Below are 72089 nucleotides of genomic sequence, written 5' to 3'. Positions count from 1 at the left end.
AGTGCATGCATGGATGCACATGACATGGAAATAAAATTTTCCAAATTAACAAAGGACACGTGAAAAGAATCTCTTTTGGCTTTCTCTCGAAAATGTAGCAGCCCATGTGACTGGTATCCACGAACGCCTACAAATATACTACTACTACCGTCTACAATACTATCAAGCTATAGGCCACAGCTGTCGTTTTGGATAAGCATCACCGCAAACTTTAAAACCTTGTTTATTAATATATATTTTTCAGATTGGACATAAAAGAACACACATTTGTAGTTAATTACATAAAAGAGTTTTTCTTTTTTCTTGTAAATAACTTTTTTATTATATAAAATTATTCTGTTGGCCAAATGTCTTGTAGTTTTCCCTCAAAGGAAATATTTTAATGCGTCTTAAAAATACTTAACAATACTTCATTTGCACTTGTTAAATTTCCTCTCCATGTGTTGTATATTATCCGTGCGTTGCAATGGGATTTTAATTAAAGGAAATTATTTTTAATCAGTTATTACTATCGTTTTATGTATATATCATCTTTAATTTTATTTTCACAAAGTACGGAATGCTTGACAAGTAGGCCCCGTAGCCTTACCCCATCCTTTTTACTTTTTTCTTTAAAGAAAGAAGTTGGTGGTTGAGACGATGGCTGATTCACCACTCAGGCACTCACTAACCCACACCCGGTTAGGCTTCATTCGACTAGGTTGTTTTGCCAAAAAAAAATTGGCAATATGTAAAACAAGGAAACCTGTTAGCGCATGATTATTCAAGTACTAATTATTACAATCTTCAAAAATATATTCATTTGATTTTCTTAAAAGACTAGCAAAATACCATGCTTCGCTACGGGTCAAAAAAAATATATTATAATCGAGAAAAATTTTTATATACCACTCAAAGTTTACGAGTTTTCTTATATGCTAGTGGAAGTTACTAATTCCTTATATGCCATCCAACGAAAATTTTCATTCTTTATATACCGCTATTGAGGTCAAACTGCTTTGACCTTGTCATTTTTTTCAACATACACACTTGAGGATAATGGTTCCACCTTACAGTTGATCTGTCATTTTTGCTAATCCATCCAGGGTGATGCAGACATAAATAGTTCGGATATAACCATACTTATGTTATACATCAACAAGCTAAAGGTGCATATGTTTTATATTGTGCGTGAATGGCCGCAGAGTCAAATTTAGAGAGGTCTAAGTTTAAAAAGATTGGAATTTAAATATCTAAATAGATAAGTTGGATACTTGTACAGTGGGTTTTCCAAGGGATTAGGATTACTTATCCTTGTTGGATTCGTGGCTTTGTGCAACCTCATTAGGGTATAAATAGATAAGAGGCTTATGCTCTCGGTACCAATTTGAGATAATAGATTTTGGAGAGAAATTAGGGTTTTAACCTAATTTTTGGATTTGAGTTCTAAATTTAATAGAGGAGTGTTCTAAGTGCACTTTGTAAACACATCTTAATGCAATAAAGTCGATCTAATTTGAAGAGCGTTTGTCGAGTTGCATTTTCTATTTCCCAGAAGTCAGACCGATGGCACACAGGCGGTCACACCGACGTCCTTAAGGTGGTCGAACCTGCAGCATACAGAAGGTTAGATTGGAGTATTATAGAGGTTAGGTTGCACCTTCATCAGGTTAGAGGGTTTCTTTTATTTCATAAAAGACTTTGGTTTTTGATGTTCTTGTGTCCTTGTAGGCTTGATTCTTAATGTTCAATCCTACAAAATGGACTTTGATGTATCATTTATGAATAGGGGACAGAAGTTGGAAAAGAAGGCAAATGGAGGGAGATGTATTTTTGTAAGGGTATATACAAGATATGACCAACTAACAAGAGGTCAAATGATTTTTTTAAGAAGATATTAGTCCCTCCATTCTTGTTTAAGTTATCATTTAGCATAGGACACTTCGACTTTATGGTTTTAGCCATGGGACACCGTCCGAACTCACTTTTGGGGGAAAACACTGCATAAATGTGGTAATTTGCCAATGGACACCGTGCCGATTAGAATAATAATTTCCGGTTGAAGAGGAGAGAGAAATAGCATGAAATGTCAAAAATGCCCTTGGACCCACATGTCAGCTCTATCTCTTTTCTCTCTCTCTCATCTCTCTCAGAGGGGTAAGGGGCGGCGTCGGACGCCGGTGTGGAGGAAGGCGAGTTCGGCGGGAGCGGCCGCCGCGGGACTGGCGGCATGAGCAACAGAGGACGGTGAGGCCGCGGCGAAGCGGCACGGGGCGGCGCCGGGCAGGAGGAACGCGAGCCAGAGCCAGTCGGTGCGCGGGACGAAGATGATGGGTGCGTCGACGAGACTGAGCTTGGCGGGGGTGCGCTCCTCGCCGCCGAAGAATGGCTGGATGGTGATGAGGCCGGTGAGGTGGAGGTTGGCGAAGGTAGTGGAGGCGAGGGCATAGCACTGGTCGATGTGGTGGGCGATGTTGGCGCCCGCGCTGTCCCCGGTGACAAAGCAGCGTGTGACATCGAGCGGCAAGGTCAGTCCCCTCCTCGAGGGGGATGCGGCCCCGAACCGTGCCGCTTCACCACGTCCTCGCCGTCCTCCGCCGCTCTCACCGCGAGCGCCGCGGCGGCCGCTCCCGCCGTCCTCCACCGTGGTAGTGGCCGCTGTTGGCGACGACGACGCGGCTCTCCTCCTCGCCGTCCTCCACCGCTCCAGCCGTCCTCGCCGTCCTCCGCTGCAGGAGTGGCGTCCTCCGCCGCGGGAGCGGCCGCAGTTGGCGACGACGACGCAGTTGTCCTCCTCACATCCTCCGCCGCTCCCGCCGTCCTCGCCATCTCCTCCGCTGCGACGAGCTTGAGCCCCGGCGACTGACGCCGCCCCGTGCCCCTCTGAGAGAGAACATAGATAGATAGATAGATAGATAGATAGATAGATAGATAAAGAGAGAGGAGAAGAGAGATAGGAGATAGAGCTGACATGTGGGCCCAAGGGCATTTTTGACATTTCACACGATTTCTCTCTCCTCTTCAACCGGAAATTATTATTCTAATCGGCGCGGTGTCTATTGGCATATTACCACATTTTTGGAGTGTTTTCCCCCAAAAGTGAGTTCGGGCGGTGTCCCATGGCTAAAACCACGAAATCGAAGTGTCATGTAGCAAAATTTGCCTTCTTTATCGACATAGTCTTCTATGCTATTTTAGGATTGTGCTTTATACTCATATATTTGTGAAAGATATTAAAAACTACTATAATTACAAGAAAGCGTTTTCTTGCGAGGAATCTACTAATTGTAAGATCGTAAAGGGCATTTCCCACCCTAAAAGCTAGTCAATGAAGCGATGGACTCCTACACTTATATATTAGATCCATTGCCCTTCCACAACCAATGTGGGACTATCCAACAATCTCCCCACATTGATGTCCCTCAGTCATTCACTGTCTCTTCACCGTACATCGATGGTCCCTAAAGTATAGAGGCCGGCCCCACAACACCCACAGTCCATCAGGCCTTCACACAATTTGTCCCTCGGCAGGAGATATTGAACTAGCCAGGCTCTGATACCAATTGTATATGATCGTAAAGGGCATTTCCCACCCAAAAGCTAGCCATGAGAGACTCCTCCACTTATATATTAGGATATTTGCCCTTACATAATCAATATGGGACTATCAACACTAAAATGTTCTTTTACAGATAAAATCTCAACATGAAACAAAAGGATCGTAATTGGTTGTCGAATTTGAAGAGTGTTTGAGAGATCAAGTTGATATAGATAATGACGAGTTCTCACTGGTGGAGAAACCATCTTTGGTCGGTCGGCCGAAATCCACAATAGTCCCGGATCCATTTAAAACCTGGACTAAAGATGATCTTTAGTCCCGGTTGGTGGCTACAACGGGCATATGTGATCTTTAGTCCCGGTTCTAAAGATGTCAGACGTTGTCAGGCCCCCCGGGATCTTTAGTCCCGGTTGGTTACTAAAGATCCTAACTTTAGTCCCGGTTGGTGTGATCCCCGGGATCTTTAGTCCCGGTTGGTAACATCTTTAGTCCCGGTTGGTAATACCAACTGGGACTAAAAATCCCCCTTTATATATGTCTTCTTCCTTCTCCAGCCCGAGCAAGCTTTAAAATTTCTCAAAGAAAGAGGGGAGGTCATGCCAAAATTTCTTGTGAAATTTTTTTAGTGATTATATACAAATCGGAGGTGTCTAAAAGGTTAGTAACTTCATCCTCCAATATTTTTTGTTGTTATATTACTTTTGGAGCTATGTTTCAGACATTTTTTTTGTCTCCAAAACTTTGGTGTAAGTTGATGAGAGAGAAAATTTGTGTGGGGAAGAAGAATATATAGAAATTTTGTTTACTTAAAAGAATTTTATTCTCATAGTTTAAAATATGATGAAAATTAATCTTAAAAAATAGAAAACAAACTAAATTGAGAATTAAGAGAAGTACAACATTAATATTAGTTTAGAACTTCAAAATTGTTAATAAGAATTGTTTGTTGGATTATTTTATAATTATTAATTGTATGAGTAATTATATGTCATTATTGTATGCTTGTCGAAAGAGTTTTTAATTATTTTATCATTATTGTTTGACCGTCATTATTGTACAAAAATTTATTTATGTACGAATTTTTTTCATTTCATGTAGATGGATCGGCAATGGATGTACGCTAACCGGCGGTCCAAAGAGTTTATCGAGGGCGTGCATTATTTTTTGAGAGTGGCCGAAGCTAACAAGCGTAACGGTTTTATTTGTTGTCCATTGAATAAGTGTAAGAACCAGAAGGAGTATTCTACTTCCAGGACTACTCATTTCCACTTGTTTAAGTAGGGGTTCATGCCAAGCTATAATTGTTGGACATCCCACGGTGAGCAAGGGGTTGAAATGGAAGAAGATGAAGCGGAGGACGAGAACATTCCCGACTGGGCTCAGTACGCTGGATTTGAAGGAAATCAAACGGGCGAGGTGGACAGGGATGCTGGCGATAACGACGCTGCGGATGATCTTGGTTAGATGTTGCAGGACGCAAAGGAGGACTGTAAAAGTGAAAAGGAGGCCCATAAATAAATTGGAGCGGATGTTAGAGGACCACAGAACGTCATTGTACCCAGGTTGCGACCAGGGGCACAAAAAGTTGGATACCACTCTGGAGTTCTTGCAATGGAAGGCAAAAAATGGTGTTAGTGACAAGGCATTTGGCGATTTATTGAAACTCGTCAAGAACATTCTTCCGGAGGGAAACAAATTGCCCGAGACAACGTACAAGGCTAAGAAGATAGTCTGCCCTCTAGGACTGGAAGTTCAGAAGATTCATGCATGTCCGAATGATTGTATCCTATATCGCAGTGAGGAGTACGAGAACCTAGAAGCATGCCCTGTTTGTAAAGCACTATGATACAAGATTAGACGAGAGGATCCAGGTGAAGTCGACGGGCAACCAACAAAGAAGAGAATTCCTGCTAAGGTGATGTGGTATTTCCCTATAATACCACGGCTAAGGCGTTTGTTCAGGAACAAGGGGAATGCTAGAATGATGCGTTGGCACGCTGAAGAACGTCAACAGGACGGGATGCTGAGACACCCCGCCAATGGTTCGCAGTGGCGAAACATCGACAGAAAATTTAAAGACTTTGGAAAGGACGCATGAAACATATGGTTTGGTTTAAGTACGGATGGCATGAATCCTTTTGGAGAGATGAGCAGCGGCCATAGCACTTGGCCCATTATGATGTGTATCTACAACCTCCCTCCTTGGCTATGCATGAAGAGGAAGTACATAATGATGCCGATTATTATTGAAGGCCCCAAGCAACCTGGTAATGACATCGATGTGTACCTAAGACCACTGGTCGAAGATCTTAAACTGTTGTGGAAGAAGGAAGTGTCCCCATGTGGGACGAGGACAAACAGGAGGAGTTTAACCTACGAGCGCTGTTGTTCGTAACCATCAACGATTGGCCTGCACTTAGCAACCTATCCGAGCAATTCAACAAGGGGTACAAGGCTTGCACTCACTGTATGGATGAAACAGGAAGTACGTATCTTAAGCACTGTAGGAAGGTTGTGTACATGGGTCATCGTCGATTCCTTGCTGCAGACCACCTAGTACGGAAGAAAGACAAGCACTTTGAACATAAGGCGGACCACCGTACGAAGCCTAAACATCGCAGCGGGAAAACAGTGTTTGCTATGGTGAAAGATCTTAAAGTAGTGTTTGGAAATGGGCCTGGCAGCCAGCCTATAGAGAGCGAAGATGGTCACGCGGCGATGTGGAAAAAGAACTTTATATTTTGGGAGTTACCCTATTGGGAATTCTTGGACGTCCGCCACGCAATCGACGTGATGCACCTCATTAAGAACCTTTGCGTAAACCTTCTTGGCTTCCTAGGTGTATATGGAAAGTCGAAAGATACACTGGAAGCACGTACTGATCTGAAGCATATGAAACAACGCGGCGACCTTCACCCGGAACCAAAGGAGAAAGGAAGCCATTACTTGAGTCCAACCAGCTACACTCTTGTCACGACCGGAATTAACCCAGCGGGCGTTCCTTATGTGCGTGTATTATTCCTTATCCCAGGAGGCAAGGTACACCAAAAGTTGATACAATACAGAGTTTAATAAGCGGAAGCGTAAATAGTTACTTTATTACATGGGCGGCGAAGGCCCAGCACACACAAAGACAAACGAGAAACAGCGGAAGACTAGGGCGACGACCACAGGCGCTTGACTGCAGGCACGAGCTAGACACCAAAGCCTTCATCATCCAGGGGCTCCTCTTCTGGGTTTGGGAAAAATTGAGTAAGACTGAGTACAACCACCGTACTCAACAAGACACACCCATAAGTGCAGAATAAATGCAAGGGAGTACAAGGGGGTTATAATATAAGGGGTTAGGGTTTGCAGTAAACAGCATTAAAAGACACTTAGTTGCTCAAAGCTATTTTGTAAATACGATCCTAGAGCTATCCAAAATTATTAATCAAGGCCGTGAACCCACACGAACCTGCCTTAACCCAAGACATACGATGATTTAGACCGAACTGGCAACCCGACCCTGGGTCCCAGCTCGTCCCAAGCCAACCCAGGCCAACCATTCCACATTTTAGTTGTTAAGCAGGTTTTAAGAACCAAAACACTAACTTGGGTACATTGCTCGGCATGCCCATAACCGAGGACGCGGCTATTCGAATAGGTTATACTCTGATCAGAGGTGTACATCTTTACCTACAAGACACATCTTCCTCACGTGTAACCACGTGCCACATACCACCACGGTATACGGACGGAAGACGTGACATAGTTTCCAACCCATCCTAGCCATAGACAAGAGTACCGACCCAACCCCACCTACGGCCGGGACCTCCGGGACAGGTAGGCAGGACTGAGCCCCTAGCAGCAGGACACCGGCCCTGTGCCATGACATCTCGACTACCGGGCCGCAGCTCGTGTAGCCTTCCTTTGCCCTAGAGATGTCCATCGACCCCCGACTTCGTCCATCTCCATCCGTGTACTTTTGTTTATAACCAGACTGAGCCACAAACTAAGCCTTACCCACTAGACATGTGGAAGTACGGTAGTGCTTTGCAACAGAGGCCCGAAGACTGGTCCTTATATGGCCGAGGTGCTACTATCAAAACCATGCACCCCGAGCCCAGCCTAAAACCATTTTGAGGGTTTTGAATAGAGGGGGAGGTGTGAATCCAATTCCACAATAATCCAACCATTCCATAGTGTACAGGTGATATGAATATTCCCAAAGTCTAAAGTTGTAAAACCACCTAATGTTGCCTAATTAAGCAGCGAAGCATCTACCTAAATTCATACTAGGGGAACCTTGAGTAGAGTGCCCACTAGTTGGGGTTTTGTTTATTCTAGGGTGAACAAGGTAAAAATATCAATAACAATAATAAAGTCATAACAAAGGTAAATAGGCATGGCTAAATAAAACAGTGATAACGCGGGAATTTAAATAAAGCGATATGCAATAATTTAAATCAAAATAATTTTATAAACTGGGATTCAATATGTTCAAGGATGATGTGACTTGCCTTGCTCACTTTCCCAAACGTCGGCTTCAACCTCCACGAAGAGCGGATCTTCCGAAGCTGCAGCGTCTACACGACCAACGGAAAAGAAATGGGCTTTTACTCTTATAAACTCCACATAACAAGCAGGAACAAAGCACAAAAATGGGTTCTTGACTTCTTAAGGAAAAATTAGAGACTTGAACGGTCCAATTCCGAGTTCAAATGGCCAAGTTATGGCCATTTGAAGTTTATATGCTCTTTAAATGAATATTTATGAATTTCTTCATTTAAATTTTAATTTAAAAGGGATTTATTGCGTCAGCCGAGGGGGAGGGGCGCGCGGACTGGGTCCACGGGAGTGGGGCCCACGCGGCAGCCTCACGGTCCACGGTGCACCGGGTGCACCCGGGCTCGCACCGGCCGGCGCCGTGGGCCCCACACGTCAGCCGCACCCGAGGGCACGGGCGGCTGACGGCCGGGCCCCACGCGGCAGCCACTCGGCGCGCCCGACGGCGGCCATGCCGGCACGGTCGGCGGGAGGCGGTGCCCCCGCGCCCCGATGGTTGCCGCCGGCGACCACCGGCGCGGCGGAGCGGCGGCCGAGAGAGGGGAGGGAAGGGGGAAAGGAGGCGGCGGTCCACGGCTCACCCCGGGGCGACGGCGGCGACAGAGGAGGCAGCCGGAGCGGAGGGAGGCGGCGGCGCGACTCGGGTCGACGGGGACGGCGGCGCTCCGGCGGTCGGCGACCGAAACGGAGGGGTGGACGAGGTCGGCGAGGATGCGGCGAAGCTGAAGGAGGCGGCGCCGAGGTGGGAGGCGGTTCGGGGAGACGACGGCGGCAGACCGGAGCTCGACGGTGACGGCGGAGAGAGAGAGCGATGTCGCGAGCTCGAATCCGGCGAGGAGGAAGGGCGGCGAGAGGCAGAAACGGACGGAGGAAGTGCGGGGAGGGTTTAAATAGGGTTGGAAGGGGGAGAGGGCGGCCGGGGAGGAAGTAAACTGGTGCGGGAGGTCCGGCCGCCATCAATGGCGCCGGCGAGATTTGCAGGGGCAAATCCGCCCGTTTGAACGCGAGAGAGAGAGGGAAAAATGGGGGGAAAGGGAGAGGGGATCACGGGGAGTATTTCCCCCCACTTTATTGCATGCGGGGACGACGGGAGGCGGCGGGATTCGCGGCGGCGGCGGCTCTAGGCGTGGGCGAGGCGGCAGGAGCGGCGGGAGGTCGGGGATGACGGGTGGGCCTCACCCGTCAGCGAGGGTGGCGGGCGGGCCCATCCGTCAGCGGCGCGCACGCAGGGAGTGGCCGAGTGGGCCGCGGGGAGAGGAGAGAGAGGGGGAAGGAGATGGGCCGAGCCGGCCCAAGAGGGGGAGGGGAGGATTTTAAGGTTTTTCTTTTTATAAAATCATTTTAACTTTGTTTATTGCTTAACAATTATTATTTGTGCTCTGAAAATTCCACTAAAATTTATTTACACATTTTAGGCTTTTAGGAAATATACAAAAATCCTCTAAGCCTTGTTTGACTTTTACTTTGCACATTTTAATTTTTGGAGGCTTTCACACGGATTTTAATTATTCTAGGCATAATTTTAAAGGATATATTTTAGGGTCGTTTTGGGACATGACAACTCTTAGCAAGGCAGAGAAGGAAAGTATGTTTGAATGCTTGGAGAGCATCAAGGTTTCGTCTGGATACTCCACGAATATAAAGCGAATAATAAGCATGAAGGAGAAGAAGTTCACAAACCTAAAGTCTCATGACTGTCACGTGTTGATGACACAACTGCTACCAGTTATAATAAGGGGTATCCTTCCAGACAATGTCCGAGCAACAATAACAAAGCTATGTGCTTTCATGAACGCAATTTCACAGAAGGTCATCGATCCGGATAGATTAGAAGCCGTTCAGAATGATGTGGTCGATGTCTTGTGAGCTTTGAGTTGATATTTCCACCTTCATTTTTCAATATAATGACGCATCTGCTTTGTCACCTTGCCAAAGAGATCGGTATTCTCGGGCCTGTGTACCTACACAACATGTTTCCTTTCGAGAGGTACATGGGCGTTCTGAAGAAGTATGTTCGTAACCGTGCTCGTCCAGAGGCAAGCATAGCCAAGGGGTATGAAACAGAGGAGGTCATTGAATTCTGCGTACAATTTATTGAAGGCCTTCGCCCAATCGGGGGTACCTGAATCACGCCATGAAGAGAGACTACGGGGAAAGGGGATTCTCGGAAGGAAAGCAATAATGATGGTAGATAACAATTTATTCCGTAAAGCCCATTTCACGGTTCTGCAACAATCTTCATTGGTGGCTCCTTACATCGAGGAGCACTTGGCTCTAGTTCGCGCCAGAAACATCGGTAAGTCCGATGCATGGATTACACGGCATCACATTGATACTTGGCAAAATTTGCTACAGGACACCCAAAAAATGTGTAATTAGCTGTGGGACACCGTAAAGACATGAATTTGCTCAAGGACACTCTAAAAATATGGTAATTTGCTGCAGGACACTGGACACATTAAAATATAATATCTAGTCAATTGATGAGAGAGAAACTACGTAAAATGACAATTTTGCCCGTATCTTCTTCTCCCTTCTCACGTTCTTCTTCTGACTATCCTCTCGCGTGCTGTGAGTGCGGTCGCAGGCCACGCCCGCCGCCACGGACTCCTCACCGTTATGGTGGTCACGACCGCCGCGCCGGACATCTTTTTCTTCCACTTCTTTTTATCGGCCACTAGCACGGAACGACCGCTATCTGTCGGCGTGCCAGCAGGAGAGGGTAGTGGGAATGGGAAGAACGACTCGCATGCATGGCCAGCTCAGCGGCTTACCGCAGAGATGGAGGTTGTCGGTGAAGGACTCTGGCGAGAAGCGTGCGAGCAAGGTGTTGGAGCTCCCGTGAGCTTGGCGACGTCGGGCGGGACGGAGCTAGGGAGGGAGAAGTGGTCGCCTGGGACATCACCGAAGAGGTGGTTGCATCAAAGGGAGAGCACCCAGAGGCATAGCATCCAATGAAGCTGACACTAGGTGGGCGGAGACCAACGATGGTGGCGTTGGCGGTGTCGCAGGTGAAGCCGACCCAGTTGTAGGCCGGCGTGGAGGGGTTCCAGGCAATCGGCCGCTGGTGCCTGTGCCCATGCGCGCCCCACACGACAAGCTGAGGATGCTCTACTCTAAGTTGGGCAAGATCGAGAGGAGGAAGAAGTTAAAGGCAAAATTGTCATTTTACATGCTTTCTCTCTCATCCATTGACTGGATATTATATTTTAATGCGTTTAGTGTTCTGCAGCAAATTACCACATTTTTGGAGTGTCATCGGGCAAATTCACGTTTTTGCAGTGTCCCACAGCTAATTACACATTTTTTGGGTGTCCTGTAACAAATTTTGCCTTGATACTTTCCCCGCGTGGCTGCGATAACATCTCATGGGTAACGAGACAATTAACCAACAACTGGCCTTCCTGGCGAGGGGACCATCTGGCTCGATCGCGACATTCTAGGGATATGAGATCAATGGGTACACATTCTACACGAGAGCCCAAGACATGAAGAGCACGAACCAAAACAGTGCTGTTCATATCGATGCCTTGGGACACGATGATACAACTGGCACGTATTACGGTGCCATCGAGGACATATGGGAACTTGACTATGGTCCTCTCAAGGTCCCTCTATTCCGGTGCCAATGGGTTAGGTTGACTGGTGGAGGCGTAACGGTTGATGACAGTGGGATGACAACGGTTGACCTTAACAAGGTTGGATACTCGGACGAACCTTTTATCCTTGCCAATGATGTAACGCAAGTTTTTTACGTGAAGGACATGTCTAGCATAGGAAAGAAGGGCAAAGGGCCTGACGAGCTGAAGCGCCATGTGGTTCTCCCAGACAAAAGAAAAATCGTTGGAGTAGAGGACAAGACTGACGAGGATTACGATCAGTTTGATGGGCAACCCCCTTTCACTGTGACGATTGACCCTAGCATCCTCCTATCAAATGAAGACACCCCTTACTCACGTAGCGATCACAAGGAAGGAACAATAGTGAGGAGAAAGTACGTGCGGTAAACTATCACCGTCGATGTATTGCCGTAATTATTGTGTACACGATGTAAACTATTTTGGATGTATTGAATATCCATATAAATCAATTGTTGTATGGCATATATTAATTATGTATGATTATTAGAATTTTTAACAAATTTAAATCATGCATATGCTAGTTATATATGATAATTAGAATTTTTAAAAGTTTTAAATCATGCATGTGGTATTTACATATGTTAATTAGAACTTTTAACAATTTTAAATCATGCATATGCTAATTATATATGATTATTATAATTTTTATTAATTTTAAATCATGCATGTGGTATTTACATATGTTAATTAGAATTTTTAACAATTTAATATCATGCATATGCTAATTATATATGATTATTAGAATTTTTAACAAATTTAAATCATTCATGTGCTTATTATATATTATCCACTTAATTCACTATAGACAATAATAATTTTTTGAAGGTTTTGTCATTAATTTTTTGACTTTAAATAATTTTAATGCATTATTTACTATTTTAGAAACACATATGTAATGAAATTTAATATTCAGTGCTATTATCTGTAGTCCCGGTTCTTAACCCTAACCGGGTTTAAAAAGAATTTGGAAATAGCGGGAAAATATCTTTAGTCCCGGTTGGTGAAAACAACCGGGACTAAAGATCTAGGGGTATATATATTCCCGATGCGCCCTCGTCTTCTCCACCAACACTTAGAAGTTTTTTCTCCGATCTCGGCTTCTCCTTCGCCACCACTGCCTATGGCATCCCCGCGCCGACGCCGCCGTCGTCTCTCGCCGTTGTCTCGCGGTCGTCGTCGTCGCCGCTTCCGCCGACTCTACCGCCGATGCCGCCGCCGCATCTCTGGGGTGAGAGCCGCCGCCGACGTCGACGCGGCCGACCCCGACTCCGCCTCCCGCCGATGCCGACCCCGACTTCGACGCGGCCGCCACCGCCGACGACGTATAACGTCGCGGCCGCCACTGCCGACGATGCCGACGCCACTGCCACGCCGCCGCCCCCACCTCGCCACGCCGCCGCGCCACGCCACCGGGCCGCTCCACGCCGCCGCGACGCCACGCCGCCGCCGCGACATGCCGCCGCTCCGCTGCCGCCACTACCGCCCCGTCATTGCCGAACGTGAACGAAACGTGAATGAACGTGAACGAACGCGAACGAAACGCGAACGAACGTGAACGAACGCGAACGAAACGCGAACGAACGTGAACGAACGCGAACTTAATGAGAACGAACGTGAACGAAACGTGAATGAAACGTGAACGAACGCAAACGAACGTGAACGAAACGTGAACAACATGAATGAAACGTGAACGAAACGTGTGAACGAACGTGAAGGCACTTGGACTAAAAGTGTGAGAACGAACGCGAACGAAACGTGTACGAACGAGATAATTAAACGATTATTAAATTTAGCATATATATATATATGATTATATATACTTGAAAACGTGAAATACAATATATGTTCCTTTGCGTTTAGACTAATACATTTTTTTTGCATGTTGCAGAAAAGACGTTGTCGTCGTCGTCCCTCAAGCCGAAGTGGTAGCTAGCCCTCGAAGGAATTCGCGCAGGCAAGTGATGTAAAGATATGATTGTTAGAGATTTAATATAAGATTATTAGATTTTTAATATAAGATTATTAGATTATTAGACTTAGTAAATGTGAGTGTTAGAGATTATTAGATTATTAGACTTAGCATATGTGAGTGTTTGAGATTGTTAGAGATTTAATATAAGATTATTAGATTTTTAATATAGGATTATTAGACTTAGCATATGTGAGTGTTAGACTTAGCTTATATCATTACTACAATTTTAATATAAGATTATTAGAGTTTTAATATACAAAACTTAATTAGACTTAGCATATATGATTATCTAGGGTTCTAATATACGACACTTAGACTTAGCATATATGATTGTTAGAGTTTTAATACAAGATTAGTAGAGTTTTAATATTACGCTTAGCAAGTATGACCTATAGACTTAGCAAATATTTCTTGTATGAACGGATGGCTGATCGCGATGAGGAACAGATACTGTATGATACAATCGCAGAGGAAAGCAGCCAGTCCTGGAACAAAGAAGAGGGGAACGAGGATCCAAACCGGTACTTGAACGAGGAGGGGAACGTGGAGAGGGATGCGGAGGGGAACGAGGAGGAGGAGGCTAGTGGAAGTCAACCCTCCGCTGGATAGAAGAGGGCACGCGGACAACGAGGTGCCGCGAAGAAGCTAGAGGGTCGACACATCATAACAGAAGTAGACGAAGACGGCCGACCTAGTGCCCCGACAGAAGCAGCCAAGAATTACGTACGACACAGCGGTTGGGTTGTGAGGGATAACGTGCCTGTCAATACGGTGTACTGGCGCAGAACAAGGGCACGCGGAGATCATGAGAGCTTTGTCCCAGATTCAGAGAAAGAGATGCTGTGGACCACAATGCTTGAGACATTCACCCTTCCTGCGGGTACAGAGAACATAGTGAAAAGGTGGACTCTAAAGAAAATGGCAGAACAGTTTCAGAGCTTCAAGGGAGATGTCTACCAGAAATACATCCTGAAGGGGTAGACACCGAACTTCAACACATTCCCGAAGCTAAGGGATATGGATAGAAACAAACAAAATGCTGCCAAGAAGAAGTACCATCACCACTTGGGGTCAGGCGGCTATAGCGTCGCGATGCTGAAGTGGGAGGAGATGGAGGCAAGCTTGCTTGAGAGGGGTATCGAACCGACCACCGCTAAATGGCCGGATCGATCGAAATTCTGGTACTATGCTCACGGTGGAACGCTTAACCCAGTTGATGGCTCCCTAGTCTTCAGCGATCAGAGGCTGCCAGTCGACTAACGGATGCAGTGGAAGCCTCTTCTCAGGGCACGTTCCGACCTGACAGTGAGAAGGACGAGCTATCACTCGCCCTGCAGACTCCCGATCATCTAGGACGAACACGAGGGAAAGGGGTGATCCTTGGAAGATTGGATTCAAGGAGGACATCCACACGTACAGGAGTCGGATGAGGAGCAAGAGAGATACCGAGGCGAAGATTGCAGATCTTGAGTACAGGGTATCGAGCTACGAGCTCAGCATTCAAGAGGAGGTGGCAAGGAAGGTGGATAAACGCATGGCCGCACATCGGTCCCAGGATCCCCAGCCGTACATTCCTCCTGCAATGGTCAGCCCATCAGGCAATCGTAGCAGCTGCGCCTCAACGGGGCAGGTAGGATCACAGAGCATGGTCGCCATGCAAACTCAGGACGAAACCACCTACCCCGTTGATGAGATCACTCAGCGGACACCATGTGAGCTACATATTCCCTTCAAGAACTTATCAATCAAGGTATGCTCGTAGTTTTATGATTTTTGACTTGTCTATTCCGCAAGTTGCTGCTTATGTTGATTACTAATAGATAACCTCTCACCACGTGAAGGTGGTGTCGGGAATGGCCATCCCAACGGACCCTTCAGGGACTTACCACTGCAGGCCGATTCCTGCAGGATACTCGAAGGTCAAAGTTGAGTTGGTGGAAGCCGCGTACGAGGACCTCGAGTTGGACTACCCTGGAGGAGACGGTGAGACGCATCTACGAGACACAAGCCACGCCATTATACTATGGTGCAAGCGGTACATCATCCTCCCTGGGCGAGAAGCGGCGTCTCGTGCACCATCTCCTCCGGCTCCGCCATCTCCTCCTCAGGCTCCAGCACCGTCTCCACCTCAGGCTCCTGCACCGATTCTTCCTCAGGCTCCTACACCGACTCCGCATCAGGCTCCTACTCAAGCTTCTGCAGTGACTCCTCTTCAGGCTCCTGCGCCGACTCCTCCTCAAGCTCCTTGTCCATCTCCTTCCAAGTCAAGGTCCCACCAAGCTCCACCGCCTGTCCGCACAAGGGCAACAAAGAAGGTGAAAGTTGACGCCGCCGAAAACAAGGAGCCGGCGTACAATTGCATGCAAGAGGAGCTTGACGCTTATGTGGCAGCAGAAGTCAAGAGGCAATTGAAGCCTTGAAGTCCAGAAAAGAAGATTCCTATAGACTCGAGTGCTAGGAAGTTCTTCAGGGGTATGTCTGCACATGCCAAGGAGGCTATAAAGCTATCGGACTATAAGCGAACACTTAAGAAAGCATATTCTGGAAAGTCCAAACCAATCCCTCAGCTTGGAGAGCAACCAAACCAGGAGGTTGAGCCGTTGGTGACAGGTGAAGAATTTGGAATAAAAGAATTTATTTCTGACACCGGGCTAACTACGGATCAATTGCTACGAGGTGCACCAATCCCAAAGACGGAAGTGAAATACAAGCATGAACTCAGTAAATCGCTTGTCAAGCCTGAGCAGCTGCAGTCCCTACCGACACAGATGTACAAATTTCATCAATTGTACATGGAAATGAGCGCCACCGGTAGAGAGATAATTGGAGCGAGGATTAGGGACACGGACTTCTTGCTAGGAGAAGATATTCTCTGGATCAATTTCAAGAGTATCTACAAACTATACCAACTGGACGCCCTCGACGTCTCTATTATGAGTTGTTGGATTTTGTAAGTATCGTTCAGTTAGATTTCTTATTACATTTCCTTTAATTAATTAGGTCCTTGTATATAAGTACACCATATATAATATATACTTCCTTTTATCGTTGTAGAATGGAGATTCAAAGGGCCCGACGGTGGGGGGTTTTCGATACTAGATTCATCGACCCTCGGAAAGTAAACGTCTCAATGATCGACAAGTATCCGGAAGCAATAGAGGACAATCTCGTCCATCTCTTAAAGGCGCAGCATTACAAGACATTCATACTATTTCCGTACAACACACAGTTAGTTTTTACTATCTTCCTACCAAATTTCATTCCCGTACGTACATGCTAAGTGTTTTATATGTCATGCATCCGACACACATTGCAGATTCCACTGGGTCCTTTTACTCTTCGACTTGGAGGCCTGCGTAGTTAATGTAAATGACTCAATGGATAAAAAAGAGTCTACGTTTGACCAGCTTTTTGAACTTATAGACAGGTAATGTCATAAGTTCCAATGTTATTACGAATCTTGATATAATTAATTGCTACTACGAATCATAGCTTTAAACTCCATGTAGGGCTTAGTATCAGTTCCGTCATTTGGTCCACGGCAATTGGAAAGAAAGACTTAGGAGGAAGTTTAAATTTCCTATGAGTACACATGCTCTACATTTATATTGAATCTCCAATTCAAATACAAGTGTATATTAATTAGATCTCTCGCTGTTTGTCAGGTATATATAGTGCGCAAAGTAAGAACAGGGAACTAACTTGTGCGGCTATTACGTGTGCGAGTATTGCCACTGCCTTGCAGACCAAATCATCACCACAAGAGAGCTTAATGTACGTACAAATAAATTCAAAATTTCATTGCGTACGTATCGATTTGTTGTTTACTAATTAATTTCATACATTTATAGGTTATTCGTATGAGGTATAACCTCGCACACAAGGAATTTATCATGGCGGTTCAAGAACAACTCATGGGATTCATCAACGAACAAGTCATTGATCCCCAGGGTGAATTCTACTACGACGGAAATACAATTCATAAGTCGTTAGCTTCTGAGATAACGACTACTACATCGAAGTCGTAGCTAGCAAGGACATAATGAATTGTAATTAATACATGTCTATTTTTCTATATGTTTACATTTACTTTAGTGTAAATATATATTTTGGTCATATATATGCACTCATTTTAAGTGCTTTAATATATATATACATATGCATTTGCATACATATATGTATAAATACATATATATTATGCATGTATATGTATTGAAACATATATAAATATAATATATATATATATATATATATATATATAACTACTATACAACACCTTAAGGTGCTACGTATTAAACGAAGCGTGATACAGACCTCACATCCCACACCACACCATCCTCCCCCACCACACCAAGATGTTCAGTAATTTTTTAACTCGCGAACGAAAATATAGAGCGCTACCTTATTGGATAAGAGCCATAGGAAGGTGCGTAGTAAAATATTTACTCACGAGCCCTGTGCAGCCACCCTCTTGCATCTCGAGATGTTCAATAATATTTTTACTTCATTAAAGTATGAGTATTTATACCATAGGAAATTCTATCCAACCATTCCTTCCAGCATCAATCACTCCATTTTTTTGGGATCTATAGCACGGCAATCTCAATCGTGATTCTAGCAGAGGAAAGGACGACGCCCCCTTCACCGCGTGCTCGCCAGCGAGGGCTTGATGGCGGTGGCCACCGACGACGATGAAGATGTTGAAGAGATGCAGGGCTACCGGATCGGAAGGATTGGTAGTGCCTCATGCAAGGAAGACAGACTAGTCCAGATGGGATCTGCAGTTGGAACACGGTCTTCTCTGGTGCATTTGTGTTGTTCTTTGGTCTTTAGAGCAAATCTTTATTTTTTTTTGGCTGTATTTGATCTATTTTTAGTTCTTGAATTTTTAGCTCTCAATTCGTCAGCACTCCTGATGATATTTGGTTTGATAGCTAGGTTAGTAGGTTGTGCACTTCTGCAAACAATGCTGCAGTGTCCCTTCCTCCGGGGTGGGGAAGGTCACGATCGACCGCGCTCGGCGGGCGGCAGCGACGGACTGCAGGCCCGGCGAGCCTCTCAGGTCGCCGTTGATGGGGATGGAGGCCTTCGACACAGCTGCAGCATCCCCTTCGTCCATGTATGATGGCGCTAGATGTAGCTCCAATCGGTTCCTAGGCGTTGAGTTTCAAATTTGTACTGATGCAGTGATGCTTATTCCTGGAATTGCTGGATTTCTTCCGTGTGATTCATTACGTACGTGTGCCAGGTTCGGCCGGCCGGCACTGTTCCCGTCCTCGGGGAAGCTCATGGAGTCATGGTGTCGCAAGTCGCAACTGCGTGCAGTGGCCCATCGCCGTCGACCTTGAGACTAACATTTGGCCTTCACTGAACTTCGCGCCGTCGTCGATACCTCCTGCCAGGCTGCCTCATGGCAGCGACAAGCAAGACATCGGCAGGAGTCAAAATGCTAGCAGTAGCTGCCGTTTAGTTTTTTTTATGCATTATATAGATGGACCTACAGCTGCCCTGTAAATTTGTTACTACTAGTAGCACATTTATGTTGTCATAAAAATTTACTGTACCTTTTTTTTACTATATACCAGCAGCGATCTCGCTTGATGCACACATTTTCGTCTACGTCGTTGCCATGATTGCACGTGGTGAGCTCCGGCTAGGCCATGTCGAACAGCACGAATAACTCACTGGCAAGCGAGGATTGGTACTCACCACTACGACGCTAAAACTACGCAACCATCTTCCCTTTTTCTTTAAACGACGACGAAAAAAATGTTCACCCCCATTTTTTCCGGATCTGCCATCAGTTCGTGTGGATGGAATAATTCCTTTCTTTCCGTCACTTTAACTGCGATTCAATTCTCCCTGCGATCACATTTTTATCTGCTTCAAAACAAAAGTCATTTTTTAACTACACATGCCGAGTATTTTTATAACTACAAAATCATCTGGGGTTGGAACCGCTAGATCTGCACTTAGTTTTTTCAAATAACAGTCAAAATTTAACTATTTATTTCACACAGCACGAAAGATGTTTACAACCCATAAGTTATTTTTTACCTATTAAATCCGACGATCAAAACAATTCTCATGCACCACGATCAAAACAACTCTCATGCACCGTACAAGTTATTTTTTAACTATACACGTTCAAAAACTCTATTTTTATTATTAAATGAAAGTAAAATTATCAACCTCATGTCGATTAAGGCCCAGAGTAATATTTTAACTTATAACATGAGGCAGTAATTATTTTACTCAGCCTTCACAAGGAGTGGTGTACAGGCAAGGCAAATTAGAGGAGAGATGATCCAGTGATTTTTTCTACCTGCCGTACAATTTTTTTACTCATTAAGCGTTCACATGACCAGACGAGTAATTTTTTTAACTCGGGACAAATGGGATGGGAAAAGACTTTGCTGGCGGTGGTAGCAGTAAAAGCGGTCCAAGAGGATGCGGTATATGAGAAAAGCGAGGAATCCGGAGGCGAGCGCTGAGAGGCGCGCTACTTCCTTCGTAGCGCTACACACGCGCTGTGTAGCACCACCCCGCGCGTATATATATATATATATATATATATATATATATATATATATATATATATATATATATATATATATATATATATATATATATATATATATATATATATATATATATATATATATATATATATATATATATATATATATATATATATATATATATATATATATATATATATATATGCATAAACCATGCAGCAACAGGGCCATGCAAATAAAAAAAATGGCACCTCGATCTTTAGTCCCGGTTATTTCACCCAGGACTAAAGATAGCGATCTTCAGTCCCGGATTGTTTAAACCGGGATTAAAGGGGGTTACCAACTGGGACTAATAAGGGTTTCTCTACCAGTGTTTACTATTATATTGTTAATTTAATTACCCTAGAAACAATAGCATAGCTATTGGGACCATTTGGATAGGCTAATCCGGGACAGATGGGAACATAAAAGCCAAAAGGATACTTCGATGGAGATGCATGCATTGCACTGCAATTTGCAGTGATGGCAATTTGAGCCACATGTCTGTCTTATCTGATTGGATTAGAGGGAACCGAATCCGAATTCACTTCAGTTTCATAATTAACATGTGCCTTTAGCAAAGTATATACTATAGGATAGCAGCAAGCAACAAGTAGCAAAAAGGTCAGTGTCCGGGCATGCATGCTTGTTGCTTGTACGTGCCGTGTAGGCCAGATAAGATGATAAATGGAATAATTAATGGATGATTGGTTATTTCCTAGGATTTCTCCATAAGATTTTTTTCATGATGTTTACTCAATCAGGTTAGTTTCTGTTATATGTTTTATACATACAGATGTTGTCCTGCATGAGTGACTGACCAGTGATCATCACCACCTTAACAAAAGAAGAACAAAAGTTTGATATTTTTCTTTGAGAACTAAAGGAGTACATTCTCTTGTAAAACAGTCTAATAGTACAGTGACTACAGTAGAGAATATATCGTACAAACTAAATCTAACTTAATTACGAGAAAATCATTTTTGTTGGATGGGGGAGAATTGCTACTCTACTCTAATAAGTTATATAAATATGTAATTAGAAGAAAAAATGGTGTCCATTACGACTTCGTCATTCTCAAGATATGCAGGCTCATTTCTCAGAGGTACACATCGGGGTATAATGTATGTGCGTTTATGAGCGAGTGTATGTATATTATGAACGTCTACCCTTATACTATGTTTATAAAAAAAATGTCGAGTAAAAAAACGAAGGCAGTGTGGAATAATTTACCCATCGAAGACAGGATATAGTAAACTTAGGGTGTGTTTGAGGAGAAGGGGATTGAGGAGATTGGGAAGATACGCAAAATGAGGTGAGCCATTAGCTCATGATTAATTGAATATTAACTATTTTAAATTTCAAAAATGGATTAATATGATTTTTTAAAACAACTTTTCTATAGAAAATTTTTGCAAAAAACACACCGTTTAATAGTTTCAAAAGCGTGCGCGTGGAAAACTGAGACTCAATCTCCCCTATCTCCCCCGAAAGAACGATGCCTTAGACAGTTGAGGCATAGACCACCGTATGCTGGGGAATTTAACTATTTGCCATTATTAGATTCGGCAGTTATCCAAATACCCCTCTTAGGTTTGCACATATTATTTTGCCCTTCTTAAGAAATGTCTTCTTAACTATTTGCCACTTTTACCCACGTGGCATGCTAACATGGCAACGGAGGGTAGAAACCGGTGTGGGACCCACTAGTCAGCCTCTCCTCTCTCCTTCTCTCCCTCCGGTCCAGCGTGGCGCCATCATGATGGTGGAGGAGGTAGAGCAGCGGCGACGAATAAGGAGAAGCAGCGGCAGACGGGGCTCCTCGCGGTAGTGGTGGATGCAGAGCGGCGACGCCAGCGGAGGAGGAGGCGTAGCAGCGGCAGACAAGCTCCTCGTGGAGGCAGTGAAGGCGGAGTGGCGGCGTCGACGGAGGAGGCGTAGCAGCGGCACTGGCGGAGGAGGAGGCGTAGCGGCGGCGGACGAGCTCCTCGCAACGGCCGAGGAGGTATAGCGGTGGTGCCGGCAGAGGAAAAGGCATAGCGGTGGCGGACAGGCTCCTCGCGGTGGCGGCGCTGGCGGAGGAGGTATAGTGGCGGCGGATGGGCTCCTCGCAACGGTGGAGGAGGCAGAGCGGCGGCACCAGAGGAGGAGGCATAGCGGCAGTGGTGGGCGTGGTGCGGCTGACGGTGACCGAACTGGTGCGCTCCATCATGACGCTGTTGCTGGTCCGGTCGCTGGCGAGGATGAACCCCGGCGTCATCGAGGAGCCCGTCCGCCGTTGCTCCTCCTCATCCGTCACCGCTGCTCCATCATGGTGGCGCCACGCTAGACCGGAGGGAGAGAAGAAGGAGAGATGAGAGGCTGATTAGTGGGTTCCACACTGGTTTCTACCCTCCGTTGCCATGTTGGCATGCCACGTGGGCAAAAGTGGTAAATAGTTAAGAAGACATCTCTTAAGGGGGTAAAATATGAGCATACTAAGGGCCCCTTTGATTTGGAAGAAAAACATAGGAATTTTGAAATAGTTCAATCATATAGGAAAATTTCCTATGAAGCCTTTTGAAACAAAGGATTGAATCCTATCCAATCCTTTAAAATTCCTATGAAATGAATAATCCTATAGAGATTTTGTAGAAAATTTAGCAAGAGCTTCAACCTCTTGGTAATTTTTCATTGAATCTATCTCTCTCATCCAATTCCTATGTTTTTCCTACGATTCAATCAAACTATTATTCCTGTGTTTTTCCTACGTTTTGCAATCATCTGTTTTACACTTGTACTCCTATCAAAATACGTTTTTCCTATTACTACTTTTTCTCAATCCTGCGATTTAAAGGGACCTAAAAGAGATATTTGATAATTGGACTTAATCCTGCGATTTAAAGGGACCTAAAAGAGGTATTTGATAATTCTCAAATCTAAAAGCGGCAAATAGTTAAATTTACCCTGTATGCTCGCACCCGGCCGTATATGTCGCGTCCTCCTCTCCAAGGCAGCTACCACACCCACACGCGAAGCTTCCAGTCGCGGTCGGTCGGGGTCTCAATAATATCTGGCCGTGAAAGTGACAAATTAATTAGCAAGATCCAACAAGAATTCGAGATCGAGCTAGCTAGCAGCTGTAGCACGCGACGACGCGAGACCATCACCGGCAACTTGCGAATCCATCGATCTTGATCGATCAAATCGGTAACCTTTACCGCCTACGATGCACATCTGCACGTACGTGTGCACTGCGTGCGCGGCTGGCGCTCAGGGTTTACATTACCGCCGCGGTTACCGGTCCTACCGAGGTACGGTAATAGAAAAATCACAGTAACCTCCTTAAATTCAAATAAATTTAAAAATAATTTAAACTTTTGATAAATTTTTACACGGTATTGTACGGTTTTTCACGGTTACCGTGCTTACCACCAGGGCACGGTAACCCTGGCCCCCGACAGTTTAGAAAACCCTGACGGCTCTCCAGCGATCGTAAAAAACTCAATCCTACGTAAAGTACGTGTACATCTATCCCATGGCCTCGATCGCCCGAGCTCCTTTCTTTCTTTTTCTTCATACTTATACTTATATTATAGATTTTATCTCAATTTTATACGAAAACATTTTATATGGAATTTATTTTAAAATATTGGATAAATTTACTTAATATTATAATAATTAGAACTTAATTAATCATGCGTTAATTTTTTTTATTTTTTTAAACTAATTTTACTTTTATTTTCAGTAGAACCAAAGGCCATTCTTACGCAGGGATTATACGTACCTACTCTTCGGTCCTGTTTGGATAATAATCCTCCGGAATCTTGTTATTTAGGAGTATTAATCGTAGATTACTGACAAAACCCATTCTATAACCTCTAGGCTATTTTGCGAGACGAATCTAACGAGGTATATTAATCTATGATTTGCTACAGTGATGCTACAGTAATCATCCACTAATCATGGATTAATATACATCATTAAATTCGTCTCGCAAAATAGTTTAGGGGTTATAAAATCGGTTTTGTCGATAATCTACGTTTAATACTACTAAATAACAAGATTTTGGAGGGCTATTTGATAGCTTGAGTATCCAAACAAGACCTTCTCAGTGAGCGGCTGTGCCATTTGCCAGCATTCACCGGTGACCTGACCGCCATCGATCGCCATGCATGCCATCCGACATGCCAAACTAATATTGAAAAAAAAAACGAAAATATACGTCGATTACTTCTAGTACAGTATATATGCTGCTGCCTACGTGCAGTATCCACCTTTTCCAACTTGGATTCAGATTCAGACGCGTGCACTGCTGTGCTATGCCGTGCATGCATCCCACGACTATTCTTCTTGACGTGCTCCTCTAGCTTTCCCAATAATTAATGACGATAGTCACTGTTACCTCTATCTCAAAATATATCAATAGGATATAACCTAATACTTTATCTTCTTTATATTACATATGAAATAAGTCAAACTTATTTAAATTTAATTAAATTTACAGAAAAATATTATAGTACTTCTAACTGAAAACAAGCATATTATCAATATATATTAAATGTTAGATTTAATGAAAATAATTTGATATTGTTAATGTTGCTATTTTTCTATATTACAAAAGTTTGACTATAGAAAAATCAAAGCGACTTATAATACGAAACGGAGGAAGGATTACGAATCTGGATATGCGGCACATTTTTAGATTCGTACGTATTACTAAGCTATGCCAAATACGATACTATTTGGTTATATTTTAGGATAGAAATAGAACTCTCATAATTTATACTGTTAGTATATAAGTAATAATAGAAGAAATTAATTAACACAACACTACAACAGTAATCAGCAGCAAGATAGAACACAGCTAGCTCTAGTTTAAGTGTAACTAGGCAACAAGCTATTCATTTGCTACTTGCAGTAGCGGACTGAACGAATCAATTGAATATATCTTGTGAGCTTACTTCAAACAGTTCAGCACATGCTTATAATTAATAAATCCATGCATATATAGGTTGACTGCCCAAGACCAAAACGTGCATCATATCTATATATATGCGACTTCTCTACGAGAGAATATTTTCAAACATGCATATATAGTTGAAGTCCATGCTTGCATGGAAATGCACCAATTAAATTGAATCAAACCTCGAATATATCCATCGATCCATGAGACCGTGACCACATCTTGACTAGTATATATATATCCTCGTATCATCGAGCTCATGTCTCACCGATTCGTGACAGTTTTAGATTCGACATGAAAATGAAATCGACCAATGGAATACTAGTACTTTAAGACTTTGAAGTGAGCTAGGCAGTAGTTTGTTTGGGCTGGATGGTTGAATAATGGAATTCAAAGTTCTACAGTGCACATGAAAGATTACCACTCACAACTGTTTTATCTATTTATTTATTTTTTTTGTCATCCTATCCAATGATATATCCAATGATAGTTGAAGTGGCAGCTTATCGGACTAGAAAGCTGGGGATCAACTAAACAACAGAGAATCACGTGAAAGGGACTTATAAATTCAATGAAAGCAAAGTGTTAAAGTTTGTTGTGTTTATTTATCGATCTTTGGTAAAGCTAATGAGATCACGTTTTACAATTTTATAATTAATGACACGGTCATATATACATTAACCGTACCGATCTAGGATAATTCAGACATGGCTCAGCTTATCTGAATTCTGGTTATTAATAAGCAAAATAAATAAGCATGCATGTACCAGACAACGATTTTTCTTCTGTTACAGGTTTGCGAGTTTTACACCATAATAGGATCAATTTATCATTGACACTGTACCAAGGTTTACATCATTATCACTATCAGTTATCTGTGATTCTCAGTTACGTATACTTGCAAGACTTGACTTCATGCATGCTGAATCGAAGTTATCAAGTTGACCTAACCTAATTGTTTGAGATCATTAATTATATAGATTATAACTGTAATATAGTGAGCACATGGATGGTCTGCTAGGATCAATAATTGGTTAGCTAGTAGATGGTTCCATGGATGTCATTGCAAACGTCAATGCATATAGGTCAAGCTAACATAGGACCAACAGTTATGCTTCACTTGTCAAAAGAGATATTTTCTTTTCCTTTCTTCTTTTCTTCTTTTTCCATGCGTGTGAAAGAGATTTTCAAAGAGAAGGGGATCTATATGTCTGTCTAAACAGAATTTACCTCTTTATGAGACCGGCCAGCTGGGTTGCTTTAGTACCCTACAGTTTGTTAAATGTTAATCACTATCTTTTCTCCCTGTTTAAATTGCATACATGCATGGTATATCATATAACTTTTCTTGAAAGCTAGCAACTTAATTGCTTGATAGATTGCTAGATATGCATGAGTCAGTCAACTACTCAACCACATGGGTCCTGTTTCTAGATGATCTAGTAACGGTTGTCATGCATATGCAACAGGATAATGGCACTGTCAATAACAAATACTAACAGTACAAAGAATGTGATAGATGATCGGTATGTGCATGCAGCTGCTAATGCAGGAGAAAGTCAAAACGGATGATGATTAGTTCATGCCATCCAAAACTAGAGGAATTTTGAAGGATTTAATTCCTGAGGAAAAAAAACTCATGTTGTCCTTTGGAACAAAGAAATAACTCCCTCAAAGTCTTCAAAATTCCTATGTTTACTTTTCCGACAGAAAAGACTCATATATTTTTCCCATGTGCCATCCAAACGTTAGTTTTGAAACTTTTTTTGTCTTTAATTCCTATCGAATCCAACGGCCATGACACTTTGTTCCCATATTATTATTCTGTTCATGTATTTACAATCCAACCAGAGTCGTCTTCAAGTCCTGTTGTTTTTCTCTCTGAACAATAACTTTGTCATAGCTATGCAAATGGCGGATTCACCTCCCGGACAGCACTAGCGGCTACCCGGCTTTGCGTGTTCGGCCACTGGATTCACTGTGGTAATTAAAGTCCACCAATTCACCGTCTTTCCCGGACAAAATTAGCAGGTTAAAATTAATTAGATCTTGGTGTAAACGGCGAGGATTGGGCGTTAGCCATCGGTAATCTGTTGTGGCTTGCTTGTTTGCCTTCAAAATGGACGTGGACCACTCCAAGTCTCCAACCATCGGAATCAATGGAATCTCCTAGATTAATGACAAAATCGTATATATTTTTTCAGCATAAACTGGATCATGACTTGATGATTAGCAAACTGAGCATATACACATAGGTTTAGTGGCAGTGTGGCACGGCTTTAATTAGACTTATCCAGGTTTTCTGAAAGTCACAGTTGAATAACTTATGAAAAATAACTTCGTCATGACGTTCTTCCCAAGCATGTTTCTAGATTCCTTTGCTCTACTGGTCAAACCCAAATTAAACTTATCTGAAAATAGTTTTGGTCAAGCCAAATAGTAGTAGTCAGTGAGCACATCAGCATGGGGACGACGACAGATGAGTTATGCTGATGCACGTGTACAATCTGGACATTTCAATATTATCTATCTTGGTGACAGTAGCATAAATTAGTCAATGCGTTTGATCAATCAAACAATTAATCAATTAAGGTCATGGGATTGACAGTGATCCTGTGCTGGAAATTAGTTTAAGAGCGAGGATTATATATATTTAAGCTATCTACAGGCTGATTATATTTGCCGTGAGCAATCATAATAAGTAATTAATTTAATGGTCAATGAAATGATCCACCTGAAGGCTGAACTCCTCTTTGCTTGGAACGTCATGTGTCCTTGTCGGTTCTAGGCTGCTTCTGGCTGGGCGTTAATTAATTTGCTTCTGGAGGAAACCCAAGAGTTAATCAACAAGTCAAAGATCTCTTTCCGGGCTTTGTTCTATTAATCCCAATATAAAAGCGATTGGATAGAATTAAGAGAGGATAGGTGTGGAATAACTTCATTTCAAATCTACCTCAATCCCGGTTTAACTGAACAAGACCTCAAATAAAGACATACATACATGATGGATGATAATGATGTAGCAGCCATTCAGCCCAAATGGCAAACATCCACTACATCTGGTAAGTACTCTTTCATATATAGCATTTCCAGCAAAAAAAAAAGAACACACTATAAAAATATATTTAATTATATATTTAATAAAACTAATTTAGTGTTATAAATATTGTTATATTTTTCTATAAACATAGTCAGATAAAACCAAAATAATTTACAATATGAAACGGACGGAGTAGTCGGTAGTGTAGGCTGCCCTTCTAGGCCTTTTTCAGCTGGCTTGTGTGTTGCTGGATGGGCTTTCACGTGGGCCGTCATGCTCAGCACGTGGGCCAGCCCACACATCTGACTCACCTAGTCCTTTCAAGAGCAATAGTTTTGCATCCACATGGTTATCAAGGAAATGAATGGGACACTTTATGCATACATTATTTTGTTGTATGATACGTGAATTTATGCTCCGTCCATCCTTAAATATATTTGATGCCGTTAATTTTTTTAAATATGTTTGACCTTTCGTCTTATTCAAAAAATTTAAGTAATTATTAATTCATTTCCTATCATTTGATTCATTGTTAAATATGCTTTTATGTATACATATAGTTTTACATATTTCACAAAAGTTTTTTAATAATATGAATGGTCAAACATGTTTAAAAAAGTCAACGGCATCAAATATTTAGAGACGGGGGGAATACATTAGTCAAGGTGCAGTTCTGAACTAAAACATGCATCAGTTTCTCGTGGGGACAACATAAAAGTAGTTTAATTAATTGCTGCTAAAGACCGGTTTAATTCTTGAGAAACATGTGGAGTTCATTGAGCACGTCCACATCTTTGTAGATAGGCACACAAGGATGCGTAAAATTAAAGAGAACACCGGTAAGAGGTGATCTTACTAGCAAGGAGCATGCTAAAAAGAGATAAATGGGAAGAAAATGAGGTTAGTTTCATATTTATTTTATTGAATAAAGTTGTGCTAGCTACCATGTGTTCAAATTTCATCCCAAAGTTATTTTAGATACGAACACCATGTTCTTAAATTTGAATCTATTTTGTACACTTGAAATTGTTAATATATTACCTTTGAGTAAAATACATGGTAGCCGGGCGGTCCTTAAATTTGGACCAGATTCATGAATTTGTAAAATACAACACATCTACATCTCTAGTCTTGGTTTAATGTATACCACTCAAAGTCCAAAGTGCATATGACATAGCTCACGCGCCGATATGGTTATCCACGGTTACGAGAATTATGTCCTTAGGCCTACACTATAGTATTCCCCAAAACTGACTCCAACCACCCCCAACTCAACAAATATATATGTATTTCTCAGCATCTAGAAAATTCATAGTATATAAGTCATGCGCTAAAAGTATATTTGATAGTTCTAAGAGTCACACGAGGGACCTAAATGTAATGTTCTTGCTACGGTTGACGACCACGTCAAGGATTAAAATTCCAGAACGAAATTTCGGAACACCCCCCCCCCCCTCCCATAATATTTTTTCAGCTGATATTTTTATTTTTTTTGTGAATTTTGGCAATATTTTGTTCAAATTTTTGAAAATTTCGAACCAAAATTTTGGTATATCAGCCCCCTCACATATAAACGTCCAAACCAAAAGATTAAACCCTGGGCAATATACTTTGACCACGGTAGATGTGTATTTATAAGTTCATAGACCTGTACCGGCCATGTATTTTACCCACGAGCTTTTAAATACTTGCATCATCTTTACTATTATAAAAATTAAAGTTGTTTTTTCAGTATTTTGATACGTCATCCATATATGAGTTGGTTTTAAAATCGTTCGCTTTTGAAAATACATATCCGTATTTGAGTCGGGGGGTTTTAATTTTGTCCGCTTTTGGAATGACAGAAGGAGTCGTATAAGAAATCCATTAAAGAAAACTCGCATGTTAATATGGGATAATCGAACTCCCTAATTATAGCTCATGATTTTCTAGACTCACAGTGAATTTCACCTTTACTAAACCATATAACAATAATAAGATTAAAATAGCTTTCATCCGTTGTAACGCACGGGTATTTTTTCTAGTCTAGTAATAATTTAACGGGAATGCTAGGGGATGAGATACCGTTTCCCAACATGATGCCCCTCCTCCACAAACGCGATTCTCACCCATGCGACGCGCCCGAAGCCATCAGCGCGCGCCCGTCCCCTGCCTCCGTCGTCCCCATCCCCTACCGCCGCAGCGCCCGTCCCCCGCCGCCGCCATCCCCATCCCCCACCGCCGCCACCGCCGCGCCCGCACCCACCGCCACCGCCGCCGTCGCCGTCCCTTGCCGCCGCGCCCGTCCCCTGCCATCGCCGCCGCGCCCGCACCCACCACCGCCGCCGCCGTCGCCGTCCCTCGCTGCCGCCGCCGCGCCCGTCCCCTACTGTCGCCGTCGCCGTTGCCGTCCTAGTCTACAGGGGACGGCTGCAGGTGGCCGGCCGCGCGTCGGGATGCTCCTCTCCCAACGGGATGCACAGTTATATCTACTAGGAATCATCTGATACCTGGTAAGTATCATCCGATATCTCTTAAGTATCGCGCGATACATAGCAGAAATCGTCTGATACCTGACATGATACTTCGCGAGTATCACGCGATACGTGGTAGAAATCGTCTGATACCTGACAGGTATCACATGATACCTCGCGAGTATCACGCGATACGTGGTAGAAATCGCATGATACTTGATAAGTATCACATGATACTTTGCAAGTATCACCTGAAACGTTTGTAGAATCGTCTGATACCTGATAAGCATCACACCTGATACCTACTCGGGATCATCTCGTTCGAAAACGGGATTCCGTTATATAGCAGCCCCCATAATTTAAGAGGCAAGGTTTTGCGCTTACCAAGGTCAACGTGCTAAGAGCAGGTACAATAGCAGGCTATTAGCCAGCTATAAACATATTTTAATAAGATAAAGATGAGAGAGAAAAGTAGCGGGCTACATATCTGTAGCCAACTGTAGCACGGACTCCAAGACGCATTGTGTGTATGACAGGTGGGACCATATATTAATAGTATAGTAAGCAATTATTATATGAATTGACTATTAGATTGGTTATAAATGATTTGGAGCTAGCAGTGGGCTATACTATTAAACTTGCTCTAAACTATGCTGATTAGACTGAACAAACCTAAATTTAACCAGATGTTATGGATTTCGACCGAAGTTCTTTTTTTTTTTAGATAATTCGACCTAAGTTCTTAAAAAAAAAACCATGTAAGCGTCGCTGAAGAAAGTACTAATAGATGATCCTTCACTTTATGAAGCTTATAACTTGTTTAACATGTTGAACCTAATAAAGCGTCATCGAAAGTGAAGGATGATTGTTAAACTTGCCTGGAAAACGTGGTTGGATCTAGACGAAAATCTGTCCGTAAAGCAGCCCGAAATCCTTGTTAGTATCCAAATCAAAGAGAGCGCATGTGTTGTCATGGAGAAAAGGACACATGCCAGGATGAACCTTCTTCTAGAGTATGACATTAAATTGCTGAAAATTCAGTGATTCGGGTGGACTGCTCTTATTCAGTCAGCTTGGGGACAGAGGTCAGAGGGGTTAGTGCTTTGATTGTAGCAGGTTTAATTACTTACTCCTTCCCGGTTAATAATACATACTAGTGCCACATCACTTGACCAGATTGTCACATGTCGTGGAGTTAGTGTTAGTTCTCAAAACAAAAAATAAAAATAAAAAAAGAAACAAGAGTGCACTGCTGTTGTTAGTGTGCAGTTGCACTTTGTTAATTACCTGGACAATGGCTTCAGCTGGTTCTCATTGAAACCTAGTCAGAGATGTAGATACATCAAACATGGCTGTACTTTTTCTCCACTGATTGATCATGTAGGTTTTTTTCACTGAGCATGATAAATTGAGATATAAATTAGTAATTGGAATCCAAGAAGAAATATGATTGTAATTCCTACCTTCTGGTCTCACTCACTGATCAAGTAATTGGGAGCTAGGTCGGCCTGCCAGCTACTACTGTTTGTTTTCAGGGATGTAAAACTGCATGCATACCATATGTTGTAGATCTTTCTCCCCATGTTTTGATGTAAGCATCATTTGTTGCACTTTATATCAGAGGATGGAGGAATCCACATCTGCATATCGTTTACAAGTCAGTAAATTGCTTGCAGCATGGGGAACCTGAAGTGATGTGATTCCCTGCCTAAACTAGATGGGACGACGAGGGACTTAAAGTGGACCTATTCCTTTATTGGGTCTTACAGCGATGGGCCGGGCAGGCTATCCAAGACTTGTTGGGCCTAGTGGAATCAACGACCAGACTTTCAGCTCTTCCGAACAGGAGAAATTTGGAGGATTTTCGTACGGAATAAGTTCACATTAGGTCCCTTAATTTGTTCTGAAATTTATCTCTGAACCGAATACTAGGTATAGACCGTCCCCCAACTCACAGCAGTGTCAATTTTAGTCCCTCGGAAGTATAATGACCGGTTTCAGCTGACATGGCGGTTGAGTCAAGCGTGCGACCCACATGTCAGAACAACATAGTCTAAATAAAAAATAAAAATTGGTGGACCCCACCTGTAAGCGACACATAATCTCCTTCCTCTCTCTTCTCTCAACCTTTTCTCGACAGCATAGGCCGGAGCAGAGCGTCAGCGCTATGACGCGTGAAGCCATGGGGCGTAAGCGGCGGCATGAAGGAGCACGGCGGCCATTGGCGGAGCAGTTGCATCTCCTACGGCCGCGTGCCTCATTCCCCTTCTTTCCTCTCTGTCCCCAGAGGCAGGCGGCGATTGGCGAGATGAGCTGGGTGGCAGCGACGACTGGCTAGAGAGGGCGATGGGTGGCAAGAGAGGAGCTAGCGGCGGCGGCAAGAGAGGAGCTGGGCGCGGGAGAGAGCAGTCATTTGGAAAGACGTTGTCGTCTTCTCCGGCGTCGCTTTCTTCAACATCTTCTTCGGCTGGCTACTAAAAAACACTATCGGCGCCTGTGCGATGGCGGGAGAGAGAAGCAGTCGTCTGTCCTCCACGCAGCCGCCAGCCTTGCCGCAAGCATCGGTCCTCCTTCACACTGCCACCAGGCACCAGCCTTTCCATGGGACCTTTGCCATCGCCTCCCTCCATTGTGACAGGAGAGAGACCCCTCCTGCCACCTTCTCCCGCCTCTGTGCCACTCGCACCCGCTCCTCCGTGTCACCTATGGTCTTTCACAGTCCCACTTCCTCCTCCGCCAGAGCAGCTGCCGCCACCGCAGTGCCAACCCCAGGCCCTTTCTCCTCACACAACTCCTCTCCCCCTCCTCCTCATCCTCGTGGGAGCTAAGCACACCCTTAGGGGTGGTGGAGCGGTGGAGAAGGTGCTAGTGGCAAACAAGGGGATTGCGTGCAGGGTGATGCGGACGCGCGTGGAGGCTTGGGAGCCCCACCGTGGCAGTCCACTGTGTTGTTGATCGCTGGGCACTGCACGTGAGTGCCACCGACAAGGCTGTGTGGCTTGGCCCGCTGCCCACAAGGGAAAGCTACCTCAACATCGTCATCATTGTTGGCGCTGCGCTCTGCATCGGCGCCACCTAATTTCCGCTGCGGTGGCATTGGTTGGCTAGGACGGAAGAGAGATGGGGAAGGAAGAGAGGGGAGAGAGGGAAGAGAGAAGGAAGATGTTGGTTTACCGACCTGTGGGGTCCACGAGATCTTTATTATTTGTTTTTGCTATTATGCCACATAGCCGAAACCGTCTTGGGACCTTATTTGCACTGATTTTAGAAGTTAAGAGACGCATCATATTTGGTTTTACGGTTCAATGACGAGTTTAAAACTCGACGATAAATTGAGGGAACCAAAGTAAACTTATTCCTTTTCGTACAAATTGAACCTGTAAAAATTCCTCTCTTAAGAGCCCTCACATTGTGATCGTGCCAGATTACCCCGATCATCAGCCCAGCCCATCAATGATTTTTCTCCGTTCCAAAGATCACGTTGGGATCCAGTTTATTTATGTGTATACGCCAACACTTTGAACTGAAATTATGATCGTGTCTGCCTGTTCAGTCATCTCGCTTAGCTTAAGCCAAAGTCAATGTGGTTATTTCAAGAAAATCTAGCTAAACATGCTTACATGTAGACTACGATGGAAACAGAATTCATATCAGTTAAGAAGAGAGATATCTGAATTCATGGGTGCAGAAATAATTATGACAACTCGAAGGGCCAAGGAACACAATGATTTTTATCAATGACATAACTACCAAAGACAACAGAAATTATTGTCATTGTGGAGCTACTAGCATTGATTCGAGCTGAATTTTGCAAAAAATAATAAATGCAAATAATCCAACACCCAGTGAGGAAAAGAAAGAATGTTGTAACTCGGCAGACAACCATTTAGCCCATAAACCAATACAAGACTGTTCACCATGGGGAACCTGAAGCATATGCAAGCAAGAACCCATAAAATGGACTCAAACTAGCTAAGTTTGAAATAATGAACCTGTAAGCACCAAGCACCACTAAATTGACATTTTTCCCTCTGTTTTTGGGGCAATATTGAATACATTGTGTGTTCCAAGTATCCAAACGGTTTTACAAAATTTACTTGATAGCTCACATGGCAGACTCCAGCCGAAAGAAGCCCCAATCTCACACAAATTGGTAAAATTGACGAGGGTTTGACAACCAGATTTATCATTACCTGAAACACTCAATCATTAAACACGTGTGAAATTCTGATATACATGGTATGTCGACACTGTATTAGGGCAAAACTGAATACAATTGATGCTGAAGGACATGTAGAACAAACCAAGTTTTTCATGATATTATTCTATTCAAACTGAATATTATGCACAGCCATGTTGTACAAAATCCAAACAAGCCAATGCAATTGCAATTCCAACACGGAGGAAGTTTTAAAATTATGTGGCCCTCTCATAATAAAATTCCTACGTCCAACTAGGGATAAACATAAATATGGGACAATCTCACAACTTAGACAAATAAAGAGAAACAGCACCAATCAAACTTTCTTACCCTGCCATTCTTCTATCTAAACTCACAATTGATTCTTTCATTGTTATTGCTTCTCATCATCATTCATTTCATCAGAATCTGAGTCACTGGCATTATATCCTGAAAAGGAGAAAAAAAATGATACATTAGCAAAAATGTTCACAGCCTAGAAGAAGCAGTTTTTATATTATATATTAAAAAACATACTAAACATTGTAATACCCGGACGCTTTGTGCCAACTTTCCAGACTGAAGGCCTGTATCTAGATGCCTTCTCAGCCCACGCTCTTCCCTTGTAAAATGAAAAAGAAACAAAATAAGTGCAAAGTATAATCAAAACATAGTATTCAACTATTATGATGCAGTTACTGGACATGTCTGTATTCCACAAAAATACACCACATGCAGAAAGAGGATAGGGAAAAAAATCGAAATAGTATGACGAATAAACTGTACTGTATCTATATAAAACTCATTTCACAGTATCTATATAAAACCGTAACCTAACTCAGATGTGAAATGTTTTCCCTTTAATAATTCAACCAAATGAATTTATCGTCTGTGCAAGCATGTTCATTAGCACTAGCAAATATGAAACAACAGCCATGAATTTCTTTGATCTTTCTTCTTTCATAACCTGGTTATTCTCCTCTAGGGTCCAGCTCCTCACAACTTGCTCTAAAGAGATGTCCCTTGGCTGAGTTATATAGGCAATATTTTGATCCTGTGGTTTAAGAAAGCTCTAAGGTTGAGAGTAACAGTTACTTAACAAAAACAACTAAGCACTGAAGTACACTTCCATTAAGTGCCTTGGAAGGATGATGACAAAAGCTATGGGTAGTCAAGCATAAATGCTTAGGAAAGATAGTGAAATCAATAGGGACAAAAGACCCCCAAAAATGCCTCCAGGTCTTATATTTTTCAACAAGATGGCAAACTAAATAGGCCTTATCAAATCAACAGAGGAAGTAACATAAAATGAGTTAACAAATTCAAACAATCAGTGATAGCTACTACCAAATAGAACATCAAATCATCAATCAACTGCCATAAAAGCAGCAACACTAGTATAAAACATTTACACAAACAAGAAATAACACCCAAATGTGGAGAACCCATTTCCATGACATAAATCAATTGAAACTTAACATACCCAAGGAACAGAAGTCTAACTGTTCAAGAAAAAACTTGCAAGAAGGATGGCACAGAGAATAAACACAACATAAAAAGGGCTAATCTGCATGTGAACCATCTTCTGTATCAAGTTTCCTCATTAAGCTAGCAAAGCTCAAATATCCATTGAATCCATCTCAACACATCAACATTTAGTTAGTTGCCTTATCAATGGTTGAAAAGAATAAACATAAAATCAACAAAGCAGAAAAAAGGAACCCCAAACATAATCCATCATTTGTCCAAAATTGCCCAATTATTCAACTGAAGCACAAACAATGGTGCATTATTTAGATATGGAAATCAATGAATTAAAAATAGGAAAGGATAGCATTTTCAAACCCTTTTTGTATCACGAGAATTTTCCTAGTTCTTACCTTTTTCCTACAAAATCTTTTGATGTCCTAAATTTCAGAAATGGCCTTAAAGGTTACGGATACCCCAAAGGTTTTGCTCTCCAACTAATGAAACATGACTACCACATCACTCCCAGATAGGAAGGCAAGTCACTTGAAGCTAAGCACAAATCTAGCAATTTGTACAGTGGTGTTTCCTCCATGGTTGGAGCTGGAGACTGTTGGACATCTCAGAATAAATATATATAAATGGGTACCAAAGCAAACATAGCCTCTTAGGTTGTGATGAGTCAATAGTGTTGGTATGAGATATGTGCATCTATCTGGCCAAATGAGGTGGTGGTAGAAGATAAAGTTTGTGTTCTTTTAATTGTCGAATCAAAATTATCTTTCCCATACTGGTGCTGAGGTTTTTTATATAATTATTATGGGGGTATGCCACGTGTGACCTAGACAATGGTAACCTCCAGTATATGATTGCATCAGCCCCATTTGTGGTCAGTAATGGGTTGGGCATTCATCTCCATAACCACACCTCCCTATACATTTTTAAAGTTGTTGGGATTTTCTATATAGTATATAGTATTGTTCTTAGGCGTATTTCACTTTGTACATGCAATATTTAGCATTAATACCTCCTCACTCCAAGAATATTACATACAGATTAAAAACTAACAAAGGCAAAGAAAGCTATGCTATCATCAAAAAGGTATAAACTTTAGCCAGCCAAATCCTCCATGATAAAGCAGCAATCAACTCCAAATATAAATGAAGCCAGCAAATAGAGGACAGAAAAAATAATGTTGCACCTTCTGTTTCTAACCAAAGAATACACTCCAAATACCAACCAAAACAAAACAGTATTTCTCTCTGTCGTGAGGAAAAAAAAGAAAACTAACAATGGCTGAGAACAGAACAGATCCTCCCATAAAAGTGTATGCAAGGAACCAGAAACAAATGAGCACCCCTGCCCATATTCTAATTATTTTCTTCCTTTCAAAATTGACCACAATTGCTAAAGAAAGGAAAAAAAACACTTGGTTGAATTCTACAAATTGAACCGGGCCACTACCATACATGTTGCCACTTCCCACCCTGAAGTTCAAACACCAGCTAAAAAAAAATATTCCACGGCTCTGACAAAAATAAGTCGCAACTTCTAGTTAAAACTATGCTAATAATAATTGTAATAATCGATACGTTAAAACTCTACCCAAAAGGAGGAATTGCTATCACCATATTGCATACAATACTTTACAAGAACCAGATTAGAACCACAAAAGCTTGTGCATCAGCACAAGAAAACAGCACGGAAGCAGTTCACGACCCGAACCCGACCAAAGTAACTAGATAGTATCATCGACACACAAAAAAAAAAGAAAAAAAAACTATGCTTGCAACTCGCAAGAACTAACATAGACAGGGTTTTGGTAAAAAAAAGGAGGCGTCCCCTACCCCCATGTCTTCCTACTCCAGAAACAAGTTGTAATCAGAGTCGCACCCTTATATTCAAATCTAAGAAGCAAGGCACTAGAGAAATCTAATAAATAATGCAGTGATAAACGGTGCGCACGAAAGGAATCACATCGTGTTTAAGCTAACGCCTTCCCCGGATCTCGATTCAGCCGAGCAAAATAACTTTGATCTAGAGATGGTTGAGACCTATAAACGGGGAGGAGCAGGAGCAGCTCGATCCTCCTCCGGTCTCTAGCACGCAGGGGCACATAACCAGCGGATCAAATCACGCACCACCACCACCAAAGGAAGAAAAAGACAAGGTGGGGGGAACCATGGGGGGGGGGGGGGGTGGGGCGGGGATGGAGGGGCATGGGCGCACCTTGTGCTCGTTCTTGGGGATGCCGTAGCCGGAGTGGTACATCTGCGCGACGAGCACCTGCATGGCGGAGTCGCCGCGGCGGGCCTCCTTGAGCGCGTCCTGGAACCAGCGCTGCACGCAGTCGCCCACCACCTCCGACAGCGGCTTCCTCTCCTCCTCCACCGCCCCGCCGTTCACCCCCTCCATGTGCCGCCGCTACCGCCCTATGCCGCTTCGCCGCTCGGCGAGGCGAGGCGCGGTCGGGTTTCTTCTCCGGCAGTGGCGCCGCCGCCGCCGCCGCAAGAGGAAGGTTAGTTGGGGAGGCGGCGCGAGGAGAGAGAATTTTACAAAATAAACGGCGGGAGGGGAGGGGTTTTGTGTAAAATTGTCGGGGATTTTGCCTTTTTTTTTTTCTTTTTCTGCAAGTTGCGGGTTTTTTTTCTCTTTTCTTTACCTCGACACGGGACGGCGCACGCGGTTTTTTCAAAGGGGAGGGGGTTTGGTTGCCTGCCGTGCGGGGAAATCGCTTCGCCCCCGATTCAAATGCCGCCGTTTATTTGTGTAGGATTCGAATTCGGATAGAACATGTTTCAGCTAGAAATTGGGAAAGAAAAACATGTTTCACCAAGAAATTCGGACGGAAAACGTTTATGGTTCTCTATGTGGGTCGGTACCTGAGTCGGATACAAGATGTTTTCTATCCGAGACAAATACGGCATAATATTCATAAACATAAGTTTTTTTTGCTTTTAGAAATACATAAGGAGTCGTATAAGAAATTCTTTCAAAAAAAACTCGCATGCTAACTGGTACCGAGAGTCGAATTTCTAATTGCTTTAGAATTCTTATCAGATCATAAGAAAACAATATATAGGATATGATCATATATATTTGGATATTTGGATGGGAATGTTTATATATCAGTTAATTTTTGGATCATCGGATATGCTTTAAGATTCGTGCAGAGGCATTAATCCTAGCTCTCCTCCTCTTGTTCCCCTCGCATCGCGCATTCCGCCGCCACCACTCCCATCATGCATTCCTCCGCCTGATCCCCCGCCGCCACCGCCCCACCGCATCGTCGCCCGCCTTGCCGGAGGGTGTCAACGGCGCCGGCGAAACCCCCCTTCCCCCCGGCCAGCCTCCTTCTCCTCCCCACTCCTTCCTCCTCGAGCCATCGGCGGCGAGATGCCCCCACCACCAACGCCGGCCCACCGCCCTCCTCCAGCTTCGCTGCTCCGGCGCCTCGCCGCCCACCGCCGGGCTGTCGCCTCCCCCGGCCATCCCTCTAGAGCCGGCGAACTCCTCCCCTTCCCTCTCACACCCCACCCCGGGACCTTAATCTGTAGGTCCTCTGCCGGAGTCTAGGATGTCGTCGACGCCGGAGAAGAAGAGAGGTCATCGGAGTTGGAGGAAAAGACTTGGAGTACGAATCTTGAAGCTCATCCGATGGCCCAAAATCTGTAAGATTTGAGGATGCAATTTCTATGGACGGAAGGTTAGCAATTCCGATCCAACGAATAGAAAAAAACCATAAGGTGATTGGACAAACTCTCGTAAATATATTTACGTAATGAGAAATTAATCTTGTGAGTCAAACCATAAGGTGATTGGACAAACTCTCGTAAATATATTTACCTAATGAGAAATTAATCTTGTGAGTCAGGCGGCCGACCTGATGCGTAATTTAATGCTAAAAGCTAATGGTGGCATGTCACTTTCGGTACATGGATAGAAGTGGCTGCCACGTTGGAAATTAAAGGAAGAGATTTGCACGTACGAGCGGATAGGGATTGGAATTTCCTTTCAGCATCGACGACGACGTATGATCATTAACGACTAGGTTATCTGGTCATCGATCCTTTCCTTTCGTTGTAGAGTGTAGACGAGAAAAATACAGGCGCTACAGTATACTAAGTAAAATACTCGTGCTTCTCTACATGTAAAAAGAATCGTTAAACACTAAAAGACATAGTAAAACATGTCGTATATCAACATTGGTACAAGACATATAAATGATTTATATAGGCTAAGTATCGATAAAAAATCTCTAAAGATAAGTAGGACGCATGAAAACCATTATTGCATAAAAAAACATTATTACATATTAATATACTCATATTCTCATAATGCTCGTTCTCTCTTAACACTTACGTAGCAAAGTGTGTGATCTCATTTCTAAATTCATGTGCGTATTTGTGTAGAGACCGATCGTGGCATGTGTAAAAGATAGATAGCATACACGTTCTAATTTGTCATGTCTCATGGACGACAATAAAAAAAATCTTACCTACTTAAAAATATCGTTTTTTACAATTGCACCATGTGCTCAATTTGTTTTTTCCATGCCATCTGTTCATCATCCGATTTTCTATGTGATATTTTTTATAGCAAAATATTGGTATTGGTCATCCAATATTTTCGGTGATTTTTTATAGCAAAACATCCGTATTTGTAATAGGTGAAAATAATTTTATGTTAGTTTCCGAAGTTGAAAGATGAAGTTGTCGATAAACACTACCATATATCAAATATTTATTTTGTTATATTCTTAGCACGATGCATGTTCAACTCACTCTGCATATAGTGCCATAGTATATTTTTTCTTTTAATTTCATTTGTTTTTGTCATAGAAACAACTATAAGGTTTGGATTTAGAAATACTTTTTGAAATGGTCTATTAATAAAATTAAATAAAACATAAAAAGGTAAGAAAAAAAATCCATAGTAAACGGTTGAAATCGCGTGGGCACGGAATCGGACAGCGCGAGCACGTGTGCGGACGGACGACGATATTATTTTATCAGGTGTAGAGAAGTACAGGTTACTCATCCTGTATTGCAGGATTAGTACAGTGTACATGCATATGCTTATAGCGTATGTGCGTGTATCTTTCGTATAATTAAAAAAATCTTCTTCGTCACCAGATATAGGCACACATTCATCATAGATACGGCCGTAGTTACTCTCTCCACCAATCACTACAACAAACTAAAACTATTATTTTATTATTTTAAGACGTTTTACTTAAGTCGCTCTGTAAGTCGTCTCTGCTTTTACAAGTAAAATTAAAATAGGAACGATATTTGAGACGCTTTATTAGTTGAGGACATAGTTTAAGACGTTTTATTAGTTGAGGACATAGTTTTTAAGACACTTTACAGGTTAGCACAACATTAAATCGTTTAGAGATGAATATTGAGACGTTTTGGAACGTGACAGATGAGTTTTGAGATTGTTTCTAATCGTCATCGTAAAAACCATTATAATAATATTATAATTATTTGGACAAAAAAATTTGAATATTTAATATTTAATCTCGTATCTGCTAGATAATAAAAAATAAATAATAACCCTTTCATCCAGGCTCAAACACACCACCTGCAGGTTGTAAAGTCTAGACACTAACCAACTCATTACCATGGATAATTTTGAATGTCAATACACAGTTTTTTTTTTATATTGTAACTCTGCAAACATGCGTCATGTGGTAATCAGAAGTGGGTTGGCCCTGCACAGCACTTCATTTGTTGGGCCGAATGGATGACTGACAGCTGGCCTTCATGCCTGTGATCGATCGTGTGTATCCGCGACAGGGACCTGTGATTTTCGTCCCATACGCGATCTCTTCTGATTTTCTGATCTTGCCGCGATCACAGATCGAGCCGCGCCACCGGCCAACGCTTGACCCGGCACCTGGCTACCCCACGCGGCCACGCCCTGACGCCCACGCTGCCACGCACGACCAGCAGGCAGGAGCCCCCACACCGGCAAGCCCACGCCGCCGCCTTGGCCGCTGCTGCAGCCTGGAGCGTGTGCCGCCGCCGCGAGGAGCCGTCGTCGAGTCGATCAGCCGATTAGCCGTCCGCACCAACAATTTTAGGTTATCTATTTGTGTACTTTTTTAGTTACTGATTTTATATGTTTTAAGATGTTTTATTAATATATCATGATAAATTTTTTGGTGATTTGGTCTATTATATTATATATACTTACATTATATATATTAGAATTATTAGATTTACTGTGTTTAAAAAAAATAGATCGGACCACCCATATCCTAAATCCTAAATCCACCACTGATGAGCAATGGATGCTAGGAGCTGAAACAAGCCGTCGTCTCCTTCCTTCTGTCTCCTATCCAGCCCCAGGTCCAAAATGTTAATCTCTCATTTAGTGATTTAGACATTTTTATTCCCTATTTACGTTGGTTAATCGTTAAATGCCAAGAGTACTGTTCACTACAAATTGGTTGGCTTGATTTAATTTGTTTTATGCTAGCGAGAGAATACGGAGATCACAAATGTCAGACCTTCATATGATTTATAATTCTTACGACTAACTTGAATCAATTTAAATGAGAGAAGATATAAGAACCATAAAGATTAAGGTGGATCGAAATGATAGATATAAGTACCGCAAAGATGAAGCTACCTTTTACCAGTTGTATATTGAACTTCTGCTATGAAACTTGAGTAGTATTAACATAATAAGTTTATGTATCCATCTTTATGCCCTTCTCAAATCTCCCAATCAACTTCTCGTTGTTCTTATTTAAGTCAGAATTGGTCAGTGGATCAATTGCTAGTGCCAGCGTTAAGACTTTACATAGTGTTTATTCAATTAATTATGTGAATAATAGTCAGAGAAAAAATGATTTTTGTGACTTGGGAAATACTGTTCATACTTTATGCACATTTTGGACATGTTTTTGTAAAGTTGATGAAAATAATGTTAATTACCAGGTTCATGTTTTTTCTCTTATTACTTCAGCATACCATATAACTAGTGATGGATCGAGATTGGATGAGTGAACCCAGAACATCTGCTTCCTATAAAGATGGTGTAGCACATTTCCTATCCATTGCATTTCGTGATGTTCCAGATGATGCCAAGGTCCTTTGTCCTTGTGTGAATTGTAGAAACAGAATAACACAGAATTATGATAGAGTTAAAACACATTTGAGATGTGCTGGAATTCTTCAAAGCTATACCAAGTGGATTCACCATGGTGAGAAATATGATGCACCGTCATTAGTATTCGCTCCTGTATCTGGCAACCCTAGGAATATTCCTATTTCCGGTGCTCATAAGAGCAATGTTGTAGAAGTTGGGGATGGAAGATCGGATAACATGGAAGGACTACTAAACACTGCATTTGGCAGGGAAGATAGCTTTGAGTCTATATCGAGTGCTTCTATCGATGATGATGGTATTTATTTTGAGTCTAGCTATGCAGAACCTAATATGGTTGAGGATGAGAATAATACATTTGGAGATTGCCATAATGGGGGGGAACAAGATATGTTCACAAGGTTGTTGAAGGATGCAAAAACAAAACTATATCATGGGTGTGATAAATTTTCGAGGTTATCATTCTTAGTCAATTTGTATAACCTAAAATGCATACATGGATGGACACAAGAATCTTTTACAGCACTACTTGGTTTGCAATCTGATGCACTTCCTCAAGAGGCAGATTTACCGAAGAATTGTTATGAAGCAAAAAAAATCATCCGTGGTTTAGGTCTTGGCTATCAGAAAATCCATGCTTGTCATAAAGATTGTGTGCTCTTTCGAGGTGACAAAGCTAACCAAGAGTCTTGCGATGTATGTGGTTCCTCCCGCTGGATAACTGATAAAAATGGGTATCCAGTTGAATCAAAAGGAAAGAAGAAACCAGCTAAAGTGTTGCGTTATTTCCCATTAATACCAAGAATCCAAAGACTATTTTCAACTGAACAAACTTCAGGAGAGATGCGATGGCACGAGGAGGGCCATACAAAAGATGGATTGCTACGGCACCCTGCTGATGGTGAGGCTTGGAATGATTTAAATACTCGTTATCCTGGTTTTTCTGCTGATGCCCGCAATGTGCGGCTTGGTCTTGCAAGTGATGGATTCAACCCTTTCAGGAATATGAGTTCAAAGCATAGTACTTGGCCAGTGATGCTTATTCCTTTTAATCTCCCGCCTTGGATTTGCATGAAACAAACATCGTTAATTTTGTCCATGATCATTCCTGGACCACATTCACCTGGGAATGATATAGATGTATATTTGGAGCCCTTGTTGATGAGCTCTTGCAACTATGGCAAGGTGTGGAAACTTATGATGCTTCTGCAAGGAAGAAATTTTCTCTTCGAGCTGCATTATTATGGACATTGAATGACTTTCCTGCATTAGCTTACCTATATGGTTGGAGCACTGGAGGGAAATATGCATGTCCATCTTGTGCTACACTTACAAAATCATTTCGTCTTAAAAAAGGTGGCAAATTTTGTTACATGGGTCATCGTCGATGGTTGCCACCGGATCACAAATATCGAGAATTGGGTAGTCAGTTTGATGGCACTGAAGAGAAGGAAATTGCACCAAAAACATTGAATGGAACTTCTGTTTTAGAAATGCTGCAGGGCAGAGTATTTGTATTTGGTAAGAAGGTAAGCATAGCCAAAATGTCAAAAAGGAAAAGACAAGCAAAAAAAAAACACTAATGACAAAGGGAGCAATCGGAAACTCAACGGTAAGAGAAAGACATGTAAGGAGAAATCAAGTGATAACCCAAGTAAGTCTAAAAAGAAACCTGAGGATTGGTTGAAAAAGAGGTCAATATTCTTTAAGCTAGAATACTGGGAGTGCAACAAATTAAGGCACAATCTAGATGTGATGCATATAGAGAAAAATGTATGTGATAATTTAATTAGAACTTTGTTGGATATTAGTTCAAAAACAAAGGATGATCTTAATGCACGACTTGACTTGGTAAATATTGGCATTCGCCCAGAACTTCACCCTACAATAGATGATAAAGGAAAGCAAATATTGCCACCTGCACCCTTTACCATGTCAAGAGAAAAAAAAAGAGATTCTGTGTTCAGTAATTCAGAACATTAAGACTCCTGATGGTTATGCATCAAATATTTCTAGGTGTGTCAACATGAAAGATTGCACTCTTAATGGTCTAAAAAGTCATGATTGCCATGTTTTACTTGAAGACATTCTTCCCATAGCACTTCGATCATGTTACCCTAGCAAAGATGTGATGCATATAGTTAACGAATTGGCTCGGTTCTTCAAGAAGTTGTGTTCTAAAGTAATAGATGTATCCGAGCTTGATGAACTTCAACGGAGTATTGTGATGACACTATGTGATATGGAGAGAGTTTTTCTTCCTTCTTTTTTTACTATCATGGTGCATTTGTTGGTACACTTGGTGGAAGAAGTTAAGCTCGGTGGTCCAGTGCACTACCGTTGGATGTATCCTCTAGAGAGGTATTTATATGTTTTTTTCCTCTCTTATATTCACTATTCCTTGGAAATAACATATATTTTTAAATATGTATAGATCATTTGTTCGAATAAAGGCACTTGTACGAAACCGAGCTTACCCAGAAGGTTCAATTGTTGAAGGTTATATTGCAGACGAGTGCCTGACATACTGTTCGAGATTTTTTGATGAAACCACACGCTTTACAAGACCACCCAGAAACCCTGAACCTTCAGATAATACAAAGGACTTGTATATGTTTGAGAGTGCTGGTGAACCAATCGGCAAGGCTATCACCGTAGCCCGATTTGATAACCAATTTCTAGTACAAGCACATCGATATGTCTTGCGACACTGTGATGAACTTGAAGATTTTCGCAAGTGCGTTACACAAGCTTATTCTCTCTTTTTGTATTGTTATGCAAAAATAGATTGTTTGATATATGTGATTGTTGCAGAGAATTTCTCGATGAAGAGAAAAGAAAACTGCCTCATACAACTAGCTTAACACAGTCCGTCATCGACAGGTTGATCAATAGAAGCTTTGCTGATTGGTTGGAACAAAAGGTAAAGTTGTGTGCATTCAAATTTCTGTTGTAAGAAATTATTTAGACAGTAGAGAGTAATGATACTCTTATGCAGGTTTTAGAAAATGGTGCAGAAATAGATGAAAAGACGAGCATTGGCTGCAAAACCGAACAAAACTGTTGTTCGCTACAGTGGATACATTATTAATGGTTTTAGGTTCCACACTGAGCCGTGAGGCTGGCCGCTGCACTCAAAATAGTGGTGTTGTGAACGTCGCTGATGATGGTGTTAATTACTATGGCAGATTATCAGACATTGTAGAGCTGTCATATAGAAATTACAAGGTAGTACTCTTTAGATGTGATTGGTATGATGTCCACCACAGAGCTGGTATGAAAAATGATGAATTTCGGTTCAGCCTTGTGAACTTCTCTCGGAAGATACACACTGGAGAGAAATTGGATGATGATCCATTTGTGTTTTCATCCCAAGTGGAACAAGTTTTTTATTCTGAAGATCCAAAAACTGAAGGATGGCATGTGGTAACGAGATTTAGGCCCAGGGATCTTTTTGATATGGGTGTGGAACAGCCATCTGATGAAGCAGAGCAGATCATGGTAAGAAAACTCAGGCTCAGGGATCTTTTTGTCTTTTCGTTTTTTTTCTTTAGAGGAAAAAGGCAGGAGCTCTGCCATTCATTTATAGAAGGAAAGCAAGCAAACATAGAGAAATCCTTTTACAGGATGGTACCAAGGATTTCTGTTTACTTATTGTCTTGTTCATTGTTGATAATTGTCATCCGAAATTCAGAATATTAGAAATTTGCATGGCTTGTACTTTCTATTGATAAAATGTAGAAATTCAGTCTGGAGTTAAGCCTGGAGTTAATACTGATGACATATATTTGAAGATTACATCCACTTGTTTTTGCAGCAACAAAGTAAAGATAAAATTAACTGATTCTTGTTTCATGTTTCAGGTTTGCCAAATGCAGGGTATCAATGCAAACAGAAGCAAGATGTCCACACTGCCAGATGATTTCTGTCAGAGTCCTGATATCCTCAACAGTGGTGTTCTCCGGCCTCTAGGACCTGAAAACCAATGCTCAACAAATAGCGACATTTTTTATATGAATTCCCAAGTGAAAATGGGCTACAAGTATTGTTTGATAACTTTTAGATGATACCTGCTTCGGACTTATTTTTTTAATAATACTTGGGTTTCATTTGTTGGGATGGACTTTTATATATATATATATATATATATGCTTGCTGCTCGTGTTAAGTTATGGACTACAAAGTTTTATATTAATTTCCCTACATATTTCCATAAATTTGATTACTGTCTACCGCGCGCAAGACATTTGACCTGCCGAGGGTTCTATTCCTTCCCCTAGCACATTGCTTAAAATTTTTGTTCTCCATCCCGCGCACAAATGTTAAAGTAAATCCGGCGGTGAAAAACGTAAGTTTCTCCCCTAATTTTTTTTTAGAGAAAACAAATTAGGGGAAAAAGGTACCCCTATTTTTCGTGTTGAGAGATTTTGTTTTTAAAAAATCTCCATTGATTTTATGTCACAGAGAAAAATAGATGAAAAATTGTAAGTTTCTCCCTTTATTTTTTTAGATGAAAATGTAGGTTTCTTTTTCCACTGATTTTACGTCAGAGAAAAAAAGGAGAAAAAGATTTAACCGTGCACAAATTGTAGGATTCAAAAGTCGAAACCTGGACCTCACACAGCATGCGCCTCCAACATTATGACTTAAACCGCTGAGCTATGCAACCTTTTGATATTTAGTTAAGACAAATTTTTACTATAGGACACTTCGATTTCGTAGTTGTAACCATGGGACACCGCCCGAACTCACTTTTGGGGGAAAACACTTCATAAACGTGGTAATTTGCCAATGGACACCACGCCAATAGCGTCCTCGCTGTCCTCCGCCGCTCCCGCCGCGTGTCGCTTCGCCACGTCCTAGCCGTCCTCCACCGCTCCCGCCGTCCTCGATCTCTCTCGCCGCGAGCGCCACGGTGGCCACTCCCGCCGTCCTTGCCATCTCCTCCATCGCGACAAGCTCGAGCCCCAGCGACCGACGCCGCCCCGTCCTGCTTCGCCACCGCTCGCCCGATGCTTCCTCGTCGCGGCAGTCGGCGCCGCCTTCCACCTCCCTGCCCCTCCACACCTGCCAAGGGAGGGCTGGATGATGACGAAGATGACGGGCAGCATGGCGCCCACCTTTTCGCCATGCCCCCGCCATGTCGACGTCTCTGGCCGCCATCCGCCTCTCCGCCACGCGCCTGCCACGGCCACCGCCGTTGCTAACCAATAGATCATAACCAATACTTACGTTAACTTAGATCGTATTGATAAAATACAAGCAGCAGCATTCCTAAATCTAATTCGTTTTGGCACCCAGGTAAAAAACTTTCACGGCATTCTTTTTTCGCCGGGCAAAATTTTTCGCGGCATTCTTTTGGATAAGTTGCTCAGTATATATATCTATCCCTCCATCTCCCCACTCATCTCACACTCGTAACAGAACACGGATCTGGCGACGGCCGCCGGCCGGTGCCGTTGCTTCGTTCTTCCTTGGATGCGCAGGTGACTCAATTGATCTCTACCAATTCTTCTTGTTGTCTCTTTTATTCTTTATTGAATCAAACTATTAGGTACCCCTTCTGATATCCTTCCCAGAAGATCGATTTATTAGGTGATGACAGAAACCCCTTCTCCATAGTCTGTCCTTAATTAAATTCGTCCGTCTCCTGCAGTCTGCTGGCTGCCGGCAAGGGGTAGGGGTCGGACTGTGTCGGTCAGACCTTGAGTTCTTGACATATAATTTATAATGCCCTAACTACCCTCTTTCTTGATTAGTACATTACTGTTTCACAGAAAAAGGTTACATGCATATGTAAATTTGTACATCTTGTATTTCTAGTAATTCCCTATGCAGTCAATTACTTTTGGTTAGATGTATGGTTGACTTCAGAGTTTTTCTTCTTCAGTTAACAATTATGGTGAGAGTGCCAAGACGTTTGCGGAAGTTGAACCTAGATGTCTAGGGTGCAGAACATGCAGAACATGTGGAAGGCGAAGAAGGAAACTTGCACTACAACTTTGAAGATCAAGATGAAAGCGATAAGCAACATAATGATGATAATTTGCACTTGCATCTTGAACTTCAGGATGGAGGCAGTGAACTTGAAGAGGAAAATTCAGAAAGTGATGATGATGCAATAGCAGAGTTGCCTTCCGCAATTAAAAGGCCAATTAATATAATCTGTAAGTTTTATATTTTCCTACTCATGTCTTTATGTATATGCTTTTCCGTGTGAACCATAGTTTAAATGTTCCTACATGTAGTTCCGAATGGAGAGGTACGACAGATTCTAGGAAATTTTAATGTCAAAAACATGGAGCAATTAAAGAATGGAAAGGTAATTGTGGAGACAGATGAAAATGGTGTTCCCAATGATAGATCAGGTTCCCTTCTTGGCTCGTACCTTGGTAAGATGGCACAAAATTCAACATTTGCACCATTGCACATTCCAAAATGGGACGATGATTTATTTGTGGAGCCACAAAAGTGCATAGTCGCCCACGTGGAGGTGAATTCTTTTTACTAAATACTAACAAATATCATGTTTTTACTTTTCACAACTAACATCTGTTTATAAATGTTAATAAAGACGAAATTTGTCTACCCATCTGAGACGAAGCTACTTACAAGAGATTGGGTCCTAATGAAAGTTAGCAAAGGTTGGAGGTCTTACAAACATCGTTTGAAGGATAGATACTATAATCTTGATGTGAGAACTCTGAATGAAATACCAGAAGATGTCCCAAAAGGTGTTAATGCAATTCAATGGGTTGGTCTTCTTGCAATTTGGGGTCAAGATAAACATAAGGTGATGTCTCTATTTTCATTTTAAAATTGTAGCCCAAGTTAGTTGGCTAATCATTTATATTTTCTGGTTTCTATTTATAGAAATTATGTGAAAAAAACTCTGAATGTGCAAAACAACAGAGGAATCCACATACAACTGGGAGAAAAAGCCATGCTATGCTTTTTAAAGAGATGGGGGTAATTGTTTGACTAAAACATTGATCTTATTATAAACCAGAAGCTTCCTAATGGTATAATTGATCCATCTTCTGATTTACTTTGTTGCTTAGGAAGCAAAAAAGAGGGGGAAGGTCCATGAGATTGATTTATGGGATGAAGCACATAAGAAAAAAGATGCACATATGAAGGCAGTACTGGTATATTTTCTTGTTATTAGTTGCTTTCATTATATACAATTTGTTTCACTTGTGATGAACTACATGCATGTTTATTTATATGTAGGACATGGCTTATCATGAATTAGCTAAAAGGAAAACTGATAGTAGTGGTGTTCTTTCACCCAAAGATTATGATGATGTTTTTCGAAGTGTTGTTGGAAAAAAGACAAAACTTCGAGGGTACTATGATCATAAGAATTGGAGCCATTTAAAGGTTTCTCAGGGACTAGATGTTATTGGGCAATCTGAGGAACAAGCAATGCTTAAATTAAAAATAAAGGCAATGGATGATAAATTAGAGGATATGAGTGATGATATGAATCTCATGCGCACCTTCATAGAACAAAAATACCCTGGAGAGAATTGGAGAAACATTGTGGTTGCAAGAAAAAATAAGGAAGTAAGCATCTGTTCACCATATTAATTTCTTTGTGAAAAGGTCAATGAACCAAAACAATATGTAAGAATCATGTGGTTTATGTTTTTGTTTCAGGTGGATATTTCTGAACAAGTTGGTAATGATATTCCACATGAGTTTGAAAACATTCTTGACAAATCATATGAAAATGTCCATCCTACACCAAATAATTTGCAGGTTGTGCAGTATTACCTTGATAATTTTAAAATTGATGTTTTATTGAAGTCCTTATGCTGTTCTTTTTCATAAGTTGCAGGAGCTGCATTCTATCAGTTATACTAAAGCTAAAGATGGTCGTGGCAAACCATCCTTACCACATGAACACATGATAACCAAGGTACCTTATGCAAGTCTCATTATGCTGTACCATGTGCTATTTTTCTGGTGCATACAATCTAACTGACTTTCAATTGTAGCAATCAGGCATTATAAGCTCTGCCAAAGTGTCTGAATCTAGCCAGATGTACATAGAATCTACTAGGGCACATGACAATGGAAATAAAAAGGTATATACAAACTAAGTGTGATTAGTGAACATTGAAGCTCTATATCTACCAATCCTATGATTAATTTATATTGTTGTAGGTTGATATATTTGAACAAGTCGATAACGATAGTACAAATGGATTTGATCATAACCCTGATAATTTAGATGCCAATGTTAATGCTACATCAAATTATGTGCATGTTAGGAAGTGTTTACTTGATAAATTTTAATTCAAGCTTTCACATTTTCTAAATATGGTCCTTTATCATAACTTGCAGCAAGTATGTTCTCTTAAATGTACTAATGCCAAAGATCGTCGGGCCAATCCATCTATTCCATATGAACGCACAAATGCCAAGGTGACCTACAGAAATCCCACCATGCTAATCGATTATGCTTGATTGAAACATGTACATAACTTTACTGTATTTTAATTGTAACAACTGAGTTTGGAAAGGTTGGCCCAAAGGACCAAAACAAGTCAGAGGAACGCGGAATCATCACTGGTGACCCATGAGCATGTAACCAATGAGGTATGTAAAAACTAAATATGTAGAGATCAATTAATGAATGTTGATGCACTGCCATGGGTTGGCAATACTATGGTTCTTTTTAAAAAAATACTGCAGGGTTATAGTTTTGGTCAAGACAGTCGTAATGATATTACAAATGGATCTGTTAATAACTTTGAGGATTCACATACCAATAGGAATGCCATACAAAATAATGTGCAGGTACAGAAGTATTTACTTCATAAATTAATGAATCAAACTTTGCCAAATTCTTAACTCTATTATTTATCATTTCTTGCAGAGGTTACAGTCTGTTAGTTCAACTAGACCTAAAGAGAGTTATTCTAGTCAAGATTTACCATATCAAAACTTGACTACAAAGGTGTGCTATGAAAATCTTCCTCTATTACATGTGAGGCATTTTTAACATTTATATGATAGAGTCAACTTTCAATTGCAGCAATCAATCATTCAAAGCTCTGTCAAGAGGCCTAGAACCAGTCAAAGTTTTGTGGAGTCAATTTTACCACATGATAAAACCAAACAGGTTAGATTCAAAGAATTCTGGTCATATACTTGCTTGCAATATATAGTGATGCTAATCAAGTAAGCACATCCATTTAGTTTGATTGGTTAAAATTTCTAATACAGGTCCCTCAGAGAAAGGAAGCTGTACTCAAGCATACTTCATCTAAATCAGTATGTGTTTGCCATTGTTTATGATAAAACCAAGTACCCATATGTTCATAAACGACAATGCTCTAGTTTCTTGAATGATAATGTCCTGTTTCTCAAATTTATAGGGTCAAAGGGAGGTTTACTTGTTTTCACTGAATGCAATAAACAAAGACAAACTAGTGGCAAAGGGAAATTTAGTGACCGCAAATGCCACACATGTGGTTGGAAGGAACATGCTTGGAAATGAGTATTATGGAGTGGCTATTCATACTGTTACAAATATTGGTGATGAAAGGCTACCTAGACCACCATTTGAAAATTGCAATACATTAAGAGATGCAATTGGTTATGTCATTGCTTGGCCTCGCGCATATGTAAGATTAATTATGTCAACTCTAAGTATAATTTTCACACAGTAATATTTGCATATGTCACATTATTTATAATATCTACACTTTTCAGGTAAAAAAGCTTAGGAGTACAAATTCTACCCACTAAGGTTGGCCAATTCTAACTTGATTAATTGAATTTGCGTTGTTGGATTTTATTAGTGCACATGTCCACAACTTTAAGTTATTATTGCTTTCTCTGCAGGATATTAATGGAGGATTATGAAAAGGAAAAAGAATAGAGGAATGCCTGATCGCACAACTGTCTATTTGAAGAAGTCATGTGGAATGATTCTAGCAATTTAGAAAAAGAAAGAGACTCGAGTCAAGACTGCAGAATGTTTATATGTTCATATTGCACGTTAATTATTTCTCCATTTAGTTTGAGAGCTATGGACCTTTTATTTAGTTGTAAACTCCCTGTTCCTACAACATTTTAATTTTTAATATGAGATTTTCTCTTTCAATCAGGAATATGATGCACGTGCAATTGTTCCATGTACATATAGATAATAGTTATAAAAAATACATATAGATAATAAATATATGAAATATTTAAATCAGAATACAAGTTTGTATACAAATAAATACAATGTACTAGCAAAAAAATACGTACAGTATTAGCCAGAAAAATCCTATTGAGACAGCAAAAAAAGTCTCTACGTACGTGCCTATATTAATTAAGACGTTGTGCAGGTGGTTCTATAAAAGCGTCTCTATATTTGTAGAGATGCAATTTACACGTCTCTAGCAACGTCTTAAATAATGTAGATACGCTTTAAAAAGCGTCTCCATAATTTTGAGACGGTGCAAATAGAGACGTTCCTACGACGCTTTATAAAAGCGTCTCAGTTATCTGTGGAAGACGAAATAAAACGTCCCTATCCTACAAATAAGATGTCTCTGTTAGGTTGTTTTGTTGTAGTGCATATACATATACAAATTTTTTTATATTATTTTTTAAGTCACAAAGTATCTTTTTGTTTTTAGTTATCACACAAACATACACCTATTTGTGTAAAACAAAAAAAATATATTTTTTGTAAATTAATAGAAAAACTCCAGGTTATACTAAAGTTGAATACTGCAAGTCTGCAACTGCGAGAAAAGGACCGACACAACATTCAGCTTCAAGAACGTGGGCCACGGAACCCATTTGATCGATTGGATCAGCTCGGCCTGCTTGGGTGCATATTGCCCGGCCAGCGCGGAGCCCACGTGCAATATCCATATGCTTGAAGTGAACCTTAAGGTTCAACTTTTCTGCTTAATTCCTTGAAAGAAAAAAAAAGACATATCTACTCCCTAAACTCAACCCGATCCATCGTTTTGTAGCTTAATATTTTGATAAGCAGCTAGTTAGTAACTAGCTTATGAGTAGGGGTGGATATAGGAGTTGGACAGCTAGGACTAGAGCCCTATTTCTATGCCAAAATATCCATTGAAATTATACTTTAAAAATGGAAGACAAAAGGCAAATTTATGTAGATTATACTAGTTCGGTCATGCTCTTGAGCACATTCTAGCTCCGCTACTGCTTATGAGAATCTGAAAATACTAGGTTTTACAGCTTCTAGCTTCCACTTCATATTCGTAGATTATATAACTATAATTTTTAAATCTAAGTAACAATCTGATCTATTTAGAGGAGCTGAAAAATTTTAGAAAAAGCAGCAGCAGGTAGAAGCTATGTTAAACAAGACCAGAAGTGGTGGCGGCAATGTTGGTGGTGGAGGAGGCCGGGACCGCCTAGATCATGCTGGCTGCCCCCCTTGTCTCGGGAGCCCTTCTCCCTTCTCCTCCTCTAGTGTGGCGCGAGCGAGAAAGCGGCCGGCGCGGAGGTTGACACAACAAGGTGGTGGTGGCGGCCTTGGTGGTAGGTTGTGGTGGATCTCTTCGGCCCTCCTTCTCCTCCTCCAACGCGGTGCAGCGGTGGAGAAGCCGGCGCGGCGAGGTGGCGGCTCCATCTACTCTTTTATTATTATTATTATTATTTTATTAAATACTATAGCTAGGTGCCGAATGGATTAAGAACCGGCACCTATAATCTCACCTATATCCAGGAGTATCGGTGCCGACAAATAGATATCGGCTTGGAAAACCGATATCGCCGTTTGATGGCTGCCCTACAGTTAATCCTCCTGATCTCACCAAGCTGTGATGAGCCAGCTGCTGCATGCCGGAGATGATTGATATGCAAGTAGCTAGAGTAGCTAGCATGGACACGATGATGGAGCTAGGAAGACGCGAGTTGACGCCATCGCTTGCGAATCTTTGACCTCCATCAACGTACACCGACGACAGGGTGGTACAGCTAGCGCGCTAGCAGCTGGCTCAAATTGGCTGACAGGACCAATCAATCGATGATACACTATCGATCAATAAGAATTCAGAATTAATGATCGATATCGGTCGTCGCGTCGTCATCGCATCGACCAATAATCATGTCGATCTCGATCGATCGGCCGGGTGGCTCGATCAATTTGCATATATGCACGCACGAACGCATGTCAGGATCTGATATTCAACTCTGTTTGATAGGAATTTAATTTCTAAATTTAATTCTAAGAATTGGATTGGAGTGGAGTTGTGAAGCAATTTTCTAGCTTCACTTCTCTAGTTTATTTTGTGATAGAGGCACTTCAACATACTCTGCTCATTATTTTTCTGGTGAAAGTGAAACCATTTAAGCTTCAACTATATACTAGAAAAGTTGTAGTTTCAACTATGGTAATGGACCATATAGTATATCAATAGTCTCGTTAAGCTGGAGCTATATTAAATAGACCTATTCATCATATCCGTCGGCAGCCTCATTAATAATTATATATATGTAACATAATAATTGTGTCAGCATCCTCGATCGATCTTGTGTCCTCGTGCCGGCAGATTCATTCCATTTGCTCATATCGTACTTCGCATGATGCATTAGAGCAAATTTAATAGCATAGCTAACTACTGGCTCCAATTTATCTCTATAGCCAATCTAATAGCTCGTCCATACAATAGTTACATACTACACTATTAATACCTGGTCCCACCTGTCATACACACACTGCGTCTTGGAGTCCGTGCTACAGCTGGCTACAAATTTGTAGCCCGCTGCTCTTCTCTCTTCTTATTTATCCCCTTAAAATATATTTGCAGCTGGCTTATAACCTGCTATTGTACCTGCTCTTATTAAGCAGCCGCCCGCTATGGAATCAAATCGATCATGAATGTATTAATTCATGGATCGATCTAGATTTACAAGATCGTCTTGGGACTAAACACAGCCTAAACTTCTAACTTTTCCATCACATCAAAACTTTCAATTTTTGCGTCACATCGTTTCAATTTCAACCAAATTTTTAATGTTGGTGTGAACTAAACACAGCCTATATATCGATATTGGATGCACTCATGCACTGTTCAGGGACAGTGCATATATGATCGATGAAACAACGTCGCGATCTGTCGGTACTGGTCCAGCTAATTACACGCACACGATTTTGTCAAATTAAGTTGATCAGCTTGGAGAGGAACCTCGTCGTCGTTTTCAGGCTCTGATGATGTCGATCTTGCCATGCATCGCATGCACACACAGCGAGCTGAAAAGGCCAGTTGGATGGTGAAGTTATTCATTAATTAGTGGCGGAACTAGATCGACATGAATGATATGATCATCCTCATTCAAAGCTACTCCAGCCCGGTCCCGCGCGCCGCAACACTGAGTATACGTTTTTTTTTTTCTTTTTGAACACACTGAGGCTACAACTACTTTAGTTTTAAAATTGTTCTATAATATAATATAAGACGTGCATGTATACATATCATTAACTAACCTATCTTTTCCACTAAAATATTATTATTTAAATCCTCCACAATCAACATATCTAATTTTATTGGGTGCATGCATTTTATTTATTAGGATAATCCAAACTATGAGGTAATAATTATTTGTTGGTTTTGAGTTAAGGGTGACTATGCCTTATATTTTGGAATGGAGGGAGTACTAAGCAAGCTTATAGTGCAGCAAGTCTTACAGAGAGGCCCCTGATAGATGGGTAAATTACACTTTAACCTGGAAATATGCAAAGAAGGACCTAGAAAGAAACAGAAAAAGCAATCGGGTCCTTCTCTTTGTCATGTCCATAACAATGATGGTTGGATCGACGCACTGGTGGACGACAATAGGAGCAGAGAAGCCATGGCTAGCTGCATATGCTGATGCCTAGATGCGAACCCAAAAGGAGCCTCCCTAAGATGGAGGTTGAAGCACCTAAGGCAAACGGAGAAACACCTCAACCGCACCTTGTAAAACCTTCATCGGAGACGAGGAATAGAAGACCAACGTGGATGCAGAAAGCTCGCCAGAGAAGAAAAAAGTGGCCGGCGCTACCTTCATTTGAGCAAACCCTGCACGCTCTTAGCTTCAGGCATAGATGATGAACCTGGAAAACAATTGACATGGAGCCATCGTCGAAGAAGAAACCGACTAGGAAGTCATGGCCGATGAAACTAGGATGAAGGAGCCGGACACCCCTTTGAGCTGTACAAAACGGGATTAACCCAACTATGGGAGAGACCCGAGAAGTCTAAAACTAAGCCTACTAGTGGAGGAAGGAGCTAGACCCCCTCCCCCCTCGCTAGTGGCCGGGAAGCTGCCGGGAATGGAAGGGAAGGGGTTAGGAGGGAGGGGATTTTTTTTCTGCCTATGGAAACACTCTCCAGCCTTCGAGAGAAAGGACTCCTCCACTGAGTGCACGTTCAAAATAGTTTTATGACTGTACTATGTACATAAAGAGAATGGCATATGTAAGAACGTATTACACTACTCAAAAAATAGCAATTACACTCCCCAATCCGCCGCCGCCTCCCCACCCTCATCCCTCCTGCTGCCTTATTGCTGTACAATAGTTCGACAAGCCAGGATGGTGGTGGTGGGGCCCAATTTATCCCGGTGGTTCATCGACTCTGCTGTGGAGGAGGAGGTACAACACGTGTCAAAGCGGTGGTGCACCCGGTAAGTGAGATCGCGAATCCGGTGGCACCATGGCTAGATCTAGCGGCCCAACAGCCAGACCTGCACACCTCCATATCGGGTCTGCCTGGGGTCAAGCAGACCAGGGAGGCCGATACAGCTGGACATGGTCGGGGTGACGATAGCAAGAAGCCAACGTGCGTGACAATAACAGGCGAGTGGCATGGCTGACGAGGGTGGGAAAGGTCGGTGTGGCTGATTGCACAATAGCATGAGAGGCCAGCATGGCTTTGATAGTAGATGGCCGATGTGGGTGGTGGAGGCTGGCGGCCGGTGGCCAATGCGGACGATGACAGGCGTGGCGAACGTTGACGGCGATCCATCTACACCCCTATTTTCTCTCCATGGAGCTCTTCCCCTACTATATAGCCGATCCTTCCAGTCATGAGGAACTCTATTGGTGAGACGATAGTGGTGGTAGCTGAGGAAGAGGACACTCTAGCATCGCAGCTTTGTGAAGGGATGGCATTTCTGCAAGAGGTGGTGTTGGCTTGCACTATAGACCCGACGAAGGCGGGTCTGAGCTGGCCGGTGGTTGGTGTCTGTGTGGTGGAGCCAAGGGCTAGCAGAGGTTGTTCGGGTGGAGGAGCATTGAGCTGACAATGGCGGGTGAGATACGTGAAAGCCTAGCTCGGGTTCTCCTGAGCCGACAACAATGACGAATTTGAGCATCATGTTCCTCCCTTAGGGCATTGGTGAGCTTCCACCCTTTCATTACGTGATAAGACTCTCTGGGTGAAAACTAAGTCTAGATGGATGGACAATGGTGGCGCCTAAGATGTCATGATCTCCCTAGAGGCCTGTCTAGAAGGTCTTAGTTACTCAACTTTGCTGCCTCATCTCGGTTTGGTCTTAGTAGTTTTTTCTGGGTTGTCGTCATTAGGTTGGTGCAAGGGATGAGTGGATCTTCTTCTCTCTCACCCCCTCCCTCCTTAACACCTATATGCGAGGATGGCCGGGAACTTGTCAACTATGTAGAGTGAGTGTTTCCGCGGGGTGTTGATCGGTCACGCTTAGTGATGGCCGACTTGGTGCCAGTACTTCTTTTTTTGTTCACGTGAGTAATACGAGTACTGTCTGATGTGGGTCGTAAAAAATAGCAATTGAAGCATATACTGGTTTAATTTGTCTTTTTTAATACCAGTTTGTGATAAAAATCGGTAAACCGACATTAAAACCTGCCAATCCAAGCGAATTAAGCCAACCAAGCGGTCCCCTTTTGCGGGCGGCTAATGGTCAGTTCTTTTTAAATAAATAGGCAAGAGCCTATGCATTGCAATGGAACATAAATTGAGTTTCAACATTATTAAGTTAACTAAGGCTGTTTTCGGGAGGAGGGGTTGGGGTTGGGAACCCCTCCTCCCCTCACGCAAAACAAAGCTCGTATTATTGCATGATTAATTAAGTATTAACTATTTTTTTAAAAAAATGAATTAATATGATTTTTTAAAACAACTTTCAAAAGTTTTTACATAAATCACACCGTTTAGCAGTTTGAAAAGCATGCGTGTGCAAAACGAGAGAGATGGGTTGAGAAAATAGGGGGAGAGGGAACACAACCTAAGCATATATTTAGTTATTTTAGTTATTCAGTCCAAGTAGTGCTCTTATGATATTCTTTATTATCGAACAAGTACATTACTTTGAGATTTAGCGAGAAAGCCAACAGTAAAAACGGGAGATAACTCGTTGGAGCGTGGTGTAATAGTATAAATGTGGGGTCTAAATGTTAGTGGTAGAGGTGAGATATGGACATCAGTATTACTAGTATAGAGGGCTTGTTCGGTAGGCCTAAATATGGCCGCAATACAGCTAGCCGTAACAGTATTGCACATATAATCTCATTTGCTACTAAGGCAGCAGCTGCAGCAGCAGCACAGCTGCAGCAAGAATTGCAGCCGAACAGGCCCAGATTTGTTGGCTTGTTGAAACGGATTATTCGCTCCACGCTTAAAAATATACACTTTTAGTTTTTAATATATTATTGGTTAGATTTATTTATTAACATATTTAATTTAATTTTCCTCTACAATAAGTAGATATCTGTAGCAACAATCTATCCAGTAATCTCTTTCGAGCAAGAGTCTAAAATCCATTCCCCTCTCTCGATCTCTGCTCTTTCCACCTTCCTATATATCTCTTTGCATCAGCTAGTGAAAACCACGTAGCTATCCCACTTGCATCCCTACACGGCAGCAGGAAGATCGAGCTATGTGAACGAGGTCACGCTGTCAGCATCGTCGATCCATTCGATCTGCAATACATGAATGTATTCGATTGTAGCCGGCTGTGACAATTTTAAGAGGATTTATGGAAGCAATCATGCCATCGTGTCCGGCATGGAGAAAATATTGGGGATCGATCGATCGATGCATATATATCCTGTAGTGTGTTCAAGGACAGTTTGATGGAACCACGCCGCGCTCTGCTCTGTCGGTTAGTACTCCAGCTAACACATGCTCTTCTTCATCATTCATCAATTCTCTCTTTTTCCAAAGTTCAACATGGAAACGCAACCAGTCATTTTAGATCTAAGAGCGAGTACAATATCGAGATAAAGTTAGCTGTAACCACACGTAGAGAAGAGAAGAGAGAGAAGGAAATCGGGCTACAGACTTGTAGCCAGCTGCACCACGGACTCTAATAGTGTATAAGAGGTGGGACCATATATTAATGATATAATAGTATATGATTATAGATAATTATTGTATGAATGAGCTATTAGATTGGTTATAAATGAATTGGAGCTATTAGAGCAAGTTTAATAGTATAGCCAACTGCTGACTGCAAATCATCTATAGTCAAGTTAATAGCCAATTCATACAATAGTTATCTATAAACATATACTACACAATCAATATCTGGTCCCATCTGTCATACACACATGCGTATTGGAGTCCGTACTGCAGCTGGCTACAAATCTATAGCCCACTGCTGTTATCTTTCATCTTTTATCTATTTAAAATATACTTATAGCTGGCTTATATTCTGCAATTGTACCTGCTCTTAGTTGTCTATTAAACTTGCTCTTGCCACCAGTCGAGCTGAAAAGGCCAGGGATAGCGAAATTTCATTGACGATGTTAGACATGAAAATTGGTCATCGACTCATCGTAATTCAAGCTTGTTTTGTCAATGATCCGAGTAATGTGTGCTTGAGAAAAAAAATATATACCAGTGATTCAGACGTACGGACGAATGCAGATAATTACCTCACCTGAACCAAAATTTTTTGAAAAGACACGAAATATATGAATCAACATATACGCGTATTGGTACTAATTGCTAGTAAGTACTCGTACTATATATATTACAGTATACTTTCAGCGAGCCCAATTTTTCTAGAGTAGGTACAATAGCAAACTAGCCAGTTATAAACATATATATTTTAATAAGATAAAAGATGAGAGAGAAAAGTAGCGGGCTACAGATCTGTAGCCAACTATAGCACGGACTCTAATATGTAATGTGTGTATGATAAGTGGGACCATATATTAATTGTATAGTAAGCAACTTATTATATGAATTGATTATTAGATCGGCTATAGATGAATTAGAGCTAGGAATGGGCTATAATATTAAACTTGCTCTTTGGCTGCTGCTACGTAGGACTGGCGTACGTGTCACCCAGAATATCACCACCGTTTCAATCATATTCATAATGCACGATGATTCTTTTCCGAGAAAGAAACTGCTGAATTGTTTGTATAAAAATAACCTTCATTAGTCCACCATTAGTTTCTTCACTGGATCAGTTCACGACTTCACGTACAGACATCCATTCAATGATTGCAGCCGAAAGCATCAACAAGTGATTAATTATGATGGTTGAAAATTAAAGCTACCTACCCTCAAGTCTTAACCTTTGACTCGTGATTCGTGAATATCCCCATCATGCATCCGTGCTCGTGTGCAACAAACAGAGTAGTACTTCCTCCATCTACTGAGAGCAAATACAATAGCAGGCTATAAATCAACTATAAACATATTTTAAAGAGATAAAAGAAATAAAATAAGAGCAGCGGGCTACAGATCTGTAGCCAGCTGCAACACGGACTCCAAGACGTAAAGTGTGTATAACAGGTGGGACCATGCATTAATAGTATAGTAAGCAACTATTGTATGAATTGACTATTACATTGGCTATAGATGATTTGGAGCTAGTAGTGGCCTATACTATTAAACTTGGTCTATGGCATTAATTATATTGCCGTGTAGAACTTTTAGTTTATGTGGCACTATTAATTAAGAGAGAGAGTGAAGAGAGGAAGAAATTGGGTCTCATGCAAGACACAGTTTCAACACGAGAACCTATGCACTAAACACTATCAAGTTTTACATTGGGAGAGAATAGTGTCTTCATAATAGATGAAGAATAAATATGATTGGTAGAGAAGAGAGATGATGTATTTATCAATGACCCACTTTAAGAAATCATGGGTTGTGGAGTTTAGTTTCTATTGTGATGTCTTATTGACATTGCACCATAGACACTGCTTATGTACACTATGAGTTGGGACTGCCCTGATAGTTATATTTTATCTTGGCACATAGACCAAGAATAAGTAATTCTATCATTCATTTAATGTTCCTAGTTATTCCTCGTAAACAAACGATTCATTAATATTTACATTTCTCGAAGTCCATGTAGCCAATCTTACGTGGAAAAATGGAGAATCACGCATTAAATCCGAGAAAGTTATTAAGATGATAGGTTGTTGGATTGAAATATGCCTATAAAAATAATTTTTTTAGATTTGAAAATATACCTATCGAAAATAGATGGAGGGTGTAAGAAATACTGCTGACGAGATAAGATAATCTTTTATTTTGGTGAGATGCATGGAGATGCGATAAATATCCAAATCTAGTGTTTAGTGGAGATTAATGATCTGCCTTTTGCTTCCTAAAAAAAAGAAAAAAAGAAAAAGATCTGCCTTTTGCTAATGCTGGACGCTTAACTGCAGATTGTGGCATTCTGCTAAAGGAATAATATTTATTTATTGATGGGACCACCGTAAATACGTGAAGCTGAAGGGGCACTATATATTACTGGATTTTTCACATTTTGGTCCTTTTGAAAAACTTATTTCGCAAATAGACCCCTGAAAAAACTTATCCCAGAAATGGTCCTTTTTGGGGCGCCAGAGTGGCTGGCGCCGTCATCCAATGGGACGGCGCCAGCCTCTCTGGCGCCGTCCTCCTGCCACCGTGGCACACGCGAACCGATGTGGCAGGAGGAGGGCGCCAGCATGGCTGGCGCCGCCGCCTCCATTCCTGTTTCCCTATATGGAGTTGCAACGGTGTCATTTTTATTTTATTTTTTCGGATGTTTTTTCACACTCAGGATCACGATACAACCAACCACAAAAAAAAATTAAACTCAAACTACCACTTAGCTAAGTCTGAAAATATCTAGCATACCACTTAGTCTACTTTGCACCTTCAATAAAATTAGACCGTAACTCTTTTAGTAAAACCCTTTGATCAGCATGTTAAACATAATGCACTCTACCACTGTATGAAATTAATTAATCTAATTCAAAATATAACCACATAAAATGACATATTAAAACCTCCAAATTCCGCTTGCAAGATTCAAAATATACAGAAAAAGAGCAAGCAAGATATACAGAAAAAGTTACATCCGATTCTCCCCAGATATCCAAATTCAAAATATACAGAAAAAGTTACATCCGATTCTCCCCAGCTTTGCCGGGTTCGGCGATATTAAAACCTCCAAATTCCGCTTGCAAGATTGTGTTTTCGAGGAGAAAAGTTTTTCGGTGGAGCTTTGGAAAATTCCATATGCCACATATTTCGTCCGTTTGAGTTTATTTTTTACATGGTTGGTTTCTGTGAGTTCCTAAGTGTGAAAAAAATATCAAAAAAATAAAATAAAAATAAAAAAGTTGCACATCTCTCTCCTCTGCACTAGTTCGGAGAGAGGAGAGGAGAGGAAAAATTCTACATGTCACATATTACGTTCATTTGAGTTCAATTTTTCTATGGTTGGTTCTTGTGTGTCCCTAAGTGTGAAAAAAAATATCAAACAAATAAAACAAAAATAAAAAATTTCGGGGGGGGGGGGGGGGGGGGCGCCAGCCACTCTGGCGCATTCCCCCTAGCCACCTCAGCATCGCCCCGCCACGTCGGCAGGGGGACGGCGCCAAAGAGGCTGGCGCCGTCCTGTTGAACAACGGCGCCAGCCACTCTGGCGCCCCAAAAAGGACCATTTTTAGGATAAGTTTTTCTAGGGGTCTACTTGCGAAATAAGTTTTTCAAAAGGACCAAAATGTGAAAAATCCAGCTATATATTAACCCGTTCGTTTCTCCATCAAGATATGGATAAAAACTTCGATACTCATGACACGCTTTGTAAATTGCTAAACTATACGTTTTCAATATGAAAGTTTATCTAAAATATCATATTAATTTATTTTTAAGTTTGTAATAACTAAAACTCAGTTAATCATATGTTAATACCATCTCGTTTTGTGTAAAACACTTCAACTTCATCTTCATCTTCATTTACTGGAGAAAAGAACACCACCTATTAGAAGAAAATAGACATCTTCCGATCGAAATATTTAAACTGAGAAGAAAATAATTTCATGGGACCATGTCTTGTAATAAATCCAACTGTCTTATTTTAATTAGTAGTACTTATACCTATGTGGGTCCAATTAATCAGATACCGGTTTTATATATAGAATTATTTTCTAAATTAAGGGATACGTGACACAAACGCATGTATAACCATCATTTCAAGGTCCATTTAGAACTCATGAAAATAAAAGATACTTTAAAAAATGGGGAATGCTCTTGAATGGTTTCAAGGTCCATTTAGAACTCATGAAAATAAAAGATACTTTAAAAAATGGGGAATGCTCTTGAATGGGCACCCGATCCAGACTAAAAAATAGAACGGTCCTCATGCTATATCTCTCATGCTCCGCCATCAACTTTGCTACGTTAAACATTCATGCATGCACTACTGCAGAGTTTCTCTCTCATCTCCTCAACACGTGTAACATTATTTTAAAACTTTAAGTATTTTTTTTTCTTATAAACTACTTATCCAATTTATGATGCGATTAAAATATTATATTTGTTGCAATTAAATCTTTATAGAAAGATCTCACATAATTATATTATGATAAAAATAATGTAAATGTTTCACACTATTAAAATCCAATGTTTCATTTATAATAAGTAGATGTTTCAACTAGAATTCGACTATGTTGCACATTTTAAGTTTTTATGTTGTAATGAATAATTTTTGAATATTGCACATGGTATTATTTGAATACTTCAGTAAGTAATTTTGACGTTTCACTAGTTCGCAGATGTTGTTTGTAATGTTTTAGTAAGCATTTCGTGATGTTTCACCGTTTATAAATTTATGTTTTATGTATAATATAAAAATATTTCAATTAGCAATATAATCGTACATATATTTTTAGTCACAAATATAGTCATGTCTGGTCTTATTTTAAATATTAATTACAATAAAAATAAAGATGCAAGGAAAAAGTACGAATTACCCCCCGAACTATCGCGGTCGTCCGAATTACCCCCCTGAACCACAAAACCGGACATTCTTCACCCTCAACTATACAAACCGGACAAATTACCCTATACAAACCGAACAAATTACCCCCCTCAACCCAATCTGCGGTGGTTTTGGTCTACGTGGCGTACATGTGACAGTCCAGTCAGCATTCTATATTAAAAATAATGTGGGGCCCACCTGTCATACACACTCTCTCTCTCACTCTCCTCACTATCTTCCTATCTCTCACGGTCAGCGACAGGCGGGGGCAGTTGCTGAGGGCTGCAGCCTCGGCGCGGAGGCAGCGGGGGAGGCGGCTGAGGGCGGCGGAGGCGCCGCCGGCGGTGGTGCTGCCGCCGCGTCGCCGCTCAGCCTAGATGGTCACCGGCGACACACGTGCGGCGGCGGAAGAAGGCGACGCGGCGAAAGGGGAGAGGAGGTGCGTGCGGCCAGGGCGGCGACTCGAGACGGTTACTTGGGACACGGGAAGGGCGATGGCGACAGGAATCGATGAGGAGAAGGGCCGACGGCGGAGCGTGATTGCGCTCGGCGGCGGCGGGAGGGGAGGCACGGCGCGGGAGCTAGTGGGGAGGCCGACGGCAAAGGCGGCGGGTTGGGGTGGTTCAAGGGAGCTCCAGGAGGGTGGTGGCGCGAGGAATCGGCGAGGGAGACCACGGCGGCGCACAATCGAGCGCGGCGGCGGTGAAGCAGAGCAAAAGGGGAAACGACGGTGCACAATCGAGCGCGGCGACGTCGGACGGTGACGCGGAGGCGGTGGCTGAGGGCGGCGGGGGCGGCGGCTGAGGGTGGCGGAGGTGCCGCCGGTGGTGCTGCTACCGCCACGTTGCCGCTCGGCCTAGACGGCGGCTGAGGGCGGAGGCCTCGGCGCGGAGCTGCGGCGGCGTCGGGTGGTGACGCGGAGGCGGCGGCTGAGGGCGGCGGGGGCGGCTGCCTCAGCGTCGTTCATCTTTCCTGGTCGCGGTGGCGCCGCCGTCCTCCCCATCCCCTCCTCCTCGTCTAGGCCGAGCGGCGACGCGGCGGTAGCACCACCACCGGCGACGCCTCCGCCGCCGCCTCCGCGCTGAGGTCACCGCCCTCAGCCGCTGCCCCAGCCTACCACTGACCGTGAGAGAGAGAGGAAGAGAGAGGAAGAGTGAGAGAGAGAGCGTATGACAGGTGGGTCCCACCTTTTTTTAATATAGAATGCTGACTAGACTGCCACGTGTACGCCACGTGGACCAAAACCACCGCGGATTGGGTCGAGGTGGGTAATTCGTCCGGTTTGTATAGTTGGGGGTAAAGAATGTCCGGTTTTGTGGTTCAAGGGGTAATTCGGATGACCGCGATAGTTCGGGAGGGGTAATTCGTACTTTTTCCAAGATGCAATTAGATTCTAGATCAAATAAATAGATTACGAGAAAAAATATTTTGAAGGTTGCAAAAAGTTCCTAGAAGGCATATAGGATTGTGCAAGAGAGAAAGATTTAGGGCCCCTTTGCTTCGCAGGATAGGAAAATCACATGAATAGGATAAACGCATGAATCGAAGTAGTAACACCGAGGCAGAATACCAGGTTACACTAAGAAAAATGCTTTGTAGAGATATTTTTCTAGTATTATAGAGGCACTTTTCAAATGCCTTTACAATACTATAGAGACATTTTAAAAAATGTCTAATAAGTGTCTTATGGTGAATTGTCTCTACAAACGAAGAGTCATTTTATAAAATGTCTATAAGATGGTAGAAGCATTTTATAAAATGTCTATAAGATGGTAGAGGCATTTTCTAGAGACATTAAATTGTACCACAAACATATGAAACCAGGCAAAAAAGGAGAATAAAATAGTTTCCTTGCTTTTATCAAGCCTTGAAACTTAAGATCTCTTGGACAAACCATTTTTGTCTTCAATGCACTAGCCAACTCAACTCCATGTTATTACTTGGTTGTTTGTGTCTTTAGTTACTTATATTTAGTCCTTTAGTACACATTATCATTCTAAAAAATGTCTCTACATAGTTTAAAATGTCTCTACATAGTTTAAAATGTCTCAAGAAAATGCCTTTACATATCAGGCGCATTTTACAGTGCCAAAAGAATGCCTTTACAAGATAAAATCTAATAAACTGAGCTGAAAATGTCTCTAGAGTAAAAGTTTTCTAGGCAATTTTTAAAGTGCCTCTATAAAGTGTCTCTACACTATAAAACTTTTGATCTTAGAAACAATTTGCAAAACTCCTCTACAAAAGTACCTCTATATGAGGTTTTTGTTGCAGTGTTACATTTGGCTCGTCAGCACAACTACTACACTAAGAGGATACCAAGCCACTATATTTTTTAATGATACTTTGATGGTTTAAATTATCGCATAATCTTTCTATCACGCATGATCCCTCAATTTATTTTCTATTGAATTAGTCACTTTTAAGTAAGATTTACAATATGTTTGATCATATATTGTAATTTTGCAACTAATATTTATGATGTTTGATTGTGCATTATAATTCTACAACTACGTACATTATGCATACCAATATCACATACAAGATGTCATCGATCAACCAGTAGATCAAATATAGTAATTACGGATAGATGGGTGATAATTTGGACTGTATGAATCATACAAAACAATAATAATCATTTTGTTGTATATCGCCAATATAATATTGCCATTGCTCGTGGGTTGCCTTGGCCGTTCATAAGCAAATTAAACCAGAGCTTGAACTGGATTTTCTTTTTCTTATTGTGAAATCAACACTTTTTAGAAGTGGAGATGAAGCTGATGGAGGAACAAGGCTAGCCAACCAACGTGTGGAAGCTATTGATCTAGTTGATATATGCGTTTAGAAGCTGAACCACAAGCATTGTAAACATTAGTTATTATCGACATTGGCCTCGTGACCTCTATCTTGCCATCGATTGAGTGCAATTCTGTATTGTTGGAATTAATAGATGGGCTAAGGCCCATTCGAAGATTAATTCTTTGGAAAATCACAAAAGCCCACCTCATGGGATGGCATGCATGTGGAGTTTAGTACCACCTTGCTTATTCTAGGAGAGGGGGACCTCCTTAAAAGGGAGTATACCCTCCTAGCCACTTGAAGTATGTGTGGTGGAGAGAAGAGGGGGAACACGCGCTCGCTCGCCTCGCCTGGCAAGGCAGGCGGCGCGTGCACGGCATACGCGTCGAATGGTTCGGAAAATTGGCTCCTCACCCTTACGCAGATGCAGTCTCCTTTTGCAGTTTTGTTTTGCTGCAGGAAAATTCGGATTTGTTTTGTTGTTGGAAACATTCCGAAAAATCCGGTGCATGAAAACGGCTGGAGTCCGGATAAGTTACGCGCGTCTTATCCGGCTCGGTTACGTAGAGTGGAGATCGTGCGGGCGCCCTGATCAAGCGATCCATCTCTATATAAACCGTGCCGCCGTCTTCACGCAACACACGCGAAATCCATCTAGGGTTTTCCTCCTCCTCTGTGTTGCGCCGTCGCTCGTAGACTACTCCATCCCGCTTGCCAGCGTGCACCGGTGAAAGGGAGAGCAGGTCTCCGGAACCTATGCCTTCGATGTCCTGCACCGGGAGAAGGCGGCAATAAGGCTTTTGGGAAGCGCTTCGCGCGACTGCTCCCTATTCGTTCGCGACGGCTCGCCTTCCTCTCCGCTCGCGTGCTGCGCGCCTTCGTCGACGCTTGCAACCGCGAGTAGTTCCTGCCGAGCAACCGGTCTTTCCGCCACCTCGGTACATGTTCGACATGTTGCGCATATTTGATCTGTTCATGTTTTACTGCTTAGTTTACATGTGTAGATATAATGATGCGTTAATGCTAGTATACATCTGTAATGTCATGATTTATTTATGGAATATATTAAATCATTATATGCCTATATTCTCAACAATCCAAAAACCTTATTATAGGCGCTGTGATTTTACTATGGCTGGTTTTGCCGATGCACTGAGGCCGGATAAATTTACCGGTATGCACTTTAAGAGATGGCAGATCAGGGTCACTCTGTGGCTGACAGCTATGAAATGCTTCTGGGTAAGTACTGGCAAGCCTATGGGCGTTCTTAATGCTGATCAGCAGAAAGAATTCGATGAGGCCACTACTCTCTTTGTGGGATGCATTCTTAGCGTGCTTGGCGATCGTCTTGTCGAGGTGTATATGCATATGACCGACGCTAAGGAGTTGTGGGATGCACTGAATACTAAATTCGGTGCTACTGATGCTAGCAATGATCTGTATATCATGGAGCAGTTTCATGACTACAAGATGGCTGACAACCATTTTGTAGTCGAATAGGCTCATGAGATACAAACCATGGCTAAGGAACTCGAACTCCTTAAGTGTGTCTTACCCGACGAATTTGTGGTCGGGTGCATTATTGCGAAACTACCTTCATCTTGGAGAGGTTTCTGTACTGCACTCAAACACAAGAGACAGGAATACTCCATTGAGGGGTTGATAGCGTCTCTTGATGTTGAGGAGAAAGCTCGGGAAAAAGATGCCGCGTCTAAGGGCGATGGTGGGCGGTCCACTGCCAATGTTGTGCACAAGGCCTAGAACAAGAGCAAGGGGAAATACAAAGCTCAGCAGACCACCAACTTCAAGAAGAAGAAGAACAATAACAATCCTAATCAGGATGAGAGGACTTGCTTTGTGTGTGGTCAACCTGGCTATCTGGCAAGAAAGTGTCCACAACACAAGGGGATGAAGGCACCTGCAGGGCAGACCTCTAAGTCTGCCAATGTGACCATTGGCAACACTGGAGATGGAAGCGGGTATGGTAATTTACCTACTGTTTTTTCAGTTAATCAGTCTACTAATTGGTGGGTTGATACAGGGGCCAATATACATGTTTGTGCTGACATCTCATTGTTTTCTTCTTATCAGGCCGCACGGGGTTCCACCGTCCTAATGGGGAATGGGTCACATGATTCTATCGACAGGAATCTTGTTAGTGGCTCCCGTCTGACTAGAGACGGATTTAAGTTGGTTTTTGAGTCTAATAAAGTAGTCGTGTCTAAACATGGATATTTTATTGGTAAAGGTTATGAGTGCGGAGGCCTGTTCTGCTTTTCCCTTTTTGATTTCTGCAATAAGTCTGTGAACCATATTTCTGGCAGTGTGGATGATGAGGCTAATGTATGGCACTCACGTTTATGTCATATTACTTTTGGCTTGATGTCTCGGCTTTCCAGCATGTGCTTAATTCCTAAGTTTTCCATTGTCAAAGGTTCTAAGTGCCATAGTTGTGTGCAATCAAAGCAACCTCGCAAGCCTCACAAGGCTGCTGAGGAGAGAAACTTGGCACCTCTAGAACTCCTACACTCAGATCTCTGTGAAATGAATGGGTGTTGACGAAGGGTGGAAAACGATATTTCATGACGTTGATTGATGATGCTACTAGATTTTGCTATGTGTACTTGTTGAAAACGAAAGACGAGGCTCTAGACTATTTTAAAATTTATAAGGCAGAAGTTGAAAATCAACTTGACAGAAAGATAAAAAGACTTTGGTCTGATCGTGGTGGAGAGTTTTTCTCAAACGAGTTTGACTTATTCTGTAAGGAACATGGCATTATACATGAGAGGACGCCTCCCTATTCTCCCGAGTCTAATGGGATTGCTGAAAGGAAGAACCGCACACTGACCGACTTGGTGAATGCCATGTTGGACACTGCGGGACTACCTAAGGCATGGTGGGGGGAGGCATTGTTGACCTCGAATCATGTGTTAAACAGAGTTCCTAACAGAAATAAGGACAAAACACCATATGAGATATGGATTGGGAGAAAACCATCACTTTCTTACTTGCGCACATGGGGTTGCTTGGCGAAAATCAATGTACCAATAACGAAGAAGCGCAAACTTGGACCTAAGACTATGGACTGTGTCTTTCTGGGATATGCTCACCACAGCATTGCCTATAGATTTTTAATAGTTAAATCTGAGGTACCTGACATGCATGTTGGTACAATTATGGAGTCTCGTGATGCTATCTTCTTTGAGAGCTTTTTCCCAATGAAGGATACACATAGTAGTTCTAGCCAACCCTCTGAAATAATTCCCAGTTCAATCACACCACCAGAACAAACTGAATATACACATGAATATGTCACTAAGGATGATGACAGTGAAGCTCCTCGAAGGAGCAAAAGACAAAGGATGGCTAAGTCTTTTGGTGATGATTTCACTGTGTACCTCGTGGATGACACTCCTAAGTCAATTTCAGAAGCATACGCATCTCCTGATGCAGACTACTGGAAGGAGGCTGTCCGTAGTGAAATGGATTCCATTATCGCTAACGGGACTTGGGAGGTGACAGAGCGACCCTATGGGTGTAAACCTGTGGGGTGCAAGTGGGTGTTCAAGAAGAAGCTCAGGCCTGACGGTA

The 72089-nt window shown here is 42.0% G+C and overlaps 2 protein-coding genes and 1 long non-coding RNA gene across 3 annotated transcripts; 2 read left to right on the top strand and 1 right to left on the bottom strand.

The window, feature by feature from the left end:
* The first annotated feature begins 18252 nt into the window (after positions 1 to 18252).
* Positions 18253 to 19304, top strand: LOC107281026 (uncharacterized). Its single transcript, XR_001545907.3, has 2 exons — positions 18253 to 18818; positions 18948 to 19304. It is a non-coding gene; the product is annotated as an uncharacterized lncRNA (long non-coding RNA).
* A 15255-nt stretch (positions 19305 to 34559) lies between these two features.
* On the bottom strand, positions 34560 to 38900 carry LOC4338473 (uncharacterized). The gene is made up of 4 exons (XM_015782091.3): positions 38574 to 38900; positions 35430 to 35499; positions 35229 to 35327; positions 34560 to 34890 (listed from the first exon to the last, which is right to left on the bottom strand). The coding sequence occupies exons 1-3, from the start codon at positions 38757 to 38759 to the stop codon at positions 35272 to 35274; spliced, it is 312 nt and encodes a 103-aa protein (XP_015637577.1). The 5' UTR covers positions 38760 to 38900; the 3' UTR covers positions 34560 to 34890; positions 35229 to 35271.
* A 12409-nt stretch (positions 38901 to 51309) lies between these two features.
* LOC136356768 (uncharacterized) lies at positions 51310 to 53593 on the top strand. Its single transcript, XM_066311085.1, has 10 exons — positions 51310 to 51390; positions 51470 to 51559; positions 51819 to 51899; positions 51998 to 52073; positions 52170 to 52274; positions 52354 to 52434; positions 52704 to 52751; positions 52856 to 53104; positions 53193 to 53229; positions 53325 to 53593. The coding sequence occupies exons 2-9, from the start codon at positions 51540 to 51542 to the stop codon at positions 53226 to 53228; spliced, it is 696 nt and encodes a 231-aa protein (XP_066167182.1). The 5' UTR covers positions 51310 to 51390; positions 51470 to 51539; the 3' UTR covers position 53229; positions 53325 to 53593.
* Positions 53594 to 72089: the final 18496 nt, after the last annotated feature.

This window comes from Oryza sativa, chromosome 5 (genome assembly GCF_034140825.1).
Source record: "Oryza sativa Japonica Group chromosome 5, ASM3414082v1".
Lineage (NCBI taxonomy): Eukaryota > Viridiplantae > Streptophyta > Magnoliopsida > Poales > Poaceae > Oryza > Oryza sativa.
The sequence above is the reverse complement of the archived record's forward strand: the minus strand, read 5'-3'. Positions and strand labels throughout refer to the sequence as shown.

Bases quoted from the DNA above. Each gene is read 5' to 3' on its own strand.
- LOC4338473 (XM_015782091.3), bottom strand. From the start codon at position 38,759: ATGGAGGGGGTGAACGGCGGGGCGGTGGAGGAGGAGAGGAAGCCGCTG. The intron at 35,500-38,573 runs GTGCGCCCATGC...TCATTTTACAAG, and splicing joins TCCCCAAGAACGAGCACAAG to GGAAGAGCGTGGGCTGAGAA. The intron at 35,328-35,429 runs GTATTACAATGT...TCTCCTTTTCAG, and splicing joins AGTTGGCACAAAGCGTCCGG to GATATAATGCCAGTGACTCA.
- LOC136356768 (XM_066311085.1), top strand. From the start codon at position 51,540: ATGACAATGGAAATAAAAAG. The intron at 51,560-51,818 runs GTATATACAAAC...CATAACTTGCAG, and splicing joins ATGACAATGGAAATAAAAAG to CAAGTATGTTCTCTTAAATG. The intron at 53,105-53,192 runs GTAAGATTAATT...TACACTTTTCAG, and splicing joins TTGCTTGGCCTCGCGCATAT to GTAAAAAAGCTTAGGAGTAC.